Source organism: Dendrobates tinctorius, unplaced genomic scaffold (genome assembly GCF_039654945.1).
Source record: "Dendrobates tinctorius isolate UK_male_01 unplaced genomic scaffold, ASM3965494v1 ptg000156l, whole genome shotgun sequence".
In the NCBI taxonomy this organism is placed as follows: domain Eukaryota; kingdom Metazoa; phylum Chordata; class Amphibia; order Anura; family Dendrobatidae; genus Dendrobates; species Dendrobates tinctorius.
In genome coordinates this window covers 19,402,262-19,474,350 of record NW_027361823.1, presented here as the reverse complement: position 1 = coordinate 19,474,350, position 72,089 = coordinate 19,402,262, and positions in this window count along the sequence as shown.

Sequence of the window (72,089 nt, the reverse complement as noted above, 5' to 3'; positions counted from 1 at the left end):
ATTTGCATTATTATTGAATTTCTCTTATTCAAGCTGGCTGTAGATTGGGCAGCATGATTCATGTGACAGGTTTATTTTAAGGCTTTTATTTAATCTAAACTTTGTGATTAAAATTCTTGGAATAAAATTCTTGGAATGTTAGATGAAAACAAGACTTTCACTAGCTCTACAGTATTATTTTCTTTTCTGTAGATTTTAGGGAAGGGAGTCCATTGTTTTTCCCATCATAATCTCAGCTGTATCCTTTCAAATAATTTCTGTTTCCAACTCTGTTAGTTTCATTTTATGCGAACTGCAAATTTTTCATTACAACTTGCTTTTATTACATGCGACTAAATAATAGTAAAGTTGCTAGAGTTTCATCAAAACACCACATGCTGGCTTGTTTTGGATTATCAGTACCCAGCACAGTAATTATTGGCACACAGAGAAAAGTTTGTTTGCTCAACATATTGTGTTGCGCTGAAATATTATTGATGTTTATGCTAAATGTAAGTCTGGAAGTTAATGGCCTTTAAAGGTAAAACTTTTGTGGCTGAGCAGTGCAATTTGTTTTCCAGGAAAAACTGCATGCTCCTATTATATTTGAAAGAGCCAGGAGGTCTTACATTAATGATCATGAGTTGTGTTTAGAATCAATTGTATACTTTTGGAAACTAGTTTACCGTATTTTTATTGTGGCAGAAAATATAACTTACTGGTTATGTAATATAAAATTAAGATAATTAATTAACTGTTTTTAATTATGCAATGACAGTGTAGAGGGCACACACACATAATAATAAATTCATAGACTTATAATTGAAATTCGTGTCTAAAAAGTATGAGAAATGGCACAGGATGGATAAAAGGGCACCTAAAACTCAGCTGCCTCCTCTGCCTAAATAGGTGCATTATGATGCCTTGTAACACTGCTTGATACAGAAACAGATAGCTTTAAAGGGACAATTCCATTTCAAATTTAAATTCAAACTTTTCCAAAAGCAGAAAATTCCTTCGATTCTGCTTCCAGAAAAGTTTGAATTAAAATTTGTATGTATATGTCACATACAGTGGATGTGCAAAGTCTACACCCCCTGTTAAAATATCATGATTTTTATGTAAAAAAAAACGCACCAAGAAGACTCATTTCAAGACTTTTTCCACTTTTAATGTAACCCATAATCTGCACAGAAAAGGAAAACTTTGGGAAAAAAATTAAAACAATGTGGTTGCATAAATATGCACTCATTTAAACGAATACTTCCTTGACGTAAGCTTTGAATTTATGACTGCATTCAGTCTTTTTGAATAGGCGTCTATTAGCATGGTGCATCAAAGATTGGCAATCTTTCACCATTCTTCTTTGTAGTATTGGTCTACATCTGTCACATTGGAATGACATTGCCGGTATACAGCTCCGACTTCAGGTAAACCCACAGATTTTCAATTTGATGAAGGTCTGGGCTCTTGCTGGGCCATTCTAAAGTGCTAATCTTCTTCTAGCAATGCCATTATTTTATTGATTTGGAGGTATGGTTAAAATTATTTTCATGCGGAAACGTGAAATTCCTTTTCATCTTTAACTGTTTAGCAAAGGCTTGAATTTTTTTTGTAAAAGTGACTGATATTTGGAACTGTTCATAATTCTCTCCATCTAGGCTAAAACCCAAGATCCAGATGCCAAAAATCATCTCCAATGCATCATCATGCTTCACTGTGGTATTTGATTTCTTTTGGTTATGCATAGTGTTGACTTTGTGACAAACGTTTACAGGTATGCAACCACATTGTTTTAGTTACTTTTATGTTCCATCTTAAAAATGATTTCAGTTTGTTTCTCAGTGGATTTGTACAGATTATGAGTGACATTAATGGGCAAAAACTTCTGAGATGATCTTGACATGACTTTTTTACAAGACTAACACCTGGCATTTTAACATCATGGAATAGTGACTGTAGAGCAGAATAAAATAAATGTTTTTTATTTCTTTTTTAATTTCTCATCTCCTTTGCAGAGATATTAACTTGTAAAGCTTTGACTCTATTTCATGATAAATTCAAGGGAGGGGGGAGAGATCCATCTCTATGAGTGTGTTTTTTTTCTCCTGCATGACATTAACCAATCATAAGCAAGAGGCATCATACATGGGAAATAAAGAACATACACACATGCAAGAGGTGTTTGTACTGACACTCAGCTTTGCTTTATCAAGCAGTAGTATAAATCATGGAGGATAGGAGGGCTGTGTCATTTTTTGTCTCACAGGAGAAATCATGTGATTAGCTTCAGTATAGACAAGTTCCTTTTTTCAACCAGCATACCACCTCTTGATTATGATTAGTTAATGTCAGACAGGGGAAAAAGAAACTATTCCTCCTGGGAAGAATCTCTGCTAATGCCCTCATGGGCTTAGTATAAATTACAATTTAAACTTTACTAGCAAATGTCCCCATATTGGAGATAAGAAATGAAAAAAAATGGAAAATGCGCTACTTTTCAGCTCTGCAGCCACTTCTATGATGTGACCAGATTAACATGCTCAAACTGATGTTTAGTCATCTTTAAAATTGTAGACAAGTCACACATATAGTTGTGGCCAACAGTATTGACACCCCTGCAATTTTGTCAGATAATACTCAGTTTCTTCCTGAAAATGATTGCAATCACAAATTCTTTGGTATTATTATCTTCATTTAATTTGTCTTAAATGAAAAAACACAAAAGAGAATGAAGCAAAAGGAAAAACTCCAAAAATGGGCCAGACAAAAGAATTGGCACCCTCAGCCTAATACTTGGTTGCACAACCTTTAGCCAAAATAACTGCGACCAACCACTTCCGGTAACCATCAATGAGTTTCTTACAATGCTCTGCTGGAATTTTAGACCATTCTTCTTTGGCAAACTGCTCCAGGTCCCTGATATTAGAAGGGTGCCTTCTCCAATCTGCCATTTTTAGATCTCTCCACAGGTGTTCTATGGGATTCAGGTCTGGACTCATTGCTGGCCACCTTAGAAGTCTCCAGTGCTATCTCTCAAACCATTTTCTAGTGCTTTTTGAAGTGTGTTTTGGGTCATTGTCCTGCTGGAAGACCCATGACCTTTGAGGGAGACCCAGCTTTCTCACACTGGGCCCTACATTATGCTGCAAAATTTGTTGGTAGTCTTCAGATTTCATAATGCCATGCACACGGTCAAGCAGTCCAGTGCCAGAGGCAGCAAATAAAACCCCAAAACATCAGGGAACCTCCACCATGTTTGACTGTAGAGACCGTGTTTTTTTCTTTGAATGCCTCTTTTTTCTCCTGTAAACTCTATGTTGATGCCTTTGCCCAAAAAGCTCTACTTTTGTCTCATCTGACCAGAGAACATTCTTCCAAAGCGTTTTAGGCTTTTTCAGGTAAGTTTTGGCAAACTCCAGCCTGGATTTTTTATGTCTCGGGGTAAGAAGTGGAATCTTCCTCGGTCTCCTACCATACAGTCCCTTTTCATTCAGACGCCGACGGATAGTACGGGTTGACACTGTTGTACCCTCGGACTGCAGGGCAGCTTGAACTTGTTTGGATGTTAGCCGAGGTTCTTTATCCAACATCCGCACAATCTTGCATTGAAATCTCTTGTCAATTTTTCTTTTCCGTCCACATCTAGGGAGGTTAGCCACAGTGCCATGGGCTTTAAACTTCTTGATGACACTGCGCACGGTAGACACAGGAACATTCAGGTCTTTGGAGATGGACTTGTAGCCTTGAGATTGCTCATGCTTCCTCACAATTTGGTTTCTCAATTCCTCAGGCAGTTCTTTGGTCTTCTTTCTTTTCTCCATGCTCAATGTGGTACACACAAGGACACAGGACAGAGGTTGAGTCAACGTTAATCCATGTCAACTGGCTGCAAGTGTGATTTAGTTATTGCCAACACCTGTTAGGTGCCACAGGTAAGTTACAGGTGCTGTTAATTACACAAATTAGAGAAGCATCACATGATTTTTCGAACAGTGCCAATACTTATGTTCACCCTCTTTTTTTATGTTTGGTGTGGAATTATATCCAATTTGGCTTTAGGACAATTCTTTTTGTGTTTTTTCATTTAAGATAAATTAAATGAAGATAATAATAACAAAGAATTTGTGTTTGCAATCATTTTCAGGAAGAAACTGAGTATTATCTGACAAAATTGGAGGGGTGTCAATACTTTTGGCCACAACTGTATACTGTGGTAACCCAGTTGAGGTACATTTTTGATTTACTATATGTTAAATATGTTTTAACTAAAATTGAACTGTTTGAGATTTCAAACCACTAACCACCAACTTTAAAATCATAGGTACAACCTCAAACTTAGAGGGGATGTCCAGGACTTTGTTATTGATGGCCTGTCCTTAATATAAGTCATCAATACTCACATCAGTGGGGGTGCAACACCAGTCACTTTGGCCAGTCAGGTCATCCTGATGCTGACGTTGGATGTGATCAGCTGTGGAGCTCTACAGCACAGGTCTGTTAACTATATAGCAGCACTGGCTAAGTGCAACACATTAGCCTTTATTCTAATGAATAAGTGTGGATCTGCAGTAACTCACTGTGGCCACAATGCAATTGACAGAGCGGTGCTGTTTTGCTCCACAACTAAACACATCCAGCTGCCGCTGGCACCAGGAACAGCTAGTCTGCGGGGTTGCTGGGTGTTGTACTCTAAAGGATCTGCCATTGATGACTTATCCTAAGGATAGGTCATCAATATTAAAGTACTGGACAAAACCTTTAACCCTTTAACGACCAGACATATCATTGGCTTTGCAATTTCATTTTTTGCTTCCCTTCTTCCCCATTTTTTTTATTTTTTGGTCAAAATGGTCATATGAGGGCTTGTTTTTGTGGGACGAGTTAAACTTTTGAACAACACCATTGGTTTTACTATTTCATGTACCCGAAAATGGGAAAAAAATTCCCAGTGCGGTGAAATTGCTAAAAAGTAAAATCTCACATTTGTTTTTTGTTTTGATTTTTTACTTGGCTCACTAAATGCTAAAACTGACCTGCCATTATGATTCTCCATGCAATTATGAGTTAATAGACACCAAACATGTCAAGGTTCATTTTTTATCTAAGTGGTGAAAAAAAATTCCAAACTTTGTTAAAAAAAATTGCACCATATTCCGATAACCGTAGTGTCTCCATTTTTCATGATCTCGGATTCGGTGAGGCCTTATTTTTTGTGCACTGAGCTGATGTTTTTATTGATACCATTTTAGTATATATACAATCCTTTGATCGCCCGTTATTGCATTTTAATGCAATGTTGTGGAGACCTAAAAAACGTAATTCTGGCATTTTTACTTTTTTTCTCGCGTCACAGTTTAACAATCGGGTTAATCCTTATTTTATTGATAAATCAGGAGTTTCTGAAAGCAGCATACCAGATATGTGTATGTTTGATTGTTTTTTAATTGTTTTATTTTGAATGGGGCAAAAGGGGCAATTTGAACTTTTATATTTTTTTATTTTTTTATATTTTTTAAACTGTTTTTTACTTTTGGCATTCTTCAATAGTTTCCATGGGAGACTAGAAGCTGCCACAACCCAAACGGCTCTGCTACATACAGGCTACATACAGGGGATCATTGCCTCTATGTAGCAGAGCCGCTTGGGTTGTGGCAGCTTCTAGTCTAGTCGCCTGTATGTAGCAGAATACCTAACTTGCTATGAGCGCCGACTACCAGGCGACGGTCATAGCAATCCAGCAGTGACAACCATAGAGGTCTCTAGGAGTCATGCCAACCCCATCAGTGACCCACAAACACATAACGGGGGTCACCGATGACGCGGATTTCTGCCATGATTGCCATGATTGCCATGATTGCCAGAAGTGCATGTTAAATGCCGCTGTCAGAGCTTAACAGCGGCATTTAATGTGTTAATAGCCCCAGGTGGATCACGATTCAGTGGATCAGTGCATGTTAGCTGTTCAAAAACATCTGACATGTGCCAGTAAAGATGTCGGCTCACCGCCAGAGCCCACATCAATGGGAGGGAGTCCGACTTCAGTGTAAATTTATGCCCGATGTCAGAAAGGGGTTAAATACACTTTGTTATGTCAATTTTAAGGCCTAAACAAAGGTATATGACACAGAGTTTCAAGGAAAATCAAAAATAAAATCCCTGTATCATGCACCACAATAAGACACTGAGCTTAGACAGTTCAAAATGCTTAGTGAATTATTTTGAGGACTGTCCTAACTTGGGTCTTAACCCAAAGTGTCCTGAAATAGTACTCTAAAGAATCATTTCCTCTCAATAAAAAACTCTCATAGAGCCAGATGGGCAGATGCAACTGACAGACTGGAGGAACAAATTTATTCTCCTATCTGCTATAGTAAAATATAAACCTTTCTAAATTCCTTGGATTACATGGTCGTTATTAACCACAATATCTAAGGAGTCAATGGATCTGATCTATTACACATTCCACTACATCTGTACTTACAGTGGGGAGAAATCTGGATGAGAGAGGATTCATCACTCTCCTGGGCCTAAAAATCTTTTATTTTTTAATATAATTTTAGGAAGTGGCATCTACATTAGAATGTGAAATAACAGTGGATGGGAAGCTGTTAGTGTACTAATTAGAGATGGGTGAACCTGAACAGCAAAGTCTGGATGTTCAGGTCCAGCAGGTTTAGCTAAACAGTTAAAGAAAAGTTTGGGTACCAGAACAGTACCTGAACTTGAACTTGAAAGAGGGGCCTGAACATCCAGTATTTTCCATGCTGTCTTCCTCTGATTGGCAGTAAAATCATTACCACCAGTCAAACAGCCGCGGTTCCCATGCTGTGATCAGAGGTAAAATGTTTACCTCCAGTCACTAACATCAGCTGATGGGACTACTACTCTCATGAGCCTACGCCTGCTGCCACTATTAACAACAAGAGCAGGTGACGGCTAATGGGAGTATTCACCAGCTGGCACCTGCGCGCTAAATAAAAAAATGGATCCCCCTGTATTTTTGATAACCTGCCAGGTGCAGGCTACAACCCTCAGCTATCAGGGTTAGCAAGGCTGGCTATCAAGAATAGAGGGGTCCCCTTGCCTTTTTTATGTTAGGTGTCAAGTTTCTCCCACTGCACAGGGGGAGCCTCGGGCCATGTCCTCTGTGGTCTCCCATTCTTCTGCAGACGCAGTGGTTCCTGCTCAGCAGAGACGTCAGTCCCAGCATCTTGTCCAAGCTAATGCTAGGCGTCTGGTTGCTCCTACAGGCTCAGCTATTCTACCATGCATGAGTCAGCGGAAAGCAGAAGCTCCTGGGACTAAGATCTGCTTTTCTCCTACTGAGCATGCCCGTGGGACGACCTCTCATTGGAGGTCAGAGGTCACATGCTCAGGTCCTATTGCTGCTCCGATTGGACCACCAGGAAGGTCCCGGAAGCCTACAACTATAAAAGCTTAGCATGACCGCCCAGACATGCGCTAATATAGAGAAAGATATAGACCATGTGGAGTGAGTGTTGCATGCATGTATGAATGTCTCTGGTGAATAACTCATTATGAAACCCCTACCCTTGGTACGCATGTGTTGTGTAGCCTAGCCTGCTAGCACCTAGACTGAGGTCCAGGTAGAGGCAGAGTAAGAGACTGGTATCAGCATCCACCGGTGGCTTTGTCTATACGCCACGGTGCACATAATCTGCACTCCTCAGTGGTCAGCGTTCATTAGAGACATCCGCAGGTGTGACACCGCACACTCAGTAGGTCTAGAGGGACACAGACCTCGTGTCCTTGGGCTGAGTTCTGTGACGATATACTGAGCACTCTCTTGCTGAGTGCTGTGAGTTTTAACAGGCTCTGGCATTTATGTTCCACGGTACTGCGGCTCTGTGACATAACAGAGTCCGCTCCTGTTCACACCGGGTGACGTTAACCCACGTGTGACCTTTTTATACCGCTATATACATCCACCATTACTCAGCAGCAGTTTACCACCTCTGCACGATGGACCCCGGGCTGTGAACGCACCTTACCATCATTTTATTATTTGGTGCGTTCTGCCAGCCCTAACATTTTAAGTATTTAAATAAATATTGGGTGCCCCCATTTTTGACAACCAGCAAAGTTAAAGCAGACAGCTGGGGCTGGTATTCTCAGTCTGATAAGGGGCCATGGATATTTCCACCTAGTCAAAATATTGCAGCCTGCAGCCACTCAGAAAGGTACATCTATTAGATTTGCCAATTCTGGCACTTTAATCAGCTCTTCCCACTTACACTGTGGTGGTGGCAATTGGAGCTCATATTTGTGGGGTTGATGTCACCTTTGTATTGTCCGGTGACATCAAGCCCATGGCTTAGTAATGGAGAGGCATCTAAAAGGCACCTCTACATTGCTACTACTATGGTTGCGTTGTAAATAAACACACAGCCAGAATAAAGTCTTTCATTTGAAATAAAAAAACACATTTTTACTTTTTATTTAAAAATAGCAACACAGTAATACTCACCAAACACCCATTCCATTGAAGCCCTCATCTCCTGTAATAAAACAAACATAAAAAACCATATCCCTCACCTGTCCACCGTTCTGTTACATGCTGTAATCCATGTCTGGGGATAAACAGCCTTCAGCCAGGATGGTGCCATGATGTGACCGTCCAGGCTGAAAGCCACTGATGAATGAGCTGCTGCAAGCTCAGCCTCAGTGACTAGCAGTGATGTCAGCGAGGTTACCGCAGGTCACTGAGGCTAAATTCCCAACCAGGCCCCTGAACTGCAGGGATCTTGGTGAGAACACCATTAGCACAGTGCAAAATAGTCTCATGGTGCAGTGGTAACTTCACCGCAGTTCACCAGGAGAAATTAGGAATTTTGGTTATTAGAGGCAGCAGGCGTAGGCTGATGAAAGAAGTTATTTGCCACACTATAGTTTCATTTTACAGTGTGGGAACTGTAGCTGTCTCACCACCAGTATTGATTTTACTGCTGATTGGAGGCAGTGTTTTCCACGCTGTCATGCACATGACAGCGTGGCAAACATTGGATGTTCAGGTCCCTCATTCAATTTCGGGTCCGGGTTCAGGTTTGAGTAATGTTCTGGTACCCAAACTTTTTTTTAACTGTTAGGGCCAAACTTTAGTACTAATATAAATTGTACTCATTTACAGCAGTATACATTGTAACATAATAATCTGTCGAAATATTATTAACAACTTGTTAGTGTATAGCATTTTTATTCCTAAACCTTGGCTAAATTAATGTACAAATATGAATATACAGTATATGGATGAGTATAAGATAGGTGTATCAGCTGGGGGTATGTTAAAATTAACTTGATTCTCTGAATTTGTTATAAAATTAGAAATTTTAAAATCTTGCAATAGGAAAAAGAGATATACCATCTGTTAGAGGGACTCATAATTATATCAACCATCATTTAATTCTGGAGACTGCAATCTTTAAGGGCTTGTTAACCTTTAAAAATTAATTTTCTCTGTCAATTATACTTAGCGGGAAACTTTGTTCCTTTTTTTGTAGGTTTTTAGCTTAAACAATGACCCATTAAAACATCTTTTTAGTCACATTAAATTTATGACCTGGATAAAATCACCTAAGGATTTATGGCACTGTTCTACAAAACTAAATTCAAAGCAGTAAAATGCCTTAATGTATAATCTATCTAAAAAAAACCCAGCTATATCATGGTATTTTGAGACACTGTAAAAAACAGTGGCAACACTCCAAATAAAGGGAGACTATCACAACCAGTATAAAAGATGGGGGTTGCCCAAGGAGCAGTAATGTTGCAATCATGGCTACAGAATTTTGATAACACCTTGCACCCATATATTAATAACTGGAAGAATGGTTTGGATATGCAAGTTTTATGTATATTTTTTGAAAAAAGTTGGATCTTTAACATATCACCATAGATTGACTAGTTGTTAGGGATGGTGGAACGCACCAAATAATAAATGGATAGTAATAAGGTGTGTTTGCAGCCAGGGGTCCACTGTGCAGAGATGGTAAACTGCTACCCGGTAATGGTGGATGCTATATGGCGGTTTAAATGAAGAACGTACCCGGGTTAACGTCACCCGGTGTGTACAGGGCGAACTCTGTTACCTCACAGAGCCGCACTACCACAGAACATAAATGCCGGAGCCTGTTTAAGCTCACAGAGCTTGGCAAAGGGAGCGCTCAGTAAAGGGTCACAGAACTCAGCCCCAAGGACACGGGGTCAGAGTCCCTCTAGACCTACTAAGCGTGCGGTGTCACACCTGTGGACGCCACTAATAGACACTGGCTAATGTGGAGTACCGAGCATGAGCACTGTGGCGTACAGACAGAGCCACCAGTTGGCGCTGATGCTAGTCTCCGACTCTCCCTCCTACCTGCACCTCAGTATGGGCGCTTAACAGGTTAGGCTACACAACACATGCATACCAAGGTTAGGAGTTTCATAATGAGTCAATCACCTGAGACATAAATACGTGCATACAACACTCACTCCAGATAGTCTGATAATGCAGTCTATATTAGCGCACGGCCGTGCGGTCGTGCGATCCTTTTACAGATGCAGCATTCCAGGACCTTCCTGATGGCCCAATCCGAGCTGCAATAGGACCTGAGCATGTGACCTCCGACCTCCAATGAGAGGTCGTCCCACGGGCATGCTTAGTGGGAGAAAAGAAGGACTTAGTCCCAGGAGCGTCTGCTCCTTGTTGACTAACGTCTGATGCTATAGCTGAGCCTGGGGTGGCAGTAGCAGCCAGATGTATAGCATTAGCCTGGGCAAGACCCCAGGACTGACATCTCTGCTGAGCAGGATCCTCTGCGACGGCAGAAGAATGGGAGACCACAGAAGACATGGCTTGAGATTCCCCCTGTGCAGTGGGAGAACCTCGGCTCCTAACACTAGTATTGTGGCTTTTCAATAAGCAATTTTTTTTAATGTACTTTTAAGTTATAAAAGTTTATTCATACTAATTCAACCTCTTAATTACCATGCTCCATTTTTTAAATCTGACCGTTTTCATTTTATGTAGCAATAACTCTGGTTTGTTTCAACATATTCCATTGATTTGGAGAATGTTTTATCGTGACACATTATATTTCACGATAATGAAAACCTCTATATGCAAGGCTGGAGTGGGGTCATAGTGGCTATGGACTAGTAGGTCTCTTAAATTGCGACTCCTTCATGCTACAAAGGAGGGGGATGGGGGGAGAATTTTTTGTAACGTGGGGTCAGTCATAGGGATATTCCAATGCTTTTTAAAGAGTAATTTAATATCCTCCCACTGGTTGTTAAAGTTGAAATAAATCTAACCTGATCATTATTTTTGGGATCCGGTTTGTTGGAGTTAGAGTAAAGAAGTTGCTCCCAAGGTGTTCTTAGGGATGTCCTGTAGCCATTTTTAATGCTATGATTACTGTAGCCATGGTTAAGAAATCTTTTGCTCAGATCAACCGCCTGATTTTCAAAATCCAGATTCACAGAACAAATCCGTTTGGCTCTTAGGAATTTTCCTATTGGTATAGATTTGATAATTGCCGGTGGGTGGGACGAAGTGGCATGTAAAAAAGAATTAGTGGCCGTAAATTTTCTATATAAGTTGGTGGTGATCAAACCCTCTATTGAAACTTAAATTTTTAAGTCAAGAAAATCAAGTTCCCTTACAGTTTTATATGTAAGGTTAATATTCAGATTGTTTTTATTTAAATTAGCCATTAAGTCAAGAAGGTTATCCATTGACCCTTCCCATATAAACCACACATCGTCAATATATCTCATCCAACCCTGCACCAGTTGGATGTCAGCTACGGAGTCCCCTTGAAAAATTATCCTCTCCCATGCTCCCTAAAAAAGGCTTGCATAAGAAGGGGCACAGGAAGCACCCATGGCAGTGACTTGGGTTTGAAGATAAGTGTGTCCTTTGAATGTGAAGACTTTATGTCCTAAAACAAATTTCAAAAGTATGAGGATCAAGTCAGCCATTGCGGGATCTAAATTACTGGGTTGTAAATACCAGGCAAATGCTTTGAGGCCATCCTCATGTTTAATAGAGGTATATAGTGCCTCTATATCGGCAGTTAACATAGTCATGTGATCTTCAATAGAAAAGATTTTTTCCTGCCATGAATCAATCTCATTTAAATTTCATCATTTAAATTACAATTTAATTAGCAATTGTTGTTTATTGAGTATTTGTTCCCCCTCCACCCTTTTTGCGCTTTATGTGCTTAACTTCATCATAATCCCTTCACATTTGATGACACCTTCCCTTGTTCTTCCCTTATGTGGTCTGGCCACTGTTCCCTCCTGCCCTTGTTATGGAAATATATATGTATATGTATTTCATATAGATCTCACTTGCCTGCTATAGGCTATATACTCATGTACTCTTATATAGGCTATATACTGCTATATACTCATATATACTGCACACAGATACATATTCACAGTTTGAACCTTGTAACTAGTTGGTGGAAATGACCTACTGCCCCCCCCATGAGAGAGTCTGGGGAGCAGATGTTATCTTATGATAGCATTGTCTTGTGATATTTGTCCCAGACATAGAAAGAGGAAGTTTCGGCTAGATGTGCCAGCCGATACCAGAACATGCTGACACTGTAGAAACAATAGGCTGTAAATTATATTGCTAGAATCAGCTTTTTGGTAAACTCTTCCATATATGTTCATGTATTCAAACTGACCAATTACACTAGAAGGTCAGCCTTTATGTTAATGAGTAGCCACTTCTTTTCTGTACAACTGATAAAACCAAGTATATTCAATAAACTTCCAGAGTTTTGCTGGGAGGTATTGCTGCCAACCAAGTCTGGCGTCTTTCCTTCTTTGAGCGCTCAATAAGACTCTGTCTAATTTGGGCAGGCCACAGTACACACAGGGGTAAATTTACCCAACTATAAATTTCCAAATCAATTTGGCGCACCAACGCTGAGGGCTTTGGACGAAACACACGGGGACCCAGCTGGCCGGAAAGACGGGGGTGCCGTTACGGGCGTGGCACACGGGACGGAGGCTGCAGCTCCATAAGTAAGGTAAGAAAATTCTGTCATCTTGCCTGAATGTCCCATGTCCAGCCCGGGTCCGTACCCCTAGCAGGTCAGGTAAAGTATAAAAAGTCCACCCTTATCTAAACCCTGGGATAAGCTAAGTGTCTACTGTGGTTCTGTGTGTCTCAGATCCGGGTGTGAGAGTTGGTGGAAAATTGTGACAGACTTGTGTGTTTATGGTTGATGATAGACCGATAACGGGGGAGTTTGACCCACTCAGATAGGTCCTCACAAATACACCTGAACAAAGGGGAGGACAGGTGAAGCCTTGCCCAGGGACAGGTGGTGGGGGCCTTACGGAGATATCACGAGGCAAATCTCACATCAAGCTATCACAACAAACAACCGGGCACAGGAAGGGACAACAGCGCCCACGCCAGGCCACACGGTGGTGTTAGCTTAGGGGAGATATTGCGAGCCAAACCACTTGACAGGTTGCCACCAACACACCTGGTCACAAGGAAGGACAGGAGAAGCCGGCCCAGGCATCAGGTGGTGGCAACATAGTGGGAGTTATCACATTACTGATACTGACGAGCCAGCCAGGACGTCCGGCACAGCGTGTTAACATTCCTGGGTCACCAGCGCAGTGCACCCACTGTGGTTGGCAGTTATCGGTTACCAGCAGCTGTTTCACATAAGCGTCACAAAACAAGGGCTTTCGATCTCTCTCCCCGGACGTCTATATGTGAATTTATTGCAGGTTTCCGCAAAGATCTGAAGCAGAAAGAGTTTTGCCTTTCATTATTGTAAACTTCCTCTTTTGCCTGCAGGGTGTGCCCCTGATATATATATATATTTTTCATATTGTTATATTTTGTACTCTGCTTTTCCCTATTTTATGTTTTATTTTGCATTTTTGCTAGTTACTGCAGGGTTAGAAGGTTTGGGAAAGCTGAGTCTGTGGGCACTTCTCCACCCCCCCATTACATTGTTCTCAGATTTTGCAGAGACGCAGGCATAAAAAGAGGAAGTTGAGTGTGCCTGCATTCTGAATTAACACTTTTTTTTTATTGTTGGAGTCTATATTAATTTTTAGATTTTTATTTTTATTTTTGCAGCGTTTTACCAAGGTTTAACAACTTTTGTGTTTTTTCTTTCTTCTTTTTTCCCTCCATTTTTCCATATATTTGGTTTTTGGTTTTTCTGAGTGGATTCTTTTTCAAAGTTTATATACGTTTTGACCTTATCAACTTTTTGGTTTATTATCCTTTTAAAATCTTTAAAATTTTTTTTCCTTTTTTCCTTTTTTATCTCTTTTAATTTTTCTTCCAAGTTTTTCTTCCACGGTTTTTGTGACAGGTTTAGTTTTCACTTCTTTCTTTCAGTTTTGTTATAAAGATAATTTTTTACCTGCGTTGGGTTATTCACTAAATATTCTTGTTTGTTCTCTTTTAAGCAGGTCAAAAGGGATTGCAAAGTGTTTAAAGTGTTAATCACCTTTTTCAGTTTCAAAACAGACATAGTACGTGTTTTTTTTCCTTAAGCTGTAGCATGACATGATTTATTGAAAGAAAAGGGAAGTAGCTAGTAAATGCTGTCTACATTTCTTAAAGTGGCAGAGGAATTTAACGCTGCAGACGGTGATAGCAGATAGTGTGAACAAGAAAGGATTGTTTTTTTGTTTTACGTGTAGGGAAAGTGTTTCCAGCGGCATACTAATCTGAGCCGGCTGAGAAGGACCACAGGTCCAAGAATGCCCTCTGTAACGGACAATAAGGGGAAGCCATCCGCTCCCCCTCCCATCTCCACTCTTCCCTCAATCTCAGCTATTCTCACAACCTCCTCCTCTCTCTCATTTATTTCTCCTCCTATACCTCGTCCTCCCTCATCATCTCGACCTCTCCCTCCTCTATCTTCTTCACCGACGCCTATCCCTCATCCCCCTCCTCCTTCTCTCTCTCCTATCTCTCATCCCCCTCCTCTTTCCTCTCCCTCCTCTTTGTATTCGCCATCCCCTCCTCTTCTGTCTCCTCCCCACTCTCCTTCACTATCTCTCATTTCTCCTCCTATTCCAAACCTCTCCTCCACCCTTCCCCCTCTTCCTTTTTCTCACCCATCTCTCAGTTCATCGTCACCTGCTGGCCTAGTGCCAGATCCAGACAATGAAGTGTCCCTAGTTCCACAGGAGACTCTCTCTAAAGAGACAGTTATGACACCGGGAGAAGAAAGTGAATCACTCCCCACACATGACAACACAGGTGCCCTCTCGATACAACAGATAGCAGAAGGGAGGTGTGGGCCGTCAGACACTGCACTTGCTGAGACTGGAGATCCTATGTGCCAAACGGAGCTGCAGTCTCAGAAGGGGGGAGTGCTACACAAACACAGAAAGACAATCACACAATGGCACAGTTCCTCCTCTGATGAAAATGGAGGAGGGACAGACATGCTACCTAGCACAAGGAGAAACTCACAGACACCAAGTAGGCAGGGGAAGATAGAGCCAGAACTCTTACACTATGTGCCCTTCACCCCTAGTCAGGTGTTCAGTATTCTAAAAAACCTGCCAGACCCAGATATGGACCCCATGCCATTTTACCGAAAAATGTAGCAGAGCCAGCAGACATATGCTGCAACCTGGAGTGATCTCTGGTCCATAATGGAGATTAAAGCAGGTGAAACACTCTGGCCAATCATGAAGGAACACTTCAAGCTTCCATCAGAATTAGATATGCATTCCCGGGAATCAGGATCAAAGCTAATTGAACAGCTTAGAGGGTGGGCCAACGCCAGACAAGCACTCAGCCTGCATAACATGAGCCAAGCCGAGACAGAGTCTGTAGACGAGTTTCATGGCAGAGTGAGGCAAGTATTCCAAATTTTAGGCTTCACTATTCATGATCAGATACACGGACAGATGTTGGCACAGGCCTTTGTGCATGGACTAAGAGAACCAATCAAGAAACTACTGATAGTGGCCAGACCTGAGTACAGGACAATAGCAGTAGATATCCTGCTTACAGTAGCCAGAAGAATTGAGTCCCTCCCAGGAGTACGGAGGACAGGCCCTCCCCTGACGTGGAGGAGCAACTATCACACAGAGTTAGGAGAGCTGGCAGGTGTTTCAACTGTGGCAACTTTGGCCATTTCCGAAACCAGTGCACAGCACCCCGGCAACCCAGGTCATCCCGCAGAGGAGTAGGCCAAGAAAGAAACACAGAAGACAATGAAGAACCCTGTCCATAGGACAGAGGCAAGCCGGGTCCGCCAGACGTCACGCCCCTGACATGTGAAACCCCATCAGCGGACCCAATACCTCAAATCACTGGGGGCTGTCATATCTTTCCTTGTGGACACTGGTGCAGCAGAAGTGAAAATCCCCGACCCCACCAGTCTATCAGAACACTCTGTGTCTTGTATGGGGATTTAAGGTCAAGACAGACGTTCCCCAGCTTGCAAGCCCCTGAGCATGTGGACACAGCCAAAACACTCCATCCTGTTCCAGTTTACGGTGGAGACCTGCCCACCCCACCTGATGAGCACAGACCTACTGCAGGAACTGAAGGTGACCAAAGTGTCCCATGAAGATGTGACCTTGACCTCTTCTTCACCTCAGACCCAAGAAGAATCAATCATGCTGGTGGCCCTACAAGAGCCTCACTCGAATAACCGGTGCAAGCCTACCCAAGGAGGTGCTGGACATAGCACCCAGAAGCCTATGGCCCAAGGGAGACTGCAAGACGCGCCAGTGCGGGTGTCACTCAAGTCTCAAGTCTACAACCCCGGACGCTCCGAAGGCCCAGCATCCGTAGCTCATCACCCAGAGCTAAACTGCCTCTGACCAACTGGAGGTCTAAGTGGAACTGCTGTTCAAAAACGGCCTAAGAACTTTGGCATGGGCCAGGAAAACTCTCAACCCAGAGAGACCACACCAGCTTCGTGAAATGGCTGCACTGCTTCCGACTCCAGCGCCAGAGGATCATCTTGGACAAGATTCTGAAGGGGCTCCCCTAGGTTAATCCAGGCCCTGGACCAGAAGACAGCCACTCAGCTTCTCCAATTGGTTAACAAGATGCTGACCAGAGATCAAGCTGGGTGAAAGGGACTGCTGCTGACTGGTGAAGAAGACGCCCCGGCAAAAAGACCCCCTGTGAGAGCAAGAAAGCTCAGCTGGACATCAACTCTGACGCAGAGGACCTCAGCAAACGGCTGGTTCCCTGCCAGCCCTGTGCCAGGAGATGGGAGTCACCTATAGCACTGTGGAGAGCAAGGCCAGCTTGAGCCGCCTCACCCACGGGAATCATCATGCGGTCCCAGCTTCTCTCGATCAAAAGGAAGACTGTGAAAGGAGAACCAGACCAGATTGAATGGTGTATAACCTGAGGACGGTGAGCGAAGCAACCGTGTTTGAAACCCCAGTTGTGCCAGATCTGCACACTCTGCTGACAAACGTGCCAGTCACAGCAACGTTGCTCATGGCAATGGATCTGCCCAAAGCTTCCCTCAATGTTCCCCCTCACCTGGACGACCAGTTCCTGAAAACGCACAAGGGGGGGTGCGGAACAAATGGACAGTAAGGCCCAAGAGGGCCCGGAAAAGCCTTTCACAGCTCGCCAGAGCATTGCCCTCCATCCCCACCAACTGGATTGCGGAGCATGCAGAAGTCATCGACACCGCTACCCGCACAGCGTTTTCCATGCCTCCTCTACACTGCCTGACGGAGCAGCAAAGTTCTGCAAAAACAGAGGCCAGTGGTGTCAAAAGCAAGTTCCCGAAGACACCGTATCGCCCACTGGACGAAACACTTGACAGATGACTGGAGGGCCGCGGAGGAGAAGATGGCTCCCTCAACAACTCCGAAGATGCAGGCCCTCCTTGGTCTAGTCTCGTACTGCAGAACTTGGATCCCTGGTGCTCCAGGCTTAATGCAGCCTCTGTACAATTGCATCAACGCATTGAAGCCTTCATCTCGTACAGGAAACTGAAGGACTTCATAGTCTCTGCGCCAACTCTAGGCCTCACTGAGTACGAGAAGCCATCCCGTCCTGACCAAAATGGAAAAAGAAGGACCAAGATGGAGAAGGTCATGCTACTGGCCAGGCTTAAAACAGACCCACGGAGGAAAACCAGAGGCCTCTAGACTACCTCTCAGCCGGCCTGGATCCAGTTGCAAGGGGGGGCCCTCCTGCATGAAAACAATGCCCGCAGCACACGCCCTCCTGACAAGGCTGCTCTCCACCACTCTTCAGTGCTCTCAGCCGTTACCTGTCTCTACTCCCACTCCCAAGGGGGGATATGGATGCGGACCCTCAGATGAAAAATCTGAAAGATACCGTACATGGCTCCAGTCTTGCAAATGATGAAGGAAAGTTCCACACGGGATGTACAGCGACCAGCAATCAAGACATTCTATGGTCCAGAAGGTTGTCAGCCCAAGAGCCCAAGAAGCGGAGCTGATAGAGCTGACAAAAGACCTGCCAGATTGCGAAGAACAAAAACTTCCAGGTACTCGCATGACATGGCACCTGACTTCGGACCCATCTGGGCTGCAAGAAACTTCATCACAGCAAGCGGATCGACCGTGAAGCACCATGGAGCCATCAGAGACCTGCTGGACGCTCTTCAACTACTAAAAGTGGTGGCAGTGTTGAAGGTCAAAGCACACAGAAAACTGAACACAGTAGAGACACGGGGCATCAACATGGCAGACGTGGCAGCCAAAAAAGCAGCCGGAGGAAGACAATAGGGAAAATGGGAGAGGTCGTAGAGCCGGACGGCTACTACATGACGACTGAAGACGAGAAAACCTGGCAAACAGAAGTCAATGGGAAAACCGTTGAAGATGCCATCTCTGAATTGGACAGAAGTGCTGCCTCCTCCTCCACCAGCCAACAAGCTGAATCACTTCCAGGACGAAGACTGACGTGGATATGAATTCTGAGGCAGAAGAATGGTGCCCACCTTTACCAGAAAGGACGTATTTGATGGAGAACATTCCAGAAGATTGTCCTCCACCACCCTCTCGTGGGGAAGCTTCTCCTCCAGCACAGTCCTACGATTGGCAGTCCACGTCAACACTCCCCGAGACGAGCTGTATGAGTCCGAAGGCATCCCAAGGCTATGACAGTTTGACCTTCCCCCTCATCCCCGGAGAATACCGGCTGGATCGGTACCAATGCAAAGAGTCCCAAGTCCTCCTCTGACGCAGCCTAACCCGAGTCTTCATACAGAGGGAGGCGCAGACATAGACGGAACCTCAGCTAAAATCCCACAATCAGCTCAGAGAATGTCAATTACCACAACCCAGTCACTAAACCTGACAAAATGACTTCCTGAAACCTGTACAAGAAGTAACAGGATCAGACTCAGAAGGAGGAGAAGAAAAGCTGGATGCTGAAGGCCAAAAGCACTGGGCTCCAAGAAACCGTCTACATCAAAACGTCTACCTCAAGACAGACCTAGTCTACCTCAAACTGTCTACCTCAAAATGTCTACCTCAAGACAGACCCAGTCTATCTCAAAGTGTGTACCCTACGGTGGTTCAATGGGCACATGGCCCCCACACAGAATTGAAGACACAGATGAATGACCTGATTGGACTCAACTCACACCTAAACAGCGAAGATTCCCGGCAGCTGTTCGGCCACCGACAAATTTAACATCGGACAAGCGGGAAAAGTTCCCCCACATCGTCTGGCCTGAAGACTTCCCAGTAAGGAACCAGTTGGCGAAGACTACTGCAAAGAAGCTACTCTCAAAAAATAGTGTGCAGATATGGGGTTTCCAGAAGCAATAGCAAGTGATCAGGGACCCGCATACACAGCAAACCTAACACAAGAGACCTGATCAGCAGTAGGGTCAGACTTAGGCCTACACACTACTCACCATCCCACACCATAGATTAGGTGGGATACTTAAGAGCAGCATGCTAAAAAATTTGGCGCAAGAGACAGACAGACCCTGGCATTAGACACTCCCATAGGCTTAGGAAAAAAAAAAAAAAAAAAAAAGAGCTGTCACCAATATGAGACTTTATTTGTGTCCAAACCTATTTTAGGGGTATTCTTCACTTAGCAGTTGACTATGCAATATGATACTTTGCCTGCATGTGTAATTGAATTTATCAAGAACTTTGCTAATGTCCATTCTCGAGTTTTTCTCCCTCATTGCCAGGTCCAGATTCGGTGCCTGGTATGCACGTCCTGAAGTCAGGAGACTGCTGAGTGTTGGTGAAAAAAACGTCTGTAAAGAGAAGCACTCGATCCCAGATCCGATGGCCCTTCTCCAAGTGCTGACGCCACCGACCTGGAGGGAAAACCCCGCCTGGATCCACGCATCGCATTGCAGGAAAAGACCTTCATACCAGAAGATACACCTGAGCTGGAATGATGCTGTGGATGACCTCCCTGACTGAATAAATTACCTACCTGACGGAGAATACACATGCACTGACTGCATAGACTGCTAACTAAGAGACTTTGATTACATTGCACCACACCCCCTTTAGGGACAGATCTCCTGACCGCCCATTTGCGAAAGTCTGTACAGAGGAGGATGTATGCACTAGGCATATGTCAGTCCACTGGCAGCATAAAAGAATCATAGAATCATAGAATCATAGAATTGTAGAGTTGGAAGGGACCTCCTGGGCCATCTGGTCCAACCCCCTGCTCAAAGCAGGATTCACTAAATCATCCCAGTCAGATGTCTGTCCAGTAGTGTTGAGCATTCCGATACCGCAAGTATCGGGTATCGGCCGATACTTGCTGTATCGGAATTCCGATACCGACTTCCGATATTTTTTCAATATCGGAATTCGGCATCGGAATCGGAAGTTCAGTTGATTGACGGCCTGACAACATCATGATGCGCGGTGTGTGCGCATCATGATGCGCCGTCATTTCGGGCCTTCCGGGGGTCTCTGCCGGCCTGCCGGGGGGCTGTGCCGGCCTGCCGGGGGGCTGTGTGGACTGCACCTGTACCGGGTGCATTCCTGTACCGGGAATTTCCCACACAGCAATGGCATAAAGTGAGACTAGGGACTTTTTTTTTTTAAGTGGCGGAGGAATACAGTGCGGAAGGATACCTACCTTCCGTCATTGGATTCCTGCAGCCCGTAGAGAACGGCAGCAACAGCTGATGCTGCAGTTCTCTACCCAAGATCGTCGTGGGACACACTCGTGGACTGCTTCGGATCGTGGGTGAGTATTTTTGTGGTTTGTTATGTTAATATTTATTCCGTAGACGACAATGGCTTCGGGGAACAATGTGACAAGTATTGGTAAGTATGTTACTCTATGTTATATGTACTGTATGTCTATGTATGTATTGTATGAATGTATTGTATGTATGTAGTATATATGTGGTATGTATGTAGCATGTAGTATGTATGTAGTATGTATGTAGCATGCATGTAGCATGCAGTATGTATGTAGCATGCATGTAGTATATATGTAGTATGTATGTAGCATGCATGTAGTATATATGTAGCATGTATGTGGTATGTATGTAGCATGTAGTATGTATGTAGTATGTATGTGGTATGTATGTAGCATGCAGTATGTATGTAGCATGCATGTAGTATATATGTAGTATGTATGTAGCATGTATGTAGTATGTAGTATGAATGTAGCATGTATGTAGTATGCATGTTGTATGTATGTAGCATGTAATTTTTTTTTTTTTTACATTTAACACATTAGCCGGATGATGGGACTACTACTGTCCCATCATTGGCTAATGTGTCAATCACTGTCATGGTAGCAGGCATCGCCCGATGGGACTTGTAGTCCCATCGGACGATGCCTGCACAGACCCCCGGAGCCTGCACAGACCACCGGCAGGCCGGCACAGCCCCCCGGCAGGCCAGCACAGCCCCCCGGCAGGCCGGCACAGCCCCCCGGCAGGCCGGCACAGCCCCCCGGCAGGCCGGCACAGCCCCCCGGAGCCTGCACAGACCACCGGCAGGCCGGCACAGACCACCGGAGCCTGCACAGACCCCCTGGCAGGCCGGCACAGCCCCCCGAAAGGCCCGTACAGACCCCAGAGGGGCTGTACAAGGGCAGGAAAGGGTTTTTCTTATTCCGATACCGGAAGTCCCATAGACTTGAATGGGACTTCCGGTATCGGAATCGGCGATACCGATACTTTTTTTAAAGATCGGCCGATACCATCCGATACGATACTTTGAAGTATCGGACGGTATCGCTCAACTCTACTGTCCAGCCTTTGTTTGAAGGCTTCCATTGAAGGAGAACTCACCACTGCTCGTGGCAGCCTGTTCCACTCATTGATCACTCTAACTGTCAAAAAGTTTTTTCTAATATCTAATCTGTGTCTCCTCCCATTCAGTTTCATCCCATTGCTTCTAGTCTTTCCTTGTGCAAATGAGAATAAAGTCGATCCTTCTACAATGTGACAGCCCTTTAGATATTTGTAGACAGCTATTAAGTCTCCTCTCAGTCTTCTCTTTTGCAAACTAAACATTCCCAAATCCTGCAACCTTTCCTCATAAGACAGGGTTTGCAGACCGGTCACCATTCTGGTCGCTCTTTTCTGAACTTGCTCCAGTTTGTTGGTCTTTTTTAAAATGTGGCCAAACTGGACACAATTTTCCAGATGATGTCTGACCAAAGAGGAGTAGAGGGAAATAATGACTTCACGTGATCTAGACTGTATGCTTCTGTTAATACATCCTAGAATTGCATTTGCCTTTTTTGCTGCTGCATCACACTGTTGACTCATATTCAGTCTGTGATCTATTAGTATACCCAAGTCTTTTTCACATGTGCTGTCACTTAGCCCTATTCCTCCCATTCTGTATATGCTTTTTTCATTTTTATTGCCCAGATGTAGTACTTTGCATTTCTCCCTGTTAAAAACCATTCTGTTAGTTGCTGCCCACTTCTCCAGTTTATTTATATCTTTTTGAATCCTCTCTCTCTCTTCTCTAGTATTAGAGTTGCAGTGCTTTGGGCCAGGAGCAGGGTTTTAGGGCAAGCGATATCTAAGGGGGGATTGTTATGGAAATATATATGTATATATGTATTTCATATAGATCTCACTTGCCTGCTATAGGCTATATACTCATGTACTCTTATATAGGCTATATACTGCTATATACTCATATATACTGCACACTGATACATATTCACATTTTGAACCTTGTAACTAGTTGGTGGAAATGACCTACTGCCCCCCATGAGAGAGTCTGGGGAGCAGATGGTATCTTATGATAGCATTGTCGTGAGATATTTGTCCCAGACATAGAAAGAGGAAGTTTAGGCCAGATGTGCCAGCCGATACCAGAACATGCTGACACTGTAGAAACAATAGGCTGTAAATTATATTGCTATAATCAGCTTTTTGGTAAAATCTTCCATATATGTTCATGTATTCAAACTGACCAATTACACTAGAAGGTCAGCCTTTATGTTAATGAGTAACCACTCCTTTTCTGTACAACTGATAAAACCAAGTATATTCAATAAACTTCCAGAGTTTTGCTGGGAGGTATTGCTGCCAACCAAGTCTGGCGTCTTTCCTTCTTTGAGCGCTCAATAAGACTCTGTCTAATTTGGGCAGGCCACAGTACGCACAGGGGTAAATTTACCCAACTATAAATTTCCACATCACCCTCTTCCTCCGTCATTCACCTGGTTTTCCCCATGTATCTGTCTCGTCTTCCCTTTTCCCCGCCCTATACATGTCACTTCCGTCCTGTCCTCCTCCTACATCTCTTTACAATCCTGTGTACTTTCGTTCCTCCCCCTTGGCTATTCTGCGCCTGTCTTCCTCATCAACAACAGAAGCAAATACTACACAAGGATCGATCCGCAGGCACCAGGACCATGCACTCTGACTTCCAGAAGTGCTCAGTCATGTGACCGCATTGCGTTCCACTGCGTGTCACAGAGCGCATTTCCTGAAGTCCCCTTAGTTACAGGTGGTTCTTGACTGTGTCGCTCACTATGGTCCGATTACCAGCTCCGCCCCAGCACTTTGCACCTATAGACATTTGACACCATGTATAAATATCCCTCCCAACTCCTATTTATCTGTATATGCGCCAGGAAGAAGCAACTTGTGAAACGGCGCTCGTCAGGCGGTGGGGAACCTTACAGCATCGACTTTTGTGTGCACAGTTTCTCGTGACATCCATTCCTTTACTCTTCCATATTAAGGTAATGAAATACCCAGTCACTTACCTAATTTATGTTTCATTTATGTGTCATGATTGTGCCTCTAACATAGAATATATCATGCCACCATTTTGAGGCTAAGGTAAACTCTATGGGAAAATAGTGTTTCTATCACTTGGTGGATTATTAAGCAATATATTTTGCTATTACCACTATTACCACTACCATTTGAGCAATACACTTGCTACTGTCATAATTATTTTAGCATAGTATATCTCTTAGTATCTACCTAGCATTTTTGCAAGAGACACAACTATTCTGTGCGCTTTGTGTATTTATCTATGGTCTTATGTAATTAATTTTTTATGAATTTAATTATTTATTTATTTGATTCTGCTGCAACTTGTGCCCTTTATACTTATTGATCAATATGATATTATCTATTTATTTATGAATTATTTAAATACTTGTTCCATTGATCACCTGCTGTTTCTTATTTCCCCCTTTTCTTTTGAGGTCTGTCTTTTTATCTTCACCCCCCCTATTTAAATATTATCAAATAAAAATTGTATTTTTAACCATATATCCTCGTTCCCTTCACTGCTTATCTCTTGTGGCACTTTCCATGATTGATTACGTGTAATGTATGAACTGAAGTTACTCCGGCCACTGTCACTAGAGGACAGTGGGAATAGTCACAATTTACAGCAGTATTTAAGGGGTTAAATGGCCATGGTCGGTGCCAACACTGATCATAGCTGATGCAGCAAGTTGTCAGCTATAAGGTACAGCTGAAAACTACAAAATTGTCACCCGTTGGAGGATGCTACTCTCTTATATCGCAAGTCAGTTTTAAGTAATATTGGTGGTCAGTAAAGGGTTAAACCTCGTCAAATTTTTTGTGCTTTTTAGCTCCCTATCTCCAAAATGCCATTAATTTTTCATTTATCTGTCTAAAAAGACATATGATAGCTTGATCTGTGCAGAATGAGTTGTAGTTTCTACTGGAAGCATTAATTTCACCTTTCATATTACTGAAAAATTGGGGGAAAAAGCCAAGAATGGTAAAATTGTTAAAAAATACCGTTCTATAATTGTTTTGGGGATTTTGGCATTACAATATTCATTATTTGGTAAAAATTAATTTTAGTTAGGAATTTCCAGGTAAATACAATTCCAGTAATAAAGTTTTGAAAAAATTATGAAAATTCATAAAGAATTGTTGTTTTTGTTGCCATTTATCTGAACCCAATAATGTTTTAATTTTTCAGCACTATAGCAGTGGCAGGTAGAGATGAGCGACTTTGCCTTTTTTATGGCTGAGTCGGGTTTCATAAAACCCGACTTTCTCAAAAGTCGGGTCGAACAAAATCATCCGACTATAGGGAAAAGTCAGAGGCCGACTGAAACACGAAACCCAATGCAAGTGAATGGTGAAGCAAAGTCGGCAGGGAGTGAAGGACAGTAAACACACCTACAGTGCCCATTTCAATGCCAAAAGCATCAATTCTTATTACTGAAGCTTGTCAACCTTAATTTACTTCATAATAATAGTTACGCGTTGAAAACTGGGGGTTATTTGGCTAAAGTTGTGGCGGGGTAGGGCTGGCTCCAGGTTTTCGTGTGCCCTGGGCCAAAGAGTGTCAGTGCGCCCCTTTAACACATAGCACAACTCATGATGCTTCAATATGGCACAGAAATATAGGTATAGTACAATGACAAATACTTCACTGCTTACATGACATGACTGATCTATTTTAAATTGTACAATAGCTCAAAAAAAGGACAGTGTATTACTCCATACAGTATTATGGCCACCACATTGTGCGCCATACAGAATAATGAGCCCCATATATTTCTCCATACAGAATAATTGACCACATATAATGTTCCATACAGTATATGATGAGCTCCACATAATGCTACAGTATATGATGGTCCCCATGGATGATGCTCCAGTGTGCTATGGGTCCAAATAATGCTCCACATATAATGGGCTCCATTTCTAATGCTCCAGTGTATAATGGGCACCGTAAATGCTGCTCCAGTGTCTGAAGTCCCCAATCTGGAATGCTCCAGTATATGATGGGCCTCATGGATGATGCTCCAGTGTCTTATGTGCCCTAATAATGCTCCATATATAGTGAGCCCCAATTCTAATGCTCCAGTGTATTATGTGCCCCATAGATGCTGCTCCAGTGTCTGATCTGCCCCATTTGGAATGCTCCAGTATATGATGGGCCTCATGGATGATGCTCCAGTGTCTTATGGGCCCAAATAATGCTCCACATATAATGGGCCCCATTTCTAATGCTCCAGTGTATCATGTGCCCCATAGATGCTGCTCCAGTGTCTGATCTGCCCCATTTAGAATGCCCCAGTATATGATGGGCCTCATGGATGATGCTCCAGTGTCAGATGTCACCCATTTTGAATGCTCCAGTATATGATGGGCCCCAATTTTAAATTAACCCAGGCATGGCATGTGAAAAGAGATCCATGGAGTAATATGAAGTGTGTGCTGCCGAATCCTTCCCTTTTAGTGTGGGTGAAGGACACAAGGAAAGTGGTTGCTCCTGATCAGAAGCCCGCACTTACGACTTAGTGCTTGCATTTTTTTAAACTTCAGAAGAGGAGGCGATAGAGCTGGAGGCTGTTTCAGCAATGTAAGCCAAAAACAGTCCCTGATGCTCCAGCTTTAAAAGCAGTCTGATGATGCAGGCTCAACACCTTCTGCCTTAGCTGCTATTGTGTTTTTGGCACTACCAGCAGATGCACCACCACCATCAGTACCAGGTGGCCCCCCATGCCCACGTCCGCATCCTCTTCCACCATACTTCCTCATGTTTTAGAAAATTGACCCAAAATACCAGCAGATATATGGTACTGCATCAGAAGCGTACAGCTCTATACAGTCTAGGGATAACAGTAAATCTCCGTATATATTTCATGAGTCATACACAGACGCTCACAGGCTCAGTATGGATTACCCAATAAAATAAAATGGTGAAAAAGGGTACAGTATCACCAGATACAAGGTATATATAGTATAGTGTAAACATTCTGAATCTCTGTATACATTTCAGCAGGCAGACACAAACGCTCTCAGGCCCAGTATGAAAAGCTGTAAATGGGTAATGCAACACAAGCATACAGCTGTATACACTGTTGGCCAAATTTGAAATCTATATATTTCTGAAGTCACCCTCAGGCGCTTACACAGTATGGATTTGGCTGTAATACTAAGATACAAGCTGTATCGAGTATAGGGTAAAAATTGGTATCTCCGATTCACCGTATATATAGAAGGCGTAAACCACACATGCTCACTCACTATGGATAATACCGTAATACAAAATTTTGAACAAAGGTATCATGCTTATGCATGATTTGAGAGACCCCACCCCTCTCTTGTGTGACATGCACATAATGAGCTGTCTTGCACCACGTGCCCATACCAGAAAGCGCCTGTCTTAATCCTGCTCATTTAGACACTGTTCATATGTTCAGGTTTTAAATACATTAGATAGGGACTGCTTCAATACGGGTTACCTTGACATTGGTGAAGCAGCTTGGCATACATTTTTTTTGCAAAAAAAGTATTGACTAAATACCCTGTGTTTGTTATTACCTTTTATCAGCACTTGCTGATTACTGTTATATGTCTTATTGCAAGGCATTTTTTCACATTTGTCATTCTGTGCTTTTTGTTTGTATTTCAGTTAGGGTGGTGTGAACATGGTCCAACAGACATGTTCACATTGTGCATGTCACATGTGTGTATTTAATCTAGCTTCTAAACCATGCCTACACCTACAAAAACATAAACTACTGTATACTGCAGCCTACTTCCATATAATGAACTGTTTACTGTGCGACATCCCTGCTCTGCAAAATAAGGTGAGAGGAATTCCACCTCTCCCAAATCTTTTCGAATTTACCCGGGCACCCTCTGTTGTGATACAGCGTACGTTCATATGGGATAATCGAATTTACCAAAGTGATCCAGGACCCAAAAGAAGGGGTGAATTCCCCATCCACAGTAATACTAGTATCTTTCGAGCCATAAACAGTGTCTCCCGTAGAAAAATCCCAACATAGTGACCCCATGCCACCTCATCCCATACTCCAAATAGACAGATAAGTGGCTCAAGGGGAACAGGGGCATGTACCAAAGATCTCAATAATGATGTCACCTCCCTCCAGTATTGCGCAGCAATAGGACAGCACCAGATCATATGGATAAAGTCTGCATCTATTGAGTGAGATCTCAAACATTCCAATGACGGGTATCAGCCCATCTTGAAAAGTCGAATTGGAGTCAAATATGATTGATTAATGATATACAATTGTATCATCCTGTGGTTGGCAGACGGAGATATCCAGATTGGCGACTCCAGGATTTCTTCCCACTCCTCTCCCTGTGTATCTGGAATGAGCCTTTCCCATTTCTTCTTAACGTAATCTAAGGCACATTCTGTCCCCACTGACAACATATATGTATACAGAGAGGAGATGAGGCCCTGACGGCCCTGTGATTTAAGGATCCCTATCAAGGGTAGAGACGAAATGGCATTATTTATACCTACATATCTCATGCGCGATTGAAATGCTGACCTTAGTTGTAAATAACGAAAGAACTGGGATCTTGGGATACTGCGACCAACTTGTAATTGTTCAAAGGACACCAAAGTTCCATGATCATATAGATCACCTATCGTAGAGACACTATACTGAACCCAAAATTCGGCGGATGGATGTTCAAGTAGCACCGGGAGATAGTCATTATTCCATAGGGGCATTTCAGCTATGAAATCCCCAAACCCAACCACCCCCTTAATCTGTCTCCATACCGATTGTGCCAGATGAAGCAGGGGTAACAGTCTCGAGACATTAATTTTCCTCATTTCCAAAAAACCCAGTGGGCAACTAATCTGTGCAGCATGAAGTAAATGACTTTCAGAATTTGGGAGATGATCTCCAGGCATCCATGTTCTTATGGCCTTGGCCTGTCCAGCCAAATAATATAAAAAGAAATCGGGTAACGCTGCCCCCCCTCCCCTCTTGGGCCTCTGTAGAGTCGTTAATTTAAGTTTAGGCCTGGCTTTCCCCCAAATAAAGGATGTGGTCTGGGAATTCAGATTAGCAAAGAAGGATTTGGGCACCACTACCGCACTATGCTGAAGAAAGTAACTAAGCTTGGGGAGTAATATCATTTTAATTAAATTAATACGTCCGGCTACAGACAGCGGAAGTTTACCCCAGATCGCAAATTTACCTCTGACCGTCTCCAGCAATGGTTGTATATTGAGTTGTAGATCAAATTTACTACCTTGAGAAATATAGACACCCGGATATTTAAAATTTGTTACAATAGGCAATAAGGAGAGAGTCTCAAGTCTTGGCATTGGAGCATGAGAAAGAGGCATCAAAGCAGATTTCTCCCAATTTATGTGTAGGCCAGAATATTTACTGAATTTATTTATAGTAGTGATAACTCTTGTCAGAGTCTCCTCCGCTTTGTCCATAAATATCACCATATCGTCAGCATTTAGGCCTATGGTGTCAGTCCGACCTGCTATTTCTATACCAGCAATATTAGGGGAAGATCTTATATGAATTGCCAGTGCCTCAATAGCAAGAGCAAAAAGGGCCGGGGAAAGGGGACACCCCTGATGAGTTCCCCTATGCAGTGAAAATGATTCGGATATGGAGCTATTCACGATAACCGGGCCTTGGACTTCATATATAAAACACTGAAACACTGACCCATTTTTGGAATCTATCACCAAATCCATACCTCTGCAAACATGCACGGAGAAAAGGCCATTCAAGAGAGTCAAAGGCCTTGGCCGCATTCAGCGATGCCAATGCCCATTCATTATCTGGCACTAGAGAGCTATATTGGACCACTGACTGGCTCGTCTGATATTAATGGAGGTGCTCTTACCAGACATAAAACCAGTTTGGTCAGAGTGTACAAGATCTAACATGACTGAGTTCACTAAATTTTTGTAAAAATCTTGTAATCTACATTTACTAGTGAAATGGGCCTATAAGATCCACAAACTAAAGGGTCCTTCCCCTCCTTTTTAAAAACTATTATATTGGCCTCATAAAAGGATTCCGGCATGCATTCCCCCTCCCAAATCCCACGAAACACTGTCAACAAAAGGGGCGCCAGTATATCTTGGTGTTTCCTATACAACTCCACAGGAAATCCATCCGGCCCAGGGGCCCTCCCGGAGGCCATGTCTTTTATGGCATCCTCTACCTCCGCCAGAGTAAACTCAGCATCCATAAAGGCCTGTTGGGAAGGACTCAACGTAGGAAACTCTATATCTGACAAATAATTTAGACACTCCGGGCCATCCACATCAATCTTAGAATTGTATAGTGAACCATAATAGTCAGGAAAGCATTTTAGTATCTCCTCAGTTGAGGAAACCAAAGTACCCCCCGAATCACGAATCTGTAGAATTGTGTTAGTCGCAATATGCTGTCGCACTAAGTAAGCCAAATATTTGCTTGCCTGATTCCCCATCTCAAAATAAGATTGTCGGGCAAAAAATAATTTATGTTTCGCTTTGGTGTCAGTATATTGAGCGTATAATCTTTGAGCAGTCAGCCATTCTACCCTATTATTGTTAGTTTGATCAGCTATATAGGCTGCCTCCGAATCTTTCAGACGTCGCTCCATCTCGCCATCCTCCTCCGATGTCACCCGCTTAATATAAGAGATCGTAGAGGATAAAGAACCCCGTAAATAAGCTTTAAGAGCATCCAAAAATACATTAATATTTCAGGGTTCAGGGTGGGACGAGACGAAGCAACGTAACTGATCTATCGTTCTATCACCTGATGTTATCAGCCAAAAAGGGTTCAGCTTCCATGTTATCCTATTGGTCGATGGCCCGTATGTAAGCTTAAGAATAACTGGGCTATGATCCGAAATCCCCCTACTTCCATGTTTGATATCATCTACCCACACCGCCAGACTGCTGGATCCAAAAAGTATCAAGTTACGTACCGGTAATGGTATTTTTCGGAAGCCCATGACAGCACCACGAGAGAGGGGATCCGCCCTTCAGGAACAGGAATCCTACAGATACAAAAGGGCGGCACTTCTCCCACGCATCAGTTGGATTACAGAGCTTGAGAGGCTACCATGGTTAGTACACCGCATATACACAATATATACAACCTATCTATCCTATTTACAATTCTTTAAACCATCTCCCACATAAGGTAAATTCGTGAAACAATACTTAAAAGGGGTACACCCCTATACGTGAACAAGGGAGGGAACTAAGGGTGCTGTCATGGGCTTCCGAAAAATACCGTTACCGGTACGTAACTTAATACTTTATTCGGAATCCCATGACAGCACCACGAGAGAATTACAGAGATGTAAACTAACTTAGGGAGGGACTACAGCCTGCAGCACCCTTAGCCCGAAGGTGAGATCTGAGGAGGCACCCATGTCTAACCGATAGTGGTTAAAAAAGGTGGAAGGAGATGACCAGGTGGCCGCTTTACATATCTGGTCAATCGATATTCCTGATCTCTCTGCCCAGGATGAAGCCATGGCACAAGTGGAATGCGCCCTCAGGTTCTGTGGAGCCGGACTGCCACCTGCTGTGTAGGCAAGAGAGATAGCCTCCCTAATCCACCTCGCTAACGTGCGCTTTGACACTCTACACCCTTTCCTGGGGCCTTGAAAGGATAAAAATAATGCGTTCTCCCTCCTCCAGGGATCCGTGGCTGCTAAATATTTAAGTAGGCATCTCTTAACATCTAGAGCCTGGAGTTTTTGTTCTTTAGAATTGGTTGGATTAGGGAGGAAGGAAGGCAGAACTATCTCTTGTGTCCTATGAAAATGAGATGTTACCTTGGGAAGGTATGCCGGGTCTGGTCTTAGGATTACTCTATCCTGTAAGAATTCTGTGTAAAGGGGCAATCTGGAAAGTGCCTGTATGTCGCTTATTCTACGTGCAGATGTTATTGCTACCAAAAATGCTGTTTTAAGTGATATCATCTTTAGTGAAGCAGAGTCCAGAGGTTCAAACGGTTTCTCTGTCATGGCTGTCAGGACTAAATTTAAGTCCCAAGGTATACACCTATCCTTGTGTATGGGTCTCGATCTGGTAACTGCCTTAATGAATCTCGCCACCCAATGGTTGCCGGCAATGTCGCATGCAAATAGGGCCCCTAAAGTTGAAACCTGTACTTTTAATGTACTAGTGGAAAGGCACAACTCGAGACCCTTCTGGAGGAATTCCAGAATCTGTTTTATGGGTATTCCATCCCTGATATTAAACTCAAAGGTGGACAGGAATTGCCTCCAGGTTCTAGCATAGATGTCTGTGGTGGTTTGTTTCCTACTTTTTAGGAGAGTATCGATTACACTTTTTGAGAAACCTCTATCCTTCAATATTGTCCTCTCAAACATCATGCCGTCAAACGGAGTCCCGCTACTTGTGGGTGGTTGACTGGCCCCTGGTAGAGGAGATTGGAAGGTTCGGCAGTACCCAGGGATCGCTCACTGACATGGTCCTCAACCATGCAAACCAGGTCCTTCTGGGCCAGAAGTGGGCAATCAATATGACTTTTGCCCCGTCTTCCCTGATCTTCCTCACTACCAGAGGTATAAGGTTCAAAGGTGGAAAAGCATAAGCCAGCGAGAAGTTCCATTTTATTAGGAGGGCGTCCACGGCAAGTGGATTTTCCCTGGGATTTAGGGAGCAGAAAGTTTTTTCCTTCCTGTTTTCTCTGGTGGCAAAGAGGTCCACCTCCGGTTGACCCCATTTGTGGACAATCTGGTTGTAGATGTCTAAGTTTAAAGCCCATTCTCCCTGCTTTAGGGCCCTGCGGCTTAGAGAGTCTGCCTTCATGTTGTCTTTCCCCCTGATGTGGAGTGCGGTCAAAGATAAAAAAAAATTTTCGGCTATTTGAAGGAGACGTTCTGTTATCCGCATTAGGGCGTCGGAGCGGGTTCCACCTTGGTGATTGACATAGGCTACTGCTACCTGGTTGTCCGAGAGTATCCTCACGTGGTGGCCCTGTAGATACATAATGAGTTTTTTAACAGCCAACTCAATTGCCAGCAGCTCCCTCTGGCTAGATGAGGTCTCAGTATCGGAGTCCCACTGTCCCTGAACCACTGTGTCCTCCATATGGGCCCCCAAACCCCAAGGACTGGCGTCTGTGATAATTACACGGGTTATCTGCATCACCCAGGGCACCCCCGAGGCTAAGTTTCCGTCATCGAGCCACCACTTAAGAGATGTAATAGTTGTGGGGCTTAGCAATACTTGACCCTGCAAGGAGCCCTCTAAGGTCCTGCTATTAACCATGACATCTTTCTGAAGGGCCCTAGTGTGGAATTGTGCCCACTTGACCGCTGGGATAGACGAGGTTAGGGAGCCTAACAGGGACATGGCCTGCCTGAGGGTCATGGAGGATTTATTGATTGCCCGAAGAACCTGCTGCTGTATCTGCCGTAATTTCTCTACTGGTAGCAGACACTGCTGAGTTTCTGAATTTAACAGCAAGCCCAGAAACCTCTGGACCCTTAAGGGCTGAAATCGGGATTTCTCGTAATTTATTATCCATCCCAGGTTCTCTAATCTGGACTTAGCTTCCTCTATCTGAGATAGACAATGGCCCACTGAATTTCCGACGATCAAGAAATCATCTAAGTATGGGACAATTAAGATGTCAACTTCACGTAAATGAGCCATAACTTCAGCCACTATTTTTGTAAATACCCGGGGCGCTGCTGAAAGACCAAAGGGCAGGGCTCTATATTGATAATGACGGATTACACCATCTATTGATACCGCCACCCTCAGGAACTGCTGGAAATCTGCATGTATAGGTACATGATAGTATGCGTCTTTCAAGTCCACGACTGCCATAAAACACCCTTCAAACGGCATCTTTATTGTCGAATTGATGGACTCCATTTTAAAGGTGCGATTAACCAAAAATTCATTAAGGAAACGTAAATTAATAATTGTTCTAAATGTTTTATCCGGCTTTTGGATTTGGAATAAGGGAGAGTAGAACCCTTTTCCTCTCTCAGATTCTGGAACCTCTATCAGGACATTTTTCAGGCACAGGTTCAAGACCTCTGCTTCTAAGGCTGCTTGTTCGAGGGGTGAAGATCTTAAAGGTGTTGGTTTAAAGGTATCCCGTGGGACCTGAGTGAATTCCAACCTGAGCCCGGTTGATATCACCTTCCGCACCCAGTCACTATTGGTGACCTGTAACCATGCTGGGAGGAAGGATGACAGTCTACACCCCATGGGAATTGCTAGTCATTGGTTCTGTCTTTTTCGTTCTCTCGATGAGCGCCTGAACATGAAACCCGTATCTCTTCTCCTTCTATCCTCCCATCTGGGACGGTCTCTATTAGGTGAAGGGTTGCGCCATCTCCCTTGACCGAATCTCCTCCTATTAAATGGACGTCGGTAAGGTGCGGACCAAAGGTTTGGGAATTTTTTCTTATCATCCCCGGCCTTCTCCAGCAGTTCGTCCAGGACTGCTCCAAATAAATACTCCCCTTCACATGGGATAGTGCAGAGTTTCGCCCTGGACTGAATATCTCCCGGCCAACACTTTAGCCACAGGGCTCTCCGAGCTGCATTAGAGAGCCCTGCCGCCCTGGCGGCCATTCTGACTGCATCAGCTGAGGCATCTGCTAGGAAGGCTGCGCCATCCTGGATTATCGGTAGGGCCCCAAGGATCGCCTGTCTAGATGTTCCTTGTTTTAATTCTGATTCTAACTGGTCCAACCAGACCATCATGGACCTGGCCGTGCATGTTGTTGCTACTGCTGGTCTTAAGGAACCGGCTGCCATCTCCCAGGTATTTTTAAGGAAGGTATCTGCCTTCCTGTCTAGAGGATCTTTAAGGGACCCCATGTCCTCAAAAGGTAATGAGGATCTTTTTGATGCCTTCGCAATAGCTGTATCTAATTTGGGGGCCTTGTCCCAAGTATTTATTGTTGAATCGTCAAAGGGATATCTCCGCTTGAGGGCTGGTGGTAGCGGCCCTCTTTTATCTGGCTTTTTCCACTCCCTGTGGATCAGATCCTGAATCTTTTCGTTTAGTGGGAAGATTCTACGCTTCCTCTGCTCCAGTCCCCCGAACATGACATCCTGCATGGATAATTGAGGCTTCGGCTCCTCCACCTCCATTGTCCCTCTGACTGCCTTTACTAACTTGTCTACTCAGTCAAGTGGCAGGCAAAACCGACCAGAGTCCTCTTCTTCTGAGGAGGACGAGAGAGATGAAACCTGGGAGTCCTTGCTTCTCCTCCACTCTGTCGAGGAATTCAACTCCTCTGGGTCCTCACCCCTTAAACTTTCTGGCTGGGACAGGGATTTTAGGGTTTCTTTCATCTCTGCCCTAACTATATCCCTTAAACATGCTGCTACTGTGGGCGACTCCTCCGCCACTGTTTGCTGGATACAGGGGGGACACAACTTTTTGGGGCATGAGTCTGGTAACGGGCATGCACAGAGTGCGCATTCCCTGTGTTTGGTTTTACTCGTAGCTTTCTTCCCCTAGAATAAAACACAGAAGGAGGCCCCGTCACTGAGTAAACATTCACGAAGATCACTTACCAGTGCCACAATCAAGTACCGGAGAATGAGGAGGATTTTTCTCAGTCGATGCTCCTGTCCGCCTAAAGGAGCCTTTATGACTGGATTGGTCACTTCGTCCCGGACGCTCCTTACTGTCATGGGACTCTTTCTTCTTCTGTTTGACCTGCCTAAGGTCATCCAGGGGAGGCAATGAAGATTGTCGGTGTTGCCGCTGTTGCTGCTGCTTTTGCTGCTGCTCCTTTTGCTGCTGCTGCTCGCTCTCCATTACTGCACGCAATAATGTGGCCCAGGCAAGGCACCCATCCAGGGTCCTGCCTATATACTCCTCCTCCTCCGGACAGCAGATTTCCTTTCCTTGCCGTGCCCCCCAAATCGGGCCTCCCTCCCCAGCTGGCGCTGCCCCGGTCAGGAGAACCGGCGCTTACCGGCGTCCTCCCAATGGGCGCTGCCATCTTGGGTCCCTGCGCCTGCGCAGTGCACCGCCGCCCCCTGACGTCACCGCGACTCCGGCGTGACCGGAAGTCACGTGGGACGCCCGGGCACTGCACTATGGAGCGCTCCCCGGCCCCAATGCCCTGCAGCCGCCCCCAACCACTGCGATCGCGCCACTGGAGTTGGGAGTCCCCGGGGGGCATACTCACCGGCGTGGTCTGCTTATGGAGACGGACCTCCTCCGGACGCCGCTCCCTGCTGTCTACGCCACCGCCGTGCCACCTATCCTGGGCCACCGTGGCGTCTTCCAGGAGCTCCGCACCAGGCCGAGGTAGGAGACCCCCTCGCTACCTGTACCGGCCGGCCTGGGATCCGGTCATCTGCAGGATCCCGTCCCCTCAGGAACAGGAAACCAACTGATGCGTGGGAGAGGTGCCGCCCTTTTGTATCTGTAGGTTTCCTGTTCCCGAAGGGCGGATCCCCTCTCTCGTGGTGCTGTCATGGGAGTCCGAATAAATGTAGTCTATGCGAGACAGAGAGCGATTAGTGGAGGAATGGCAAGTATACTCCCTTATCCCCGGATGGCATATTCTCCAAAGATCCAGCCACCCAATACCAGCTATGAATTGTGACAGTTGGGATGTGCCCGTTATCAAGAAGACTGTTTATGACCAAATTAAAATCTCACATACAAATGACATGTGCATCTGGGTAATTCAAAGCAAAGCTCAATGCTTTCTGTATGATTGATATATTGGCCAGAGGGGGATTATAAATACAAAGAATAACATATTTCTGAGAGTTGATCAGCGCATGCACAAACACAAATCGTCTCTCAGGGTCTTTCCGGGCCTCCCTAGTCTCCCACCGAACATTTTTATGAATTAACAGTGAAACCCCCCTTGAATAGCTGATGTGAAAAGCATGTATAAACCATTGCACCCACGGTTTCTGTACCCACCGAACCGTGTCCCTGGTCAGGTGCGTCTCCACCAAAGCCATCTTCATTTTCTTTCGAGGGGTTTTTATGCCTCTTACGTTCCAAGTCATACAAATCAACTCAGAACCCATTCCCATCCATCCAAATATGTTGCATAATGGTGCCCGAACCGAGTGCAGAGATCCCACCCAAATAGCAAAATTGGCATCGGCTGCGGCATTTACCTAAATAACTGTAAAAAATAAACCTTTTGAAAGAGAAAAAACAAAACAGAAACCTAGTAACATAGAAGCACAGACTCACGCCCCCATCAAAAAATAAACAAGGGGATACCATCGCTGAGCACAGCGTCCGGTATTGTTCATAACTGGGTACTCGCTGAGAGAGCTCCAATTAGACCTTTGGCTGAAAGGATCCGAAGTAACAGCCACCACATTAGGATCCCTTCGCAGGGGATCCCCTATGGGACCGCAGCCACTCAGTCGCCTCCGCTGGATCTGTGAAAAATACGGAGGAGACTTCATGAACAACCTGAAGTCGGGCCGGATATATCATCGAGAATACAATGTTTCTGTCCCTGAGCCATTTCTTGACCTCGATGAATTGTGCCCACTGCTTCTGCTATTCCATGGAAAAGTTTGGAAAGATGGAAACGACAGCATTGTTGAACTTAATAGGACTTTTTAGTCATGCAAGCTGCAGAATGGTATCTCTGTCCTTACAATTGAGCAAGCGTGCCAGGAAAGGTCGAGGCGGGGCCCCTGGAGGCAGGGGTTTTGTAGGGACCCTATGAGATCTTTCAACAGCGAACATTGAGGAGAATTTATCTCCCAGGGAGGTCTTAGCAAATCTTGCAGGAACTGCTCAGGATGCTGACCTTCCGAGCGCTCAGGCAGCCCAACGATGCGGATATTATTCTGCCGCATTCTGTTTTCCAAATCATCCGCCTTCTGTTTCCAAGCATTCATGGAGCCCGCCACCTTAGTTAATTTAGCCTCCATAGGTGTAATGATATCTTCCACCTTGGACACCCTCGTCTCCACCTCCGTAATGCGTCCCTTCATGGCCTGCATATCCTGACGGAGTCTCCCCACCTCCATGTAAACATCCTCAATTTTCTCCGTCAGGGATGTCATGGTCAAAGAGATAGCTTGCATCAACTGCTCAGATGCCTGATTAAGGGTCAATTCCTCTTATTCAGTTGCAGTGGGGGAGGGTGTACAGATCCTCCCTTAGTAATGGCGCCAGCCGGCGCAGTGAGCAATTAATAGAAGAGGGATACCACGCAGGGCCCACTTTTTCAGGGCACTCACCACGCGTCCCCTCAAGATTTTCAGCCGGTATCTTCACTGCACGGCGGTGGTGCAGTGGTGTAAGCCGATGCTGCAGCTCTCAGTAGCTGAGCTGTGCATCCAAGATGGCCGCCGCCTCATGGGGGATTAGCTGCCTGCTCCTGTCTCCCCCATCGCCCGCTCTTAGAAGCTGCCTCCCGATCTGCCGCGGGGTACCCAAGGGGTCCCAACGTCCAAGGGGGTCCAGCCAGCGTCAGGTAAGCCTCCAGGAAGGGGTCCAGGGTCCAGGATCTAGCAGGATGATGAGGAGCTCTCCTAGCCAGCGTCCTCTCCTGTTCATGGCATAGCCATGCCCCCATACATGGTTCATTTTAATGAAGGTTACATCATCAACATTTTGGGTAGACAGATGGGTTCATTTTTGTGTCAGGATTGATCCAGCAGCACTGAAGACTCTTTCAGATAACACACTAGCAGCAGGGCTAGCGAGCTCCTGTAAGGCATATTGTGCCAATTCAGGCCAGGCATCCAGTTTAGAGGCCAGTCAAAGGGGAATGACCTGTGAGGGAGAACATCGATATGGGAGGAGAAGTAGTTTTTAACCAAAGTTGACAACTGCTGTCTCCTGTCACTTTTAATCGATGCAGTATTAGCAGTCGTGTGAGCGGTACTTGAGAAATCATTACACAACATGGTCATTAAACCCCCTGTCTCCAACGCCACTTCGTCTGTGTGCAGCATGAACACCTCTTCCATTGTGCCCACTATGGCTCGTGGGAGAACCAGCACCGCTGCTGTGTGCTGGGAGAGCCTCAAACAAATGGTTCACCAGAGTTGCTTGTTTGCTAGCCAATAGAGTCGAGCGAAACAGGTCGGTCAATTTAAAAAATCGCCGACTTTCGCCAAAGTCGGGTTTCATGAAACAAAACCCGACCATAGCGTGAGGTCGGCCATGATGTCGGTGACCCGAGCGCCAAAGTCGCGTTTCAAATGATGCTTCCAGCGCCTTTTTTCAGCCAATGATAGAGTACGCACACTGTGGGCAACGTGATGACATAGGCAGCGGAAAGCACCATCAGAGAAGGGCATTGGAGTGATTGGCTGGCTTTGTGTGGCATCACAGGGAGTATAAAAGGCTGTGAACACAGACCGCCATCTTACTTCTGTCGATCTTACAATAGGGAGAGGTGCTGCTGCTGATTCTGAACAGGGAGAGCGTTAGGCAGGGAAGAAGAAAAAAAAAACTGCTTCTGCTGATAGCGCTTTTCACTGTATAGTTAGTGTGCAGTAAAAGAGGAGGATTTTTGTTGTGTGCAGCAGCGCTGGTGTTGATTAGGCTGCCTTTTAAGGCTACCTGCTAGCTGCATTGCTGTGTGCACACTGATGTAGAAACTGCTTTTTTCAAAGAACTCCAAATTTTATTATTTTGTCCTGGTGAGTTACTGAGCGTTCATTTTTTCACACATCGCCTAGCGGTGTACGCTCCTCACACACTACCGTGTATTCCGGCTGGTATCACGGACAAATAGAAGCTATTTGGGTGTGACTCTGGAAGAAAAAACCGAGGAGTTTGTCCTTTTTTCCAGACCTACACCTTAGAGTTGTTCCCGTTTTTCAAGCAGTTTTGCATATCTGCTGTTTGATTACAGTCAAAACTAGACAGAGACAGCGTGTGTCAGTCCGTATACAAATACACAGAGCTTGACAATTTTCCATACAGACACCGTATAGCGGTGTGCGCTCCTCACACACTACCATGTACCACCTTCTAGCACGGACAATTATAAGCTACCTGTGTGTGACTCTGGAAAAAAAAAACGAGAAGTTTGTCCGTTTTCCAGACCTACACCTTAGTCGTGTCCGTTTTTCAAACAGTTTCGTATATCTGCTGTTTGATTACGGAAAAAAACTAGACAGAGACAGCGTGTGTCAGTCTGCATACAAATACACGGAGCTTGACAATTTTACATACACACACCGTACAGCGGTGATTGGTCCTCGCACACTACCGTGTAACGCCTTCTAGCACGGACAAATAGAAGCTACCTGTGTGTGACTCTGGAAAAAAAAAACGAGAATTTTGTCCGTTTTTCCACACCAACACCTTAGAGTCGCATCCGTTTTTCAAACAGTTTCATATATCTGCTGTTTTGATTACGGTCATAGACAGAGACAGCGTGTGTCAGTCCGTATACAAATACACGGAGCTTCACAATTTTAGATACACACCGTACAGCGGTGTACGCTCCTCACACACTACCATGTAATGCCTTCTAGCACGGACAAATAGAAGCTACCTGTGTGTGACTCTGGAAAAAAAAACCGAGGAGTTATTCCGCTTTTCCACACCTACACCTTAGAGTCGTGTTTGTTTTTAAAACAGTTCCGTATATCTGCTTGTTGGATTATGGTCCAATACATACTGTGAGAGCGTCTGTGACTAACATAATATATATGTTGATTTAATTTGTTTAATACACCTTACACAGCTGGACGCTCCTCATACAAATACCATCTCTCTGCTGGTATTTTGGTTACATTTTCCCAAACATGAGGAAGTATGGTGGAACAGGCCGCAGACGTGGGAAGGGGCGCGGCTGGTACTGATGGTGGTGGTGCATCGGCTGGTTCTGGCAAAAGCACAATAGCAGCAAAGGCAGGAGGTGTTGAGCCTGCGTCATCCTCTGGCCCAAGAAGGCTTGTAAGGTTGCCTTTTCTTGGAGTAGGAAAATCGCTTTTAAAGCCGGAGCATCAGGAACAGGTTTTGGCGTACATTGCCAAAACAGCCACCAGCTCTATTGCCTCCTCTTCTGAACGGTCGAAACCTGCAAGCATGGAGTCGTCAGTGCAGGGTTCTGGTCATAAAAAATCCCTTTCCTTGTGTCCTTCACCTCCACCCAAAGTTAAGGATGCGGCAGCCCACACTGCAGATTACTCTATGGAGTTATCCAGTCAAATCCTGAATTCAGCCAGAATCTGACCCTGATGAAACCCAGGTGCCCCTTCCCGCATACCATACCACCTTACACGGTGACACAGAAGAAGGTAAAGAGGAAGGTGCAGATGACTTTGAAGAGGAGGTGATGGATGACCCATTTCTGGACTCGCAGCAGTTATCTAGCAGGCCCATAGCTGTACTAAAATGTGGAACAAAAACTAAAAGCGTTGCAGGACAGCTTGACCAGACGGTCAACTTAGCACAGCGTGCAAGGCCAGGAAATGTTTACCATAGTTGGAAGAGTGCAGTGTGGCACTTCTTTGTCCAAAATCCTACTGATGAGGCAAAGGTTACCTGTAAGAAGTGCGGAAGGACCTTTAGCCGAGGTAAACAACTCAGAAATTTGAATACCAGATGCATGCTTAGACATTTAATCAACATGCACTTGCAAGCGTGGACGCAGTATAAAACCTCAGGTAGCACATGTGCACCTGCTCCGACTGAAGGTAGCCAACAGCGCTCCATCGCTACCCCCACTGTAAGACCACCGCTACCATTAAGCACACCTCCTCTTCCTCCTCTTCCTTGGATTTGCCCAATTACGCCCTTTGCAGCAGCTGAATGTCCAGCCAACACATCTACATATGTCAATTTTTAAACCTCCCTAACTGGGCTGCCCACCCCTCCCACAATGGCTGGGGTCAAGACCTGGCACACCCCCGCAAGTGCCATTGCTCTGAACAGGTGGATGGGCCCACTGATGGCCACCGGCAATGGCACAGGGCCCCTCATAGTACAATACAGTGCCTCAGACGGTGGGAGGGCCCACTCGCCGTCAGACACACCAGCGTACTATGAAGGGCCCTGTGCCTGTACCATCGGCCACGATTGTGCCCCCCCTGCTTGGTCATGGCCACAGCACTTGCAAGTTGCAATACTTACCTATCCCTGCTCCACCGCTGTGTAGTCTGGGCAGTTAAACCCTTCATAGGGACGGCCACTCGAAATTTGGTTTATTGATCAATGATGGTTAAGATGTAGCTATGGCCTGTCCTGCTGGCCTCTACCTCCAGATAATCAATAGCTACCATTTGAAATGGATGTCAACTTACAAGCGGATGCAGTGGGGGTTTATGATCACCTTTCACAGTTGTGATAGTCACAGACATGTGACATTCCTGCCACCATTTTTCAATGTCTCATCTCATGCCAATCCAATAGAATCGCCTACGGCCTGTGGCTTTTGTCTTTTGCACTCCAAAATGGCCAGACACATAGGCAGTGAGGACCGTGGGTACATCTCTCCCTATGATCACAATTTGATGGAGACGAGTAACGGTGATGTTATCCATGCTACTGCGATAAAGCAATCCTTTCTTCACAAAGAACCTTTTTTGCTTTCTCCACAGACACAGTAATTGAGGGTCTGCATCGCCTCTGCAACATATACCGGGAGGTTTCCCCATGATGAGTAATTCCAAAATTTCTGCTAACACTCATATTTGCGTCTATGCTTGTATCCATGTAGTTTCCAGTAGCGGAGATTCTTGACTGGCTTACTGAGATTGAAATGTATATGAATGTATACGAAGATTTTAAAAGTACCACAACACTGTATCCTGATGTACGCTATGAATACCTTTCCCTTTTTCGACTTTTTAAATTCTGGTGTAATACATAGTGACCCTGTGAGTGTCTGTGTCTGACTCTGGAAGTATAGACGGAAATTTAACCCTAGACTGGACACACCTGGTATGTGCTGATACAGTACCTTGTTTCAAAAATTTGTATTAAGGTACCATCTCTAGGATAACCAAATGTGGGGGGGACCCTCTTCCCTCTTCTCTGAGACAGAGTTTGTATTGAACAGGTCCGTTTTTAGTGCCCATCCTTCTGTAAGCAACAGCAATTCTCCACAGCCGTTTCACATTTCTCAGTACACATGCCCCAGTACCTTCACTTCCTTTGTAACTATAATCGTGGTGTCCTCTGTGGCTCTTCAACTGTGGCTGGCCTAGGCCCAACCACCACAACACTGCACCAGTCTGAGCACACCGTCTGTATGATAGCCCCAGGCCGTCTTCGTCTGCGGCTACCGTCCTCTGGCCCACCCCCCTGTGACCGCCTCAACTGTCAGTCCTCTCTGGAGCCTTTCCACTGTTTCTATTTCATCAGCAGAACTTCCTCTTTTCTGTGCTCCCTTTTCTGACTGACTCTTCCAGAACCTTCCCTCAGCCTTTTATACTTCCAGTTCTGGTTACTCCGCCCACCATCACTTAACAGTTTCTCTGACCAATGGCAGTTATTCAGTCCCACTCCTACACTCTCCACTGCCCTCCAATGGGCAAGCTAAAACCCTGCACCCTTTCTCTTTATCTTAGCGGATTCACACCTACACTGCGTTACACCTCTGCTTCTCACTACAGGCTGTTTTGTCTGTCAATCCACCTTCCCTACATTATCCATAGTGAGTGAGCGTGTGTGGGTTACGCCTTCTATATATACGGTGAATCGGAGAAACAAATTTTTACACTATACTCGATACAGCTTGTATCTTGTTATTCAGTACCTTTGTTCGACATTTAGCATTACGGTCCAATCCATACTGTGTAAGCGTCTGAGAGTGACTACAGGACTATTTATAAGGAGATTTCAATTGCCCCCTAAAAATATATACTTGCTATCTTGTTAATCAGGAACTTTTTTACAACATTTTTTATTATGGTCAAAACCAAACTGAGTGAGCGTCTGAGGGTGACTATGAAAATGTATACCGATATTTTCAATTTGGTCAACACTGTATGCAGCAGAACACTTCTGATACAGTAACCTTTTTAGCTATTTAGATTCTGGTGTAATCCATAATGAGCCTGAAAACGTATGTCTGTTACTCCGGCAATATATTTGGAACTTTAACATTATCCCAACACTGTACACAGCTGTACACTTGTGTTACATAACCCATTTACAGCTTTTCATATTCTTGTGTAATCCATACTGGGCCTGAGAGCGTTTGTGTCTGCCTCCTGAAATGTATACAGAGAATCAGAATGTTTACACTATACTATATATACCTTTTATCTGGTGATACTGTACCCTTTTTCAACTTGTTATTTTATTGGGTAATCCATACTGAGCCTGTGAGCATCTGTGTATGCCTCATGAAATATAAAAGGAGATTTACTGTTATCCATAGACTGTATAGAGCGGTACGCTTATGATACAGTACCTTATTTCTGCTGGTATTTTGGGTCCATTTTCAAAAACATGAGGAAGTATGGTGGAAGAGGATGCGGATCTGGGCATGGAGGGCCACATGGTACTGATGGTGGTGGTGGTGCACCTGCGGGTAGTGCCAAAAACACAATAGCAGCTAAGGCAGGAGGTGTTGAACAAGCGTCATGGTGTAGCTCTGGAAGGCCTGTAAGGCTCCCTTTTCTGGGAGTAGGCAGACTGCTTTTAAAGCCGGAGCATCAGGAACTGTTTGTGGCTTACATTGCTGAAACAGCCTCCAGCTCTATCACCTCCTATTCTGAAGTAAAAAATGCAAGGACTGAGTTGTAACTGCAGGCTTCTGGTCAGGAGCAACTCCTTTCCTTGTGTCCTTCACCCACGTCAAAAGTGAAGGAAGTGGAAGCACACACCTCAGATTACTCCATGGAGCTCTTTTCACATACCATGCCTGGGTTAATTAAAAATAGGGCCCATCATGTACTGGAGCAATGTAAATGGGGCAGATCACACACTGGAGCAGCATCTAAGGGGCACATTACACACTGGAGCATAATAAATGTGACCCATTATATATTGAGCATTATTAGAGCCCATCATACACTGGAGCATCATCCATGAGGCCCATCATGTACTGGAGCAATGTAAATGGGGCAGATCAGACACTGGAGCAGCATCTAAGGGACACATTATACACTGGAGCATTACAAATGGGGCCCATTATATATGGAGCATTATTGGAGCCCATCAGACAGTGGAGCATCATCCATGAATCTATGAGGCCCGTCATGTACTGAAGCAATGTAAATGGGGCAGATGAGACACTGGAACAGCATCTAAGGGGCACATTATACACTGGAGCATTACAAATGGGGCCCATTATATATCGAGCATTATGTGGAGCTCATCAGATACTGTATGGAACATTATATGTGACATTATTTGGTATGGAGAAATATATGGGGCTCATTATTCTTATGGTGCACAATGTGGTGGCCATAACACCGTATGGAGTTATATACTGTCCTGTTTTTGAGCTATTGTACAATTTAAAATAGATCAGCCATGTCATGTAAGCAGTGAAGTATGTATCATTGTACTATACCTATATTTCTGTGACGTATCGGAGCATCATGAGTTGTGGTATGTGTTAAAGGAGCGCACTGACACTCTTTGGCCCAGGGCACACGAAAGCCTGGAGCCAGCCCAACCCCCTCCCACAACTTTAGCCAAATAACCCCCAGTTTTCAATGCGTAACTATTATTAGGAAGTAAATAAAGGTTGACAAGCTTCAGTTATAAGAATTGATGTTTTTGGCATTGAATTGGGCACTGTTGGTGTGTTTACTGTCCTCCATTCCCTGCCGACTTTGCCTCCCCATTGACTTGCATTGGGTTTCGTGTTTCAGTCGGCCTCCGACTTTTCCCTATAGTCGGCCGATTTCGTTCGACCCGACTTTTGCGAAAGTCGTGTTTCATGAAACTCGACTCGACCCGAAAAAAGGCAAAGTCACTTATCTCTATTAGCCAATATTATCTCTTGGTTCTCCTGTGGCATGATGTTGTGTAATTTGCCTTTGTAGCATAGATCGAGGATGCTGGCCCGCTAGTCCCTTTTTAGGATCCGCAAGGCATAATCGCACATGTGGGCCAATGTTCCAGGTGTCAATGATGCACTGCCAGTAGTGGGTGGAGGAGCACTTTCTGGCATATCCACATTCCTACAGTCACGCACAAACACTGTACCTGACCTTCAAACGCCAACATTTTCTCTCGCCCCCTGAGAAGCATCCTCCTGCCCAAAATAATAATCCCCCGCATCCTCCTCCTCTTCCTCTTCTTCCTCCGCCTTGTCCAGGACAGTTCCCTGACCAGACAATGGCTGACTGTCATCAAGGCTTCCCTCCTCTTTCTCCTCTGCTGCAGACGCCTGATCCTTAATGTGCGTCAAACTTTGTATGAGCAGACGCATAAGTGGGATGCTCATGTGTATGATGGCGTTGTCTGTGCTCACCAGCCGTGTGTATTCCTCAAACCACTGAAGGACTTTACATAGGTCTTTCAGCTTTGACCACTGCCCACTCACCAATTCCGTCTTCCCTCAAACTGCCTGCCTGTGTATCCTCCCACAAATGCATTACAGCCTGCCTCTGTTTGCACAGCCTCTCAGCCATGTGCAGGGTGGAGTTCCACCTTGTTGCAACATCTATGATTAGGCGGTGCTTGGGGAGGTGGAGCAATCGCTGCAGCTTCTTCATATGAGTGGAGTGGACATTTGAGCGACGGATGTGCGAGCACAGTCTTCGCACATTATGGAGCAGGGATGTTAACTCCGGATAATTATTAAAAAAGCACTGCACCACCAGGTTCAAAGTGTGAGCCAGGCAAGGTATGTGTGTGAGTTTTGCACGGGCTATGGCTGCCACAAAATTCTGTCCGTTATCACTGACTACCTTGCCTGTCTTAAGATGTAGACTGCCCAGCCCACCGCGTTGTGTCTGTTGTCACCCAAAGACATCATATTTAACACCACCTGCTGACGCTTTCCACTCGCTGTTCGATAGTGGGACACCTCATGTGCAACACTGCCAGCTGTGGATGGAGTGCTCGTGCGACTGCGTCTGTGGACGAGCTTTCGTTGATAGAGGAGGTGGAAGAGGAGGATCGAAAGCCTACAGCCAACTGCTTCCTATACCGTGGGCTAGGCAGCACTGTTCCACCGCCGCTGGCCCCAGTGGAGCCTGCATTCACCACATTAACCCAGTGCGCAGTGATGGATACGTAATGGCCCTGGCCATGCCTAGTGGTCCATTAAACTGTTGTGAGGTGCACCTTTCCACTCACTGACTGCTTTAGTGCATGGACAATGCGGTCTTTCACATGCCGGTGGAGGGCAGGGATGGCTTTTCGAGAAAAGAAGTGCCGACTTGGTAGGTCATAGCGAGGGACAGCATAGGCCATGAGGTCGCGGAAAGCTTCGCTTTCAACCAAACGGTAGGGCATCATCTCTAATGAGATTAGTTTGGCAATGTAGGCGGATTAGAGGATAAGTACTTTCTTGTGCCACTCAGAGTGTCTGGTAGGGTGAGCTGGACTGAAGAGCTGCATATGGGGACAGTAGCAGTGGACCAGACGGAGTGAGAGGGGGTTGGTGATGGTATTGGTGGTGATGGCCTACATTCAGTGTTGTGTTGCAAAACCATTGTTATTCCCTGAGTGCTTTGGCCTTGCAACGACACCTCCACATTTAGTGCTGGTGGTGTGCTTAACGGTGGCGGTGGTCTTACAGTGGGGGAAGCGATGGATCGTTGCTGGCTACCTTCAGTCAGAGCAGGTGCACATGTGCTACCTGATGTTTGGTAGTCCGTCCATGCTTAATCAAGTGCATGTTGATTAAATGTCAAAGCATGCAACTGGTATTCAAATTTCTGAGTTGTTTACCTCGGCTAAAGGTCCTTCCGCACTTCTTACAGGTAATCTTTGCCTCATCAGTAGGATTTTGGACAAAGAAGTGCCACACTGCACTCTTCCTACTATGGTATACATTTCCTGGCCTTGCACGCTGTGCTAAGTTGACCGTCTGGCCAAGCTGTCCTGCAACTCTTTTATTTTTTTTTCCACGTTTTTGGACAGCTACGGGCCTGGCAGATAACTGCTGATGCGATGTCAATGCCTGCTGCAGATCCTTCTCCTTATCTGAACTATTGCCAGCGCCACCCTCCTCCCCCAATGGATGCCAATCCGGGTCCAGAAATGGGTCATCCATCACCTCCTCTTCAAAGTCATCTGCACCTACCTCTTTGCCTTCTTCTGTGTCACCGTGTAAGGTGGCATGGTGTGCGGGAAGGGGCACCTGGGTTTCATCAGGGTCAGATTCTGGCTCAATAGACTGTGAGGGCAATGTAGTGCTGTTGGTCAATGTACCAGCAGAATCATCTAGCAGTGGCTGTGAATCAGTGCAGTCCATGTAAGATTCATTTTGGACTGGGGAATTCAGGATTTGACTGGATAACCCAGGCATGGTATCTGAAAAGAGCTCCATAGAGTAATCTCAAGAGTGGGCTGCCGCATCCTTAACTTTTGGTGGGGGTGAAGGACACAAGTTAAGGTGTTTTTCCTGACCAGAACCCTGCACTGACAACTCCATGCTTGCAGGTTTCGACCGTTCAGAAGAGGAGGCAATAGAGCTGGTTGCTGTTTCGGCAATGTACGCCAAAACCTGTTCCTGATGCTCCGGCTTTAAAAGCGATTTTCCTACTCCAATAAAAGGCAACCTTGCAGGCCTTCTTGGGCCAGATGATGACGCAGGCTCAACACCTCCTGCCTTAGCTGCTATTGTGCTTTTGCCAGAACCAGCTGATGCACCACCACCATCAGTAACCTCTGCGCACCCCTGCCCATGTCCGCGGACTCTTCCACCATACTTCCTCATGTTTGGGAAAATGTACCAAAAATACCAGCAGAGAGATGGTACTGTATGAGGAGCGTCCAGCTGTGTAAGGTGTATTAAAAAAATTAAATCTATTTATATATTTTGTTAGTCACAGACGCTCCCACAGTAAGTATTGGACCGTAATCCAACAAGCAGATATACTTAAGTGTATCAGAAGTGTACGGCTGTATATGTTTTTTGTGTAACTAACAATCTCCGTATATGTATTCATGGAGTGTCACACACACACGCTGACTCTGTATAGATGTGACTGTAATGCGAACAGCAGATATACAATACTGTTTGAGAATCGGACAGCTCTATACAGTGTCTGTATGGATAATTGTCAATCTCCGTCTATTTGTATACGGACTGACACACGCTGTCTCTGTCTAGTTTTGACCGTGATCAAACAGCAGATATACGAAACTGTTTGAAAAGCGGACAGCACTCTAAGGTGTAGGTCTGGAAATACAAAAAACTCCTCGGCTTTTTTTTCCAGAGTCACACACAGATAGCTTCTATTTGTCCGTGAAACAAGGCCGTACACGGTAGTGTGTGAGAAGCTTACACCTCTATAAGGTGTCTGCATGGAAAATTGTCAATCTCCGTCTATTTGTATAGGGACTGACACACACTGTCTCTGTCTAGTTTTGACCGTTATCAAGCAGCAGATAAATGTAACTGTTTGAAAAGCGGACAGCACTCTAAGGTGTAGGTCTGGAAAAACAGAAAATCTCCTCGGCTTTTTCTTCCAGAGTCACACCCAGATAGCTTCTATTTGTCCTTAATACCAACCAGTACACGGTAGTGTGTGAGGAGCGTACACCGCTATACTGTGTGTGAAAAAATGAACGCTCAGTAACTCACCAGGACAAAATAATAAAAGTTGGAGTGCTTTGAAAAAAGCAGTTTGAACAGTAGTGTGCACACAGGAATGCAGCTAGCAGGTAGCCTAAAAAGGCAGCCTAATCACCACCAGCGCTGCTGCACACAACAAAAATCCTCCCCTTTCACTGCACACTAACTGTACAATGAAAAGCACTATCAGCAGAAGCAGTTTTTTTTCTTCTTCCCTGCCTAACCCTCTCCCTGTTCAGAATCAGCAGCAGCACCTCTCCCTATTCTAAGATCAGCAGAAGTAAGATGGCGGTCAGTGTTCACAGCCTTTCATACCCACTGTGACGCCACACAAAGTCAGCCAATCACTTCAATGCCCTTCTCTAAGATGGTGGTGGCCGCTGCCCTTGTCATCGTGTTGCCCATATTGTGCGTCCACCTTCATTGGCTGAGAAAATGCGCTGGAAGCATTATTTGAAAAGCGACTTTGGAGCTCTGATCGGTGACTTCATGGCCGCCTTCACGCTGTGGTCGGGTTTCGATCGGCGAAACCCGACTTTAGCTATAGTCGACTATTTTTGAATTTGACAAACCCGTTTTGCTCAACTCTAGTGGCAGGGCTTTTTTTTTTTTCATGTTAAACTTTTACATTTACTAACAAACATTTTAAAGGAATATACATTTTAATTTTTCCTTACTGCATTTTTTTTACAAAGTTCTGGTGCCCCCCAAAAAATCTCAAATCTGCTGTTTTGTTTTTTTAATTAGGTTAGACAGATGTTTCTGAAATGCTGTGTTACTTCTAAGCCAGATGTAATCAGACATACACTTTCCAAAAGGTAAAACTTTTTTCTTGTCACTCCACAGAGTATTCTCCCAAAAGATTGGGGATCATCATGATATTTTCTGGTAAAATTGCGATAAGCCATTTTATTCTTATTGCTCAGCAGTGGTTTTCATCTTGGAACTCTGCCATGCAGGCCATTTTTGCCCAGTCTCTATCTTATGGTGGAGTCATGAACACTGACTTTAAGTGAGGCAAGTGAGAATTGAAGTTCTTCGGATGTTGATGTTGGGTCATTTGTGACTTCTTGGATTATACGTTTATGCACTCTGAGTAATTTTGGTTAGCTGGCCACTCCTGAGAAATTTCACTACTGTTCCATGTTTTTGCCATTTGTGGATAGTGGCTCTCGCTGTGGTTCATTGGAGTCCCAAAGCTTTATAAATGGCTTTATAACCTTTTCCAGACTTATAAATCTAAATTACTTTGTTCCTCATTTGTTCCAGAATTTCTTTTGATTCCGGCATCATGTCTAGCTTTTGAAGATCTTTAGTTCTACTTCACTTTGTTAAGGCTCATTCACACGTCAGTATTTGGTTAGTATTTTGCATCAGTGTTTGTATGCCAAAGCCAGGAATGGAACTTATCAAGAAAAAAATATAATTGAAAGACTGATATCTGTTCTTTGTTTTGGAGACACTCCTGGTTTTGGCATACAAATACTGATGAAATGCTGATCAAAAATACTGATGTGTGAAAGAGGCCTTAGGCAGGTCCAATTTATGTGATTTCTTGATGGAGAACTGGTGTGGCTGTATTCAGGCCTGGGTGTGGCTAGGGGATTTTAACTCAGCTTCCCAAAGATGTGATAAACCACAGTTAACCTATGTTTTAAATGGCAGGGGTAATCACTTTTTAACACAGGCCACTGTAGGTTTGGATTTCTTTTTCCCTTAATAATTAAGGCCTTTATTTAAAAACTGCATTTTGTGATCACTTGTGTTATCTTTCTCTAATATTTAAATTTGTTTGGTGATCTGAAGCATTTTAAGTGTAACAAACATGCAAAACAATAGAAAATCAGGAAGGGGGCAAATACTTTTTCACACAACTGTACATATTTTGCTACTTTCTAGTTGTATATTTTTATGCATTTCAGGCTGGTCTCACACTTGCGTTTTTTGTGCTGCTTTTTAGCTCAAAAAAAGCATGCGTTTTTTCCCCTATACTTTAACATGGGTGCGCATATGTGCGCATACATATGCGCACGTACGCGTTTGTATGAGCATGCGTATTTTTGCAGTGTGCGCTCGGGCGCACAAAATGCATCCTGTTGCATTTTTTGTGCGTCCGACTTGCCCCCCAAAAAATGCATGCGCACACAATGCGTTTTTTTACAGCAAAACACCTATTAAAGTCTATGGGTGCGCATACGTGCGCATTGTAATGGGCAAAAAAAGCATGCGTTTTTAAAAAAAATGCACCAAAACCTGCAAAAAACGCACACGAATGCATGATGCGTTTTTTTCATGCATTTGTGTGTGCAAAAAACGCGAAGGCAAAAAAACGCAAGTGTGAAAGTAGCCTCAGTTTTTTACCATTTCAGTAAACTGAATTATTTCATTTAACTGTGTGCGAATCCATTTATGCCTTTCATCTTTGAAGCCTTTATAAAACAAAGACAAAATAAGAAGTTACAAACAAATAGCAGAAACAGTTACATTATTTCTATTTCCTATTTTTCATACCTAGATGGTGTGGTTTGTAAAATGTGGAAAATAATAACTTATACATATGGATGCTATCTGTTCCTTCTGCAAACGACTATTGTTTCTTTTTTTTATTTACAACATTGTTGCAAAGACTCATTCAAAAAGGCAAGTAATGCAATCCCACTGCATATCCTGTTCATTAGATATTTTCTGTGACAATAAAAAAATATTATTGTCACTACTACAATCCAGCATTCTCTGCTACAAAAAAGCAGAAAAATGCGCATAGAGGCGAGACTTAAAGATTGCTAAAACAGATAAATAAAATATTGAGTAGAAGTATTGAATTGTAATATCTATTCTGTTACATTAACAGCTTGCCTTTAAGCTATTTGTAATACCTTAACAATGTGTATACCCAAATTTAGTACTTATGGATAACAAGTGTGGCACCCCTGAGGCTCAGTCGCCACAGAGGTACTGCACCTCCTCCTGAGGTATGGTATCCCACCATCCAGGTAAGGTGGAGACTCCTGACCATGCTCCAACACCTGCACCCCACACCACAAAGTAGTGTAGCAAAGCACCTTCGGCGGCTCCCTGCTTGGAGTATAGCAAAGCACCCATTGGTGGTTCCCTGCTTGGAACACGAAACATGCTGGGAGGTGAGTGGAGTTAGATTACACTTCAAGGAGCGGGAAGAGTTTAAGTGAGTCAGTCAGTAGTTGGTTGGAGAGAGAAGAAGATCCCTAGAGAGAGGGATAGATGGATTGAAGTACCTGGGTCTGCTGGCACGGGAAAGGGAGAAAGAGAGCAACATAGACTGAAAGCCTGACTCTCCGTAGAAAGAAAGGATTAGTACGGAATGTGAGGAGTAAAAGAGAACAGAGGACGTGGGTGAGAAGAGAACCCTTCCTAGAAGTTCTAAGCGCAAGGCCGGGGCCCGGTCCCCGAGGTTGTATGGATACTAATGGTCCTGCAGCAGACACCGGAGGAATAGAAGTAGTGACCACTTTATTCCCACATAAGACTTGGGGGCACAACAGCAACTGGATAGTGAGCCGGGACTCAGTAGCAAGGAGTCCCCGAAGCAGGCTACAGCTGTCTGCCGTACAAGTAGAGTTCATAGGAACATCAGACGAGAGGAACTCCAGTGTAAGTCAGTACTAGGGGTACTTCATCTAAAGGCGCTATAAGAGGAGACGTTCAGAAAAGTACAAGTTGGCAGAGTGTTGGAAAGGAGTGCTTCATCTTGCCTGGAGGTTGACGGAGTCCCAGACCCGGAGGACACGGCGCGGAAGCAGGCACCTGTTTGTACAACAGACTGTGAGTAAAACTTTGGAACTACATGCTCTGGTGTCCTCCACTTATTCCTGCGTCAACCTGCCCAGCACTACTACATCCCCTGTGCCTGACACTACACCACCTAAGTGTCACCATACCTACTCTGCCCTGGGACAACAGCCCTGCCTGTCGAGGGCTATACCATCACTGCTGCACCACACCAACTGTCCGCAGCGTCGGCCTAACATCTACTTTGCCTAACACCACAGGTGGTGTCACGACTTATTCATTGACACTGAACATTTACAATGGGCGCCCAGGGCCACGGGCCGGGCCACAGCTACCGTGACAACTCCCATTGAGATCCACCGGGCCCAGTACCGAGTACCCCACAGCCCTGGGTGTGAGGGCGTCCCACAAGCTTCTGCAAAAAAATAAATACTTTGCTATTATATTACCAGGGGAAGCATATCATTTCAAAATTGGAAAAATAATAACAATATAAAACACATTTTTATACATTTTCCTGAATTATTTCGGACAGCTGTAATACAGCAAACTAGCAATGATTTTTCTAAAAGAAACCCCAAATGAGAATAAAATGCTAGCTTGCTAGGGCTGTACACCCATAAACTCCTGTGCACTAGCAACATTCTATGGAAATAAGGAAAAGAAAGTTCAGTATAGTTGCTCTAGCAAAAAAAAAAACACAGAATATTTTATTCTACCATTCCATAAAGCCCTCATACACATTAGATAAAAATTGGCTTACACCACTGATTTCCACAGAATCAGCCCACCGTCTAATTAGTGTGGAGGCCTCTTTTTTCCAAGAGATTATTAAAGAGAAACGGTCAGTAGGATTTTGCTAACGAAAGTAAACACATGAACAAATTGGGGCTGTTACACTAATTAAAATATCTGCAGTGATGAGTAACATGTGTAACGAGTGATTTAAGTTTTTTGTAATCATATCTTCGTGCATCGGAAGGCACTCGTAGATTGACTATCAGCAGTCATCAGTAAAAAGGCGCTGATGGGGGCGTATGCACAGATTCAAATCTCGGTTTGTGATGGAGCAGACAACTCACGGTACCGCCCTATGGTCACGCCCCGATGCACGGAGATATAATTGCAAGAAAACTTCGATCACTCATTACACAACATCTGAAAAATGGATTTCTTCACTGCCGGTATCGTTTTAATCAATGTAACAGCACCAACATGACCATGTGTAATTTGCTTACCAAAATACTGCTGACAGGTTCTCTTTAACTGTAAAGTCAATTTTTTTTTGAGTGGAAATATGCCTCTTCCAGAAATCTGGTTGGGACTCTTTCATAGAGAACATAGAAATGCCAGACTGTGCTCAGCATTCCTATTTAAGGGGGAATCAGGAGATAAACCTTACCTTAATTACTTTAAAAATAATAGTGTCTTTAATGAGGATACAAACTCCAGCTTTTTTGCTGGTATTGTTTGCAAAAAAGGAGTGGGGGAAATGGGTATGGCACAGCCTTCTATTATATTTATTTAGAAGGTGGGTTTCCTGAATACACTCTACTTCACAATGAGACTTGGATATTTCCCTCCATAACATACATTGGACTAGATCTCTTAGCTGGCTCGTTAAGACCCTTCACATTCAGGTACATAATCTGAATACTCATTTTGAAATAAATAAAAAAAAATCTTTCACAATCATTCTAGATGACCTTGGGGGACAACAGTGGGTACATAAAATAAAAACAACAATCCCCATTTGTAGATAATGTTGTTATCTCTGAGTAATTTGGATGCTTTTGCAAATTTACTTCTTTTAGCTATTGTCACAGCAGAAAAATCTGGAAAGATATCGAGATTCTGAAATGGATCTGAGAGATCCTAAGGTTTAGTAAGAAGGGTTCCTTAAGGGTCCTTTACACATAACAATATAGCTTGCCATATCGCTAAACCGTCACTGATTTTGTGATGCAGCAGCGATATCACTAGCGATACTGCTACATGTGATACTCACCTCCGACCGGCTCCCCGCTGGCTATCGCTGATCACTCGTGATCGGCCTGGTCCATTTCTCGTCGTCGGCTTCCTGCTGGCGCCGACGAGCGAGCCATGGACACAGGCGGTTAGACGGTCACCCTCGCCGCGTCTGACAGGTAGGAGCGACCACCGACCGCTGCTGCATCGCTAGTGAGATCTGCCTGTTTGGCAGCTCACTAACGACCATTTAGCGATGCACCAGCGATCCTGACCGGGTCATATCGTGGTCGGGATCGCTGGTGCATCGCTAAATGTAACGGGGCCTTTAGTCTTAAAGAAGTGTAAGCAGGCCAGGAAATGTGAAGTGAAGGATTAACATTTTTTGCTTTTGGGACTCTTTGGATCCTATTGACCATCAGGTCATGCAAGTCCTAATCTCGAAGAATCACCTGCTGAAAATTTTGGAAGAACTTCTGTAAGTATACATATGCGATGGATTTCAGCAAGGCCATCGCTTGCTCATTGTTGCTCCGAGATCTGTTGTTGAGATCATATATTTTATTTTTAAGAAGGGAGACTTCTTCTTCAAAGGCAGCATTAGCATCAATCAAATCATTGTGCAAATTAGCATATTCCACTATCTTAGATTCAATATGTGCTGTGCGTTTCCACAGTTAATATCCTTTTTCAATTTTGCAAGCATACCTCATAGATGTTCTTCTAGTGAGAATCTAAGAAGCTGAGGAGCTTCTGCAGAGCTTGCTTTGTGAGCTGGATGTCAGAGCTGTAAGTCGGGTCTGACAATGCCACAGAGCCTCTGTTAGATGAGCACAAAGTTGCTGAGGGGTATGATGACACCTTCTTTACTGATGCTACAAGAGCTTTTTTTCCTAGTAAAAAAGTCTGTAAGTTTGACCAGGGGAACTTCTTTTATGGGATCTACTTCTGGGTATAGGGGTAACCGAGGGTTTGTGAGATGGAGGAGTCCAAATTGAAATGTGTAGAGACAGTATGGGCTACTTTGGAGTCTTCTGATTACCGGAGCTCAGGTCTCAAGCAGCATACCAGCTACACCCTCTAGAATTTGAATATTTGGAGATTTGATTAGTGATTTGCAAAAAAACAAAAACTTACCCAGACCTTTTTCCCATGCTGCTGAAACATCAGAGAGCTCAAATGTCATTTTGTGTTGTATGGACCTTCCCATATTAACCTGTAGCTATAATATCTTATGGATTATCATACCTTCTGCAGTGATAGTCAATACATGGCTATCACAGATTGGTGTTTGTGCTGCATCAGGTCGCATGGCCTCCACAATCACCTCAACCAAACTGAAATGGTATGTTATGAGTTTGACTGCAGAGTGGAGGCAAAACATCAAAGAAGTGGCTAACACCCCTGGGAACTCCTTGAAGACCATTGGAAGCCAATACAGGTGTAAAAGATGGGTAATTTGAGAAATCTGAAGTCTAGCACACAGGAAAAACCAGCCCAGTCACTAATCTCCACCCCTTGACAGCTAATAAAATATGAAGTTGTGTGTCAGTATCATTACAGCCTCAGAAAAAAAGGTCTAAAAGATTATGATTCGAGGTGAACAGATTGATCAGCAGTAGAGTTGAGCGACTTTTGGTTTTTTAGGGTCGAGTTTCGTTTCGTGAAACCCGACTTTTCCAAAAGTCGGGTCGAGCAAGATCGGCCGATTATAGGGAAAAGTCGGGGTCGTCCCGAAACACGAAACCCAATGTAAGTCAATGGGGAATAAAAGTCGGCAGTGAGAGGAGGACAGGAAACACACCTACAGTGCCCATTTGAATGCCAAAAGCATCAATTCTTCTTACTTAAGCTTGTCAACCTTAATTAACTTCATAATACAAGTTACGCACTGAAAAATGGGGGTTATTTGGCTAAAGTTGTGGGGGGGTAGGGCTGGCTCCAGGTTTTCATGTGCCCTGGGCGAAAGAGCGCCCCTTTAACACATACCACAACTCATCATGCTCCGATACGGCAGAGAAATAGCGGTATAGTACAATGAAAAATACTTCACTTTTTACATCTCATGACGAGGCCCATCTATTTCTCCATACAGAATCATTGGTCCCATATAATGTTTGAAACAGTATATGATGAGCTCCACATAATGCTACAGTATATGTTGGTCCCCATGGATGAAGCTCCACTGTCTTATGGGCCCAAATAATGCTCCAAACATAATGGGCCCCATTTCTAATGCTCTAGTGTATAATGGGCCCTGTAAATGCTGCTCCAGTGTCTGATGTCCACCTTTGGAATGTTCCAGTGTATGGTGGGCCCCATCTATCATTCTCCAGAGTATAGTGCTCCCCAAAAATTGCTGTCCCAACATTGAAAACAATCAAATAAGTCTCCTCGCTAGGGAATCCCTGTACTAGTCTGGACTCCTCGTCGTCCCCATCTTCCATCTCACTGCACAGTATTTCAACCTTGCAAGTGCTGTGATCCTGAGCAAGCAGGGGGGGCCCACTCATTGGCGACGGCACTGGCACAGGGCCCCTGATAGTACGGTGGTGTGTCTGATGGCGGGTGGGCCGAACCTGCACTTTCATCTGCAGCTTCCTCTTTGTCACCGTGTAAGATGGAACTGTATATGGGAAGGGTAATCTGAGTTTCATCAGGGTCAGATTCAGGCCGTGTAGAGTGCGAGGGGAATGTAGTGGTCTGGGTCAATGTACCAGCAGATTCATCGAGCAGTGGCTGGGCATCAGTGCACTTGTGTCGCCCCCAGGAGTACGGTCGCCACAGTGGCATTACCTTCCTCCTAGGGAGTGTGATGTCATGCTTGGGAGCAACGAAGGATCTCTCTAGCAGGTTAACTGATTGGGCAGCGTTATTCCCACGAGTCATGACCCTCCAAACAGCGTTCATAAAGGCAAAGTGTTTGTTTTACGTGGGCAGTATGGTTGCAAAGCTGAACCTTAAAGGAATGTCCAGAAGGGCACCACCAGGAGTGGAGCCTACGGTTAAATTCGACTCCACCTGGGAAACCTCAACCATGCCAGCTACAGAACAGATGCACACATTGCAAGCTTAATTCCGTTAACGAACAAGACTCCGTCATGCCCCGCGGTCCGAGTCCGGCTTACTAGAGGGACACGTGAGGCTCTGGCACATGAGATTGGCCAATAACTGGTGTGTCATGCCCTTACATGTCCGTGGCTGCATGTGCGCTACACTGAAAAGGCCAGCGTTTGTCGCTTACAGGTGCAGATAACCCGCTGAACAACGTTAGTGATGAGGATCACTGATTACAATTATTACCCGCGAACGATGATTTCCCAGTAAGTGCAGGTCAACCGCAGTTCCGGAATTAGGCCTAACCGTCATTCCTGAAAAAATGAAAAACTTACGTGTGCAAACCACAGGTGCTGTAGCTTGCTTAACAGCTCGCCAGCCGTTCTCAAGCCCAGTATGGATTACACGTGATTGCACAAAGGTGAGAAAGGGTACCGTATCCCTGGATAACATGTATGGATAGCGTACACATTCAAAATATATGTCAATACATCAGGAGGCAGGCTCAGATGGTGTTAGGCCCAGTATGGCTTGCACGTGATTGCACAAAGGTGAGAAAGGGTACCGTATCCCCGGATAACATGTATGGATAGCGTACACATTCAAAATATATGTCTATACATCAGGAGGCAGGCTCAGACGGTGTTAGGCCCAGTATGGCTTGCACGTGATTGCACAAAGGTGTGAAAGGGTACCGTATCCCCGAATAACATGTATGGCTAGCGTACACATTCAAAATATATGTCAATACATCAGGAGGCAGGCTCAGACAGTGTTAGGCCCAGTATGGCTTGCACGTGATTGCACAAAGGTGAGAAAGGGTACTGTATCCCCGGATAACATGTATGGATAGCGTACACATTCAAAATATATGTCTATACATCAGGAGGCAGGCTCAGACGGTGTTAGGCCCAGTATGGATTGCACGTGATTGCACAAAGGTGAGAAAGGGTACCGTATCCCCGGATAACATGTATGGATAGCGTACACATTCAAAATATATGTCTATACATCAGGAGGCAGGCTCAGACGGTGTCAGGCACAGTATGGATTTGACGGCCCAGACTACACAGCGGAGGAGCAGGGAGAGGTAAAGATTGCAAATGCTGGGGCCCTGCCCAAGCAAGGGGGCCCACTCGTGGACGTCGGTACTGGCACTGGGCCCCTCATAGTACGGCGGTGTGTCTGACGGCGGGTGTGCACCACCACCGTCAGAGACACTTGATTGCACTATGAGGGACCCTGTGCCAGTGCCCGCGCCCAAGAGTCGGCCTACCCACCTGTCCAGGGCAACGGCACTCGCACGGTGTCGTGCGCTAGGTGGTGACCCTGGCCATGGGGGGGAGGCAGCACAGTTAGGGAGTTTTAGAAAGTGGCATATGTTGATGTTGGACATTCAGCTGATGCAAAAGGCGAAATAGGTCAAGTCCCAGGAAGAGGTGGACCAAAGCAAGTCATTTTTCTGTCACCCTATGTGTCATCAGGGGAAGGTGGGACAAAATCCTTGGAAACCCATGCATGGTTCATTTTAATGAAGGTTAGATCATCCACATTTTGGGTTGACAGACGGGTCCTTTTTTCTGTCAGGATTGATCCAGCTGCACTGAAGACTCTTTCCGATAGCACACTTGCAGCCGGGCAAGCGAGCTCCTGTAAGGCATATTGTGCCAATTCAGGCCAGGTGTCCAGTTTAGCGGCCCAATAGTCAAAGGGGAATGACCTGTGTGGGAGAACATCGATATGGGAGGAAAAGTAGTTTGTAACCATAGTTGACAACAGCTGTCTCCTGTCACTTTCCATCGATGCAGTATTACCAGTTGTGTGAGCGGTACTTGAAAAATCAGTCCACAACATTGTCATGAAACCCCTGTCTCCAACGCCACTTCTGCTGTGTGCACCATGAACTCCTCTGCCAAGCTGCCCACGGCTCGTGTGAGAACCTTCACCGCTGCTGTGTGCTGGGAATGCTTCAAGCAACCGATTTACCAGAGTTGCTTGTTTATTAGCCAATATTAGGTCAAGGTTCTCCTGTGGCATGATGTTTTGGAATTTGCCTTTATAGCGTGGATCCAGGATGCTGGCCAACCAGTAGTCGTCATCGTTCATCATTTTGGCAATGCGGGGGTCCCTTTTTAGGATCTGCAAGGCATAATCTGACATGTGGGCCAATGTTCCCGGTGTCAATGATGCACTGCGAGTGCTGGGTGGAGGAGCACTTTCTGGCAAATCCACATCCCTCCAGTCACGCACAAACCCTGTACCTGACCTTGCCACGCCAACATTTTCACTTGCCCCACGAGATGCATCCTCCTCCCCTAAGTAATCATCCCCATCATCATCCTCCTCCTCCTCTTCTTCCTCCACCTCGTCCAGGAGAGGTCCCTGAGCAGACAATGGCTGAATGTCATCAAGGATTCCCTCCTCCTCTTCCTCCTCATCAACATTGGCTGCAGACGCCTGCTCCTTAAGGTGCGTCAAAGTTTGCATGAGCAGACGCATAAGTGGGATGCTCATGCTTAGGATGGCGTCATCTGCGCTTACCAGCCGTGTGCATTCCTCAAAACACTGAAGGACTTTACAGAGGTGTTTCAGCTTCGACCACTGCACACCTGTCAACTCCATGTCTGCTCTCAAAGTGCCTGGCCGTGTATCCTCCCACAAATGCATTATGGCCTGCCTCTGCTCGCACAGCCGCTCCACCATGTGCAGGGTGGAGTTCCACCTTGTTGCAATGTCGATAATGAGGCGGTGGTTGGGAAGGTGGAGCAATCGCTGCAGCTTCTGCATACGAACGGAGTGTACAGGCGACCGGCGGAAGTGCGCGCACAGTCTTCGCACCTTCTGGAGCAGGGCTGTTAACTCCGGATAATTTTTGAGGAAGCACTGCACCACCAGGTTCAAGGTGTGAGCCAAGCAAGGTATGTGGCTGAGTTTTGAAAGGGCTATGGCTGCCACAAAATTACGGCCGTTATCACTAACTACCTTGCCTGCCTCAAGATGTAAAGTGCCCAGCCATGACTCAGTTTGTCGCTTCAAGTACTCGGCCAGCACCTCGGCGGTGTGTCTGTCGCCCAAACACATCATCTGCAACACAGCCTGCTGACGCTTTCCACTAGCTGCTCGATAGGGGGACACCTCGTGTGCAACAGTGGCAGCTGCAGATGGAGTGCTCGTACGACTGAGCTCTGTGGACGAGCTTTCGCTTCTGGAGAAGGAGGGTCGAACGCCTACAGCCAACTGTTTCCTATACCGTGGGCTAGGCAGCACTGTCCCACCACCGCTGTCCCCTGTGGACCCTGCATCCACCACATTAACCCAGTGCGCAGTGATGGACACGTAACGGCCCTGGCCATGCCGACTGGACCATGCATCAGTTGTGAGGTGCACCTTTCCACTCACTGACTGCTTGAGTGCATGGACAATGCGGTCTTTCACATAATGGTGGAGGGCTGGGATGGCTTTGCGAGAGAAGAAGTGGCGACTGGGTAGGTCATAGCGTGGTACTGCATAAGCCATGAGTTCGCGGAAAGCTGCGCTTTCCACCAACCGATAGGGCATCATCTCAAACGAGATTAGTTTGGCAATGTGGGTGTTCAAACCCAGTGTACGCGGATGAGAGACTGAGTACTTTCTTGACCTACTCATAGTGTCTGGGAGGGTGAGCTGGACTTGAGAGCTGCATATGGTGGAAGTAGCGGTGGACAGGGCGGACTGAGAGAGGGTTGATGATGGTGATGGAGTTGGTGTTCTTTCTGATGGCCTAGATTCAGTATTTCGTTGATATAACAGTGGGATTCCCTGACTGCTGTGGCCTTGCAACGACACCTCAACATTTGCTGCTGTGCTAACCGGTGGGCTTACAGTGGGGAAAACAATGTAGCGTTGCTAACTACCTTCTTTGTGATCAGTTGCACATGTGGCACTTGAGGTTTGGTGTTGTGTCCACGCTTGCAAGTGCATGGTGGTTAAATGTCTAAGCATGCAACTGGTATTCAAATTTTTCAGATTTTTCCCTCGGCTAAAGGTCTTTGCGCACTTCTTACAGATAACCTTGGCCTGATCATGAGGATTTTGCTCAAAAAAGTGCCACACTGCACTCTTCCTACTTTGGCAGACATTTTGCGGCCTAGCACGCTGTGATGTTTTGACCCTATGGACAAGCTGTCCAGCAACTCTTTTGATTTTTGGAACCTGTCTTTGGAGTGCTCCGGGCCTGCCAGATAACAGCTGTTGCGATGTCGATGTCTGCTGTGGATGCTCCTCATCTGAGCTATTGGAAGCAGCACCCTCTTCCCCCAATGGATGCCAATCTGTGTCAACAACTGGGTCATCCATCACCTCCTCTTCAATGTCATGTGCACCTTCCTCTGTGTCACCGTGTATGGTGGTATAGTGTGCGGGAAGGGGCACCTGAGTCTCATCAGGGTCAGAATCTGGCTCTGTACACTGTGAGGACAATGTAGTGCTCTGAGTGAATGTACCAGCAGAATCATCTATCAGCGGCTGTGCATCAGTGCACTCCATGTCAGATTCATCTTGGCCTGGGTAATTCACCATTTCACTTGATAATCCAGGCATGGTATGTGAAAACAGCTCCATGGAGTAATCAGTAGTATGGCCTGCGTCATCCTTCAATCTTGGTTGGGGTGAAGGACACAAGGAAAGGTGTGGTTCATGAACATGAGCCTCCAATGACGACTCAGTGCTTTTACTTTTTACAACTTCAGAAGAGGAGGCGATAGAGCTGGAGGCTGAGTCAGCAATGTAAGACAAAACTTTTTCCTGATGCTCTGGCTTTAAAAGCGGTTTGCCAACTCCTAGAAAACTAAGCCTTCGAAGCCTTATGGAGCCAGACGATGATGCAGGCTCAACACCTCCTGCATTCGGTCCTATTTTGCTCTTGCCACTACCATCAGATCCACCACCAACACCATCATTACCAGCTGCCAACCCCCCACCCAATTCCACGGCCTCTTCCACCAGCCTTCCTCATTTTTTGTAGAAATGTAGACAAAATCCAACAAACTATATAGTAATGTAAAACAAGGTACAAGGTGTCTATAGGACAGGGGAGATTTTGAATTTCTGCACACACTTGTGGACACTGGACACTTATGGATTGTGTGAGGCCCACTGAATATCAAAGCACTATGTCACAGGCTCGATGGCACAGGTGTGAAAAAAGTGACTACAGGATAAGGGAGATTTTGAATTTCTGCACACACTAGTGGACACTGGACACTTTTGGATTGTGTGAGGCCCACTGAATATCAGAGCGCTATGTCACAGGCTCGATGGCACAGGTGTGAAAAAAGTGACTACAGGATAAGGGAGATTTTGAATTTCTGCACACACTAGTGGACACTGGACACTTTTGGATTGTGTGAGGCCCACTGAATATGAGAGCGCTATGTCACAGGCTCGATGGCACAGGTGTGAAAAAAGTGACTACAGGATAAGGGAGATTTTGAATTTCTGCACACACTAGTGGACACTGGACTCGTTTGGATTGTGTGAGGCCCACTGAATATCAGAGCGCTATGTCACAGGCTCGATGGCACAGGTGTGAAAAAAGTGACTACAGGATAAGGGAGATTTTGAATTGCTGCACACACTAGTGGACACTGGACACTTTTGGATTGTGTGAGGCCCACTGAATATCAGAGCGCTATGTCACAGGCTCGATGGCACAGGTGTGAAAAAAGTGACTACAGGATAAGGGAGATTTTGAATTTCTGCACACACTAGTGGACACTGGACACTTTTGGATTGTGTGAGACCCACTGAATATCAGAGCGCTATGTCACAGGCTCGATGGCACAGGTGTGAAAAAAGTGACTACAGGATAAGGGAGATTTTGAATTTCTGCACACACTTGTGGACACTGGACACTTATGGATTGTGTGAGGCCCACTGAATATCACAGCGCTATGTCACAGGCTCGATGGCACAGGTGTGAAAAAAGTGACTACAGGATAAGGGAGATTTTGAATTTCTGCACACACTAGTGGACACTGGACACTTTTGGATTGTGTGAGGCCCACTGAATATCAGAGCGCTATGTCACAGGCTCGATGGCACAGGTGTGAAAAAAGTGACTACAGGATAAGGGAGATTTTGAATTTCTGCACACACTAGTGGACACTGGACACTTTTGGATTGTGTGAGGCCCACTGAATATGAGAGCGCTATGTCACAGGCTCGATGGCACAGGTGTGAAAAAAGTGACTACAGGATAAGGGAGATTTTGAATTTCTGCACACACTTGTGGACACTGGACACTTATGGATTGTGTGAGGCCCACTGAATATCACAGCGCTATGTCACAGGCTCGATGGCACAGGTGTGGAAAAAAGTGACTACAGGATAAGGGAGATTTTGAATTTCTGCCCACACTTGTGGACACTGAACACTTATCGATTGTGTGAGGCCCACTGAATATCACAGCGCTATGTCACAGGCTCGATGGCACAGGTGTGGAAAAAAGTGACTACAGGATAAGGGAGATTTTGAATTTCTGCACACACTAGTGGACACTGGACACTTTTGGATTGTGTGAGGCCCACTGAATATCAGAGCGCTATGTCACAGGCAGAAATTGGCTAGTGTATCACAAACTACAAGGTGTATGTAGAATTGGGCAGAATAGGAATCTCCCTAGAGTGCAGGTCTGTAAGGACGGAACATGTCCTTCACTTATCCTTCCACAGTGACACACAGATAGCTTCACTGTGGCCGTGATAACAGCCGTTGCACGGTACTGAGAGGAGCGTGCACGTACACGGCTGTCCGGTGTACGTAAAATTGCCAAGCTCCGTGTTTTTTAAGTATACGGACTGACACAAGCTGTCTCTCTATAGTTTTGAATGTGATCAAACAGCAAATATATTTAACTGTTTGAAAGCTAGACAAAACTAGTAGGTGCAGGTCTGTAAGAACGGAACATGTCCTCGACTTATTCTCACAGAGTGACACACAGATAGCTTCACTGTGGCTGTGATAACAGCCGTTACACGGTACTGTGTGAAGAGCGTACACCGCTGTATGGTGTGAAAAAATGCACGCTCAGTACCTCAGCAGGACAAAAAAAAAATTGGGATTGCTTTTAAAAAAGCAGTTTGCAGAGCAGTGGGTAAACAGCAATGCAGCTGTCAGGAAGCCTTAGAAGGCAGCCTAACAACCAACACCGCTGATCCACCACAATATAGCCTCCCCTTGCACTGCACGCACAGTGACTGGTGTGTTGTACAGGCAAAATCGCTAGCAGCAGAAGCAGTTTTTTTTTCTCCTTCCCTGCCTAACGCTCTCCCTACAGAATCAGCAGCAGCAACCTCTCCCTATGCTAAGATCGGCAGAAGTAAGATGGCGGTCGGCGTGCACGCCCTTTTATAACCCCTGTGACGCCCACCAAAGCAAGCCAATCACTTGCATGCCCTTCTGAAAGATGGTGGTGACCCCTGCCTATGTCATCACGTTGCCCACAGTGTCCGTGGATCCTGATTGGCTGAAAAAGAGCGCAAAACCAACTTTTGAAACGCGACTTTGGCGCGTAAGTCGCCGACCTCGTGGCCGACCTCATCCTAGGGTCGGGTTTCGTTTCATGAAACCCTACTTTGCCAAAAGTCGGAGACTTTTGAAATTTTTCGACCCGTTTCGCTCAACTCTAATCAGCAGATAATCAAGTGTGAGTTGAATTTCCTAAAAGTTGCTGTTTCACATGAATTCAAACTTTTTGACATTTGATTCAAGTTTAAAAAAAAAAATACACAACACCATTTACCAAGCTGCTGAAACATCAGAGAGCAGGCTAATGTCATTTTGAGTTGCTGCATGCATTATGCTCTGCTGTTATGACATCTTACAGATTATCGTACCTTCTACAGTGGTGGTCAGTATTTGAACCATCTGAGACCACCAGTTCCCAGTAGAGCTCAGTTTGTATAACACAGTCATTTTCCATCTCCAGAGTCACTGGGTAAATCTCTCTCTCTACTACTGAGCGTAATGGTCAACAAGGTCTTTTCTCCCTCTGTTGTCTGTAGAGTGTAAGGTCTTATGGCAAGCAAACACCCCTCTCTCTCTCTTTATCTCATGTAGATTGTAAGGTCTCATATGTTAGTGGGGTCATTTCTCTCTTATAGAATGTAAGCTCTTAATGTCAGCTGGGCTCTCTCTCTCCTCTGCCAACATGTAATATCCGAGCAATTGCATTCTTTCCATAAGCTCTTATGTCAGCGGGGCTCTATTTTTTTCCTATAGACTGTAAGCTCTTCTTTTTAGCAGGGTTCTCTCTCTCTCTCTCTTCTCTCCCACTTGTATTTTAAGAGCAATTACAAGCTTTCCATAAGCTCTTATGGTCAGTGGGGTTTCCTCTCTTTCTTTCTCTCATAGAATGTAAGCTCTTATGTTGCCAAGGTTTTCTCTTTTTCTACTCTCCCTCATGTGTATTTTTCAAGCAACTCCAATCCTTTCAGTATTGAAATTTGTGAAAATTTATTTGCTGCAAATCAATTTATTTTGAAAAATTCAAGGAAGTCAGCAAATTCGAATTTCAAAACATCCGCTCATTTCTCAACTAGAATTGAAAGAAATATCCATTTTTGGCATCTAGAACTGGTTTGATATTCTCAAAATGATTTTACAAATACAAAAGCTTTCTATCCAAAAATTATGCTTTTTTTTAGGGAGCAGGAACAAACTGCTTTCAAAGTGAAGAAGCATTGAAGCAAGCAGTGCAAAAAATTACCCTTATTATTGGATCTGTTTCATATTTGTGTTCCTTCAAGACAGCAGTACAATATCGCAGTACAATATTGCAATAAAATACAATGGGCAGCCAGGAGATATGTAGCTGATGTGGCTGTGCACTGGCAATAGCAGTAGCAAAATAATAAGGTGGGGCAGGCAAAGAGAGTATAAAAAGGGAGTAGATATCATGCTGAACCATCACCACTTGCAAAAGCAGAAATGTGTAGAAGACAGACAACAGACAGTCAAGCACATAGATAGTATGGCTGATTTAATTACTGGCATCAGCTGTAGGTAAATGAAAGTCAGCATTTATGCATTCTTGATGCATTTTGCAAATGTAAGGTTTTCCATACTTGTGGTGGATAAACTTGTCTGCTTGGATGTGACAAAGCCACTGCCTTTTCTCATCCCCTCTCTGAAAATACACTGGAGGTTGGATATGACAGTACACCTATGGTAAACTGGACAATTTCTTGCCACTGGTTTAACCCCTTAATGACTGGAGCTTTTTTCAGTTTTGCATTTTCGTTTTTTCATTCCCCTTCTTCCCAGAGCCATAACTTTTTTTTATTTTTCCATCAATATGGCCATGTGAGGGCTTATTTTTTGTGGGATGAGTTGTACCTTTGAACAACATCATTGGATTTAGCATGCAATGTACTTAAAAACGGGAAAAAAATTCCAAGTGCGGTGAAGTTGCAAAAAAAGTGCAATCCCACACTTGTTTTTTGCTTGGCTTTTTTGCTAGGTTCACTAAATGCTAAAACTGACCATTATGATTCTCCAGGTCATTAGAAGTTTATAGACACCAAACATGTCTAGGTTCTTTTTTTTATCTAAGTGGTGAAAAAAAATCCTAACTTTGCTAAAAAAAAAAAAATTTCGCCATTTTCCGATACCCATAGCATCTCCATTTTTCGTGATGTGGGGTTGGTTAAGGGCTTATTATTTGCTCGCCGTGCAGATGTTTTTAATGTGCAGATACGATCTTTTGATCGCCTGTTATTGCATTTTAATGCAATGTTGCAGCAACCAAAAGCTGTAATTCTGGCGTTTCGATTTTTTTACCAGCTACACCATTAAGCAATCAGGTTAATCCTTTTTTTAATTGATAGATCGGGCAATTCTGAATACAGCGATACCTAATACATGCATGTGTGATTTTATTTTATTGTTTTATTTTGAATGGGGCGTTAGGCGTCGAGTTACGGGTGCTGCACAGCAGAAATCCCGAGCCTTGCCACCTTCAGTCTCCCATTCCTCTCCGGCCGCAGTGGAGTCTGCTCAGCAGACTTCACGATCACGGCGTTCAGCCTACACCAGCATTGTGGGTTCAGTTGCTACTGCCACCTCCGGTTCAGTTATGGCAATGCAACATGACAAGCAGCAAAAGACTCCAGAGGCTAAGTCTTTCCTTCGGCCCACTGAGCATGCTTATGAGACGATCTCCCCAATCGGGAGTCACATGCTCAGGTCCTTCTCCTGTTCCAATTGGTCCATCTGGAGTATCAGGAAGGTCCTGGAAGTGCACGGCTATAAGAGGTCCGCATAGCCCTCGGCCATGCGCTAGTATAGACTCTTGTTGCTATATGTGTGGATGATGACGGATGCATGAACCAGATGAATGACTCATTAAGATTCCCCTCCCTTGGATAATATATATGTGGTTAGGGAACTAGTTTCAGAGTCAGCGCCAGTCAGTGGCTAGCCATAGGCCACAAGTGCTCGTCACTTCCCAGCACTAGCATCCAATGGTGTTGCCTGCCATTGGGCACCATCGTACCATGCCTAGCACTGTCGCTCCGCTGCAGTCACCTTCAGTTAGCAGCATTCGCAGCTGCAACGCCACACGCTCTGTAGGTCTAGAGGGACGCTGGTCCTATGTCCTGGGGCCAGAGTTCTGTGACCATATACCGAGCGTTCATCTCCCCAAGCCCTGTGAGTGTGAACAGGCTCGGCATTTGTGTGTTTGCGATAGTGCGACTCTGTGAGGTAACAGAGTCCGCCCAGTGCACACCGGCTGACGTTTAACGCGCTTGTGTAATACCGCCATATAGGGCGTCCGCCATTACTTAGCAGCAGCATACCACCTCTGCATGGTGGACCCCGGGTGGCGAACGCACCTACTATTATTTTATAATTTGGTGCATTCCGCCAGCCCTAACAGGGGGGTGATTTAAACTTTTATATATTTTTTTTTTCATATTTTTTAAAACATTTTTTTTTTAATTTTGGCATGATTCAGTAGCCTCCATGGGAGGCTAGAAGCATCCACAACTCGATCGGCTGTGCTACATATAGGTGATGAGCCTCTAGGAGATCTCAGGTTGTTATGGCAATGCATCGCTGACCCCTGGTCACATGACGGGGGTCAGCGATGAGCGTATTTCTAGCCACACAGCTGGAAGCTGTAGTTAAAGCCCTCTGTCAGCATTTGACAGTGGAATTTAACTAGTTAATAGGCATGGTCAGATAGCTATTCTGGTCCTGCCTATTGTGGGCACATGTCAGCTGTTGAAAACAGCTGACTTGTTGCGGCTTTGAGGTGGGCTCACCGCCGGAGCCCACCTAAAAGTGGGGGATACTGTCCGCTGACATACAATCACGTCAGCGGTCAGTAAGGGGTTAATCTACTGAGCCAAGGTTCCTGTGGGAGGCACAGGGAATATTCCAGATAAAGAGTCACAGTACAGGTACTACTGAACTACTACTTGGTGCAGCACCAAAAAAAAATTCTGGTCCATCATGTCATAAATACAGTAATCTCTGCTGCTGCTGCTGCTGCTGCTGCTGCCTTGGTTCTTTGTTGTTGTATTGATAGCACACACAAGAGAGTGCTGATAATAACAATCATAATATTTTAGTCAAAGATTTAACAATTTGTTAAAGAAAATTGCTTTACAGTATTCCAATAATTTTCGTTTCATGATTTACAACAATTTGCCCTTTGTGCAACTACCCTGAACAGGGGCAGCACACGAACAGCAGAGTACAGAGAGTTTCCTGGTCAGTCATATGGTCAGCAGCCGGGCTTCTATGTGGCAGCTTCACTGAGCAGAAAACACTGCTTATCCTGGTAATACACCAATTCACCTACCCCAAAAATAATAAACAATTTTGATATAACTAGAATTTCAAAGAATTCTTTTTCAGAATTCCAGGAAATTTTACTTGATAAGTTGCAACATTATTGGCCTTTGTGGCCTGCCTGGCGCAGAGGCACAATTCCTCAGAGCATGTTGCAGGGGAAAATTTAATTTCACTAAAATTTATAAAGAAGGTGAGATGTCTTGAAAATTGATACATGGAACATAGTACATTTAGCTTTTGGAAAAATGTAGCATTTTGTGTTAAATCCTGGCAGGCATGACTTTTTTCATAAAACAATGGCTATAATAATAATAATAAATAATAAATTTTATTTCTATAGTGCTGACATATTCCGCAGCACTTTACATTTCAGAGGGGACTTGTACAGACAATAGACATTACAGCATAACAATTATCACATAGATCATTCATAACAGATACCAAGAGGAATGAGGGCCCTGCTCGCAAGCTTACAGTCTATGAGGAAAAAAGGGGAGACACGAAAGGTGGGTGGTAACAGTTGCCCTGATTGTATGGACCAGCCATAATGTTAAGTGTGTAACAGTATGGATGCAGAGGGCTAATGGATGCATAAAGCATGTGGGAACATGATGCGGGGAACCTATTAGATATCTTTCAATGAGGCAGGGTGCATGTGATTCTTTTAGAAGAAGGAGCCCTAAACAGGTGGTTTGGCATCGAAGGAGAACTTGGACATTTGGCATTTTAGGTACCAGATATACAGGCAAATTAACAGATTTCTTGGGTATACAAAACGCTAACTGATGACACAGTTGATGGAAAGGAAGAAGAGTTGGGAAAGCAGTAGGTAAGGATTTATGACATTGACAGGGCACTACTTGTGAATTAATTGGTTACTTGAAAGATGAGGTGAAGGACAGCTTACACCTTCCCCATAAAGTTGATTCCGTGCTGATAAAGTTATGTAGTTTAGAGTTATTGAATGCCAGGATGTGCGTTACTTTTCAATAGTACAGCCTGAACACAGAAATAGATTGGCCCTTTGACCTTGTGAGAAACAATTCCTACACCTGAGGTGCACACACATAGCAATCATTATAATCGTACCCACCAACACAGATTTCAGGCACTTTTGAACCTCTTCCACCCACAGCAGATACAGCATCATCTGCTCCAGAGCTGACTGCAGAACAAGCAGATTTTGACACAGATGATCTATTAGATGAACATCACCTGGGCTGTGCATTCCTGAGGCTGAAAACATTGTCGTCTGAAGACATCACCTCCACGGCACCCAAGAGGTTTCCAGGTCTTGTCCACCACAGAATTATCATCATTTTCATCTCTGATTCAGCCAACAGTTACCTCTGTGTGGGAAATATCCTGAACTCTTTTATTCTTGCGTGATACCCACCTTGGATATGCCCAGAGTAAAAAAACTACTACTACTGAAACTAGCATCACAGCTAGTGTTAGACACCAGGATTCTCCCCCTGCACTGGGTGGATCCCAAGCCTTATCTTCTCCAACGTTCTCCCATTCAGTCTCGACCGCAGTAGATGCTGCTCAGCAAAGATGTCGATCTCAGCGTCTTGCTCAGAC